The sequence below is a fragment of the Mauremys mutica genome, chromosome 20 (assembly GCF_020497125.1).
Source record: "Mauremys mutica isolate MM-2020 ecotype Southern chromosome 20, ASM2049712v1, whole genome shotgun sequence".
NCBI classification, from domain to species: Eukaryota; Metazoa; Chordata; order Testudines; family Geoemydidae; genus Mauremys; species Mauremys mutica.
In genome coordinates, this window is record NC_059091.1 from 565253 (window position 1) to 633881 (window position 68629).

Here is a 68629-nt window from a genome sequence, read left to right on the forward strand (position 1 = left end):
CCTTGAGGGAAGAATTTGAGGCTGAAAGCCAACAGTAATGTTTGCTGCCTTGCATGGGAGTGAAGTGCAGTGGTTACACTGTTAGGATTCTATTATCCCTAAAATGATTTGCAGTGCCTGTTTCTTTCCTGGGCTAAGGTATCTTTCACTATCTCCAATAATAAAGACTGTTTTCAAAGCCAAGAATTCTTTTATTGAAAAGAAAAAAACTTCCTTGACAGACACACAACATTTCAGGCACCTAAAAGGGCAGGGGGGGGGCGGGGGGGGGGGTTGGTGAACTGCACAGTCACAAGTTTGCATATGTCCTGTCTGCAGTGCTGTGCAATGTGCTGTGCAATGGCTGCTGCACTTCAGGGTGCATATACTGCATGGTGATGGGGGTTGAGTGCAGAGGGTAAGGGTCGCAGTTCTCAGGGCTGGTTGGTGAACGTACAGGTGTTGGAGGCAGCTGGTGGTGGTAAGAACCTGGATGCTGGGGAAGGGGGTTTTGAGCTGACATTGGGGCACAAGGGAAAAAGCTTTGGGACGGGGGGGGGCGGGGGAGTAGCACGGTAGTGCTCTGCCTGCAGGGCTACGAGTGACTCGATAGAGTCCGCTTGGCGCGCCAGGATGCTTAGCGGCTGCTCTGTGCTTTTCCTCCTGGCCACTGCGTTTCTCTGGCGGATCCTGCTTTCCCTTTCTCTCCAGTCCTGCAGTTTTTTACTCTCTCTAGCAGAGTGATCAATACCTGTTTTCAGCATGTCCTCCTTGGTTTTTCGCGGCTTCTTCCGGAGGTTTTGTAGTCTCTGTGCAGTGGTCCGGCACAGGGGTGCCAACTTATATGGGCTCGAGGGGCTTAAGCCCCAGGAATATTCAAGGCTGAGGGCTCTGCTCCACCAATATTTGGAGCTGCTGGGTTTCTCCCCTGCCCCCGCCTCGGAGCTTCCCTGCCTGAAAGAAAACAGCCAGTGCCTCTCTCCTTTGTTTGTGCTGCTTCTGCCTAAGGCTACAGAGATCAGCAGCCTCTTGGAGCACCAGGGGAGGGGAAGAGGGAGCGAGGAGGAGGAAGGAGGCACACAGGTGCTTGGGAGCTCTCTCCCCCCCTCCCGGGGCAGCAGCAGGGGTGGGGAGGCCACACATGATGGCAACCCCCCCCCCGCCGCCCCGGTGTGATGAACTGGGAATGTTCTTAATGTTTTCTCTGAATACTGTGTTGATGCCTCAGTGTCCCCTCTGCAGTTCTTTGCTGCAGAGCAAAAGGCCAGTGCACCTAAATGCCTGGCACTCTGTCTCCTAGCAAGTGATGGCCTGGGCCCCTCCTCTGCAAAGGTGCCGGCTGAAGGTGTTGTAGACAAAGTGGTCAGGTGACCTCCTGGCCCGGAAAGGGGCTGAGCAGAGGAGGAGGAGGGGCTGGAGGGGGTGGTTAGTCTGGAGCTGGCTGGGGATGAGGAGTGAAGTGCAGATCGCGGGGGGGGGGGTCTGCCTCACTGCCCCCCAGGATGGACCCGGCCAAGGGGTCTGGTTCGCTGTACCTACAAGCTCTGTTTTAGACCCCGTTCCAGTCATCGAATAAACCTCTGTGTTACTGGCTGGCTGAGAGTCACGTCTGACTGCAAAGTGGGGGGGCAGGACCCTGTGGCCCCCCCAGGACCCCGCTGGGGCGGGCTCACTGTGGGAAGCGCACAGAGGGGCAGAGGATGCTGAATGCTCCAAGGAGAGACCCAGGAGGTGAAGCCGTGGGAGCTTCTTGCCCTGGGGACAGTCTGCTCCAAGGGAGAGGAGGCTCCCCAGAGTCCTGCCTGGCTTGGTGGGGAGCAGTTCCAGAGCAGCGCCCGGGGACTCCGTGACACCCGGTACCCACCATAGGAGAGGTGAGTGGGCTTTCTGGACCTGAGAGAGTCTCTAGGAGCATGTGCAGTGACTGTGGTGCAGAGTGAGTGTGCTGCATGGAGCGGGGAGAGGAGGGGTCCCTCCCCTGGAGCTAGCTGCTGCCGGTAACGGGGTGGGGGGGAATCCTCTCTGGCCCTAGCCCTGGGGCAGCCTGTCTGCATCCCAAGTTCCTTATCCCCAGCCCTGTGCCCCCAGCACCCCAACCCTGAGCACCCTCCTGCACTGTGAACCCCTCATCCCCAGCCCCACCCCAGAGCCCTCACCTGAGGGGAAAAACGTGCAACTTAAATTTGGTGGTCAGTTTGGTGGTCAGTTTGGAGTATCATTGTGTTTAGCACAATACTTGATTATTTTACACCCCTTTAAAGTATATAACTAGTCGTATACAGGTGTTACAAAGTGGGAATGTTCTTCTCTGAATACTGTGTGGGTGCCTCAGTTTCCCCAATGCATTTCTCAAGGATCTAGATGGTGGGATAAGGGGGTGTGATTGTTGTAGAGCCCTAGAGGAACAAAGCCTGGGGAACAAGCAGGGAGAACTAGAAGTCCTGGCACAGTCAAGGAATTATGATGTAATTGGAATAACAGAGACTTGGTGGGATAACTCACATGACTGGAGTACTGTCATGGATGGATATAAACTGTTCAGGAAGGATAGGCAGAAAAGGTGGGGGAGTTGTGTTGTATGTAAGAGCAGTATGATTGCTCAGAGCTCCAGTATATAACTGCAGAAAAACCTGAGAGTCTCTGGATTAAATTTAGAAGTATGAACAACAAGGGTAATGTCGTGGTGGGAGTCTGCTACAGACCACCAGAGCAGGGGGATGAGGTGGACGAGGCTTTCTTCCAGCAACTAACAGAAGTTGCTAGATCACAGGCCCTGGTTCTCATGGGTGACTTTAATCACCCCGATATCTGCTGGGAGAGCAATACAGCAGTGCACAGACAATCCAGGAAGTTTCTGGAAAGTGTAGGGGACAATTTCCCCTGGTGCAAGTGCTGGAGGAACCAACTAGGGGAAAAGCTCTTCTTGACCTGCTGCTCACAAACAGGGAAGGAATAGTAGAGGAAGCAATAGTGGATGGGAACCTGGGAGGCAGTGACCATGAGATGGTCGAGTTCAGGATCCTGACACAAGGAAGAAAGGAGAGCAGTAGAACAGAGACCCTGGACTTCAGAAAAGCAGACTTCGACTCCCTCAGGGAACGGATGGGCAAGGTCCCCTGGGAGAATAACATGACAGGGAAAGGAGTCGAGGAAAGCTGGCTGTATTTTAAAGAATCCTTATTGAAGTTGCAGGAACAAACCATCCCAATGTGTAGGAAGAAAAGTAAATATGGCAGGCGACCAGCTTGGCTTAACAGTGAAATCCTTGCTCGTCTTAAACACAAAAAAACAGCTTACAAGAAGTGGAAGATTGGACAAATAACCAGGGAGGAGTATAAAAGTATTGTTCAGGAATGCAGGTGTGAAATTAGGAAGGCCAAAGCACGCTTGGAGTTGCAGCTAGCAAGAGATGTTAGGAGTAACAAGAAGGGTTTCTTCAGGTATGTTAGCAACAAGAAGAAAGTCAAGGAATGTGTGGGCCCCTTGCTGAATGAGGGAGGGAACCTAGTGACAGAGGATGTGGAGAAAGCTAGTGTACTCAATGCTTTTTTTGCCTCTGTCTTCACAGACAAGGTCAGCTCCCAGACAGCTGCACCCTGCCTCACAGTATGGGGAGGAGGTGACCAGCTCTCTGTGGGGAAAGAAGTAGTTTGGGACTATTTAGAAAAACTGGACGAGCACAAGTCCATGGGGCCGGATGCGCTGCATCCGAGGGTGCTAAAGGAGTTGGCCGATGAGATTGCAGAGCCATTGGCCATTATCTTTGAAAAATCATGCCGATCGGGGGAGGTCCCGGATGACTGGAAAAAAGCTAATGTAGTGCCCATCTTTAAAAAAGGGAAGAAGGAAGATCCAGGGAACTACAGGCCAGTCAGTCTCACCTCAGTCCCTGGAAAAATCATGGAGCAGGTCCTCAAGGAATCAATTTTGAACCACTTAAAGGAGGGGAAAGTGATCAGGAACAGTCAGCATGGATTTACTAAGGGCAAGTCATGCCTGACTAACCTAATTGCCTTCTATGATGAGATAATCTCCATATTTGGGGTCGGGAAGGAATTTTCCTCCAGGGTAGATTGGCAGTGGCCCTGGAGGTTTTTCACCTTCCTCCGCAGCATGGGGCAGGGGTCGCTTGCTGGAGGATTATCTGCTACTTGAAGTCTTTAAATCAGGATTTGGGGACTTCAACACCTGAGTCAACGGAGATAATTATTTCAGGAGTGGGTGGGTCAGCTTTTGTGGCCTGCATCTTGCGGGAGGTCAGACTAGATGATCATAATGGTCCCTTCTGATCTTAACTTCTATGATTCTATGATAACCGGCTCTGTGGATGAAGGGAAAGCAGTGGATGTGCTATTTCTGGACTTTAGCAAAGCTTTTGATACAGTCTCCCACAGTATTCTTGCCAGCAAGTTAAAGAAGTCTGGGCTGGATGAATGGACGGTAAGGTGGATAGAAAACTGGCTAGATGGTCGGGCTCAACGGGTAGTGATCAATGGTTCCATGTCTAGTTGGTAGCCGGTATCAAGTGGAGTGCCCCAAGGGTCGGTCCTGGGGCCGGTTTTGTTCAATATCTTCATTAACGATCTGGAGGATGGTGTGGACTGCACTCTCAGCAAGTTTGCAGATGACACTAAACTGGGAGGAGTGGTTGATACGCTGGAGGGTAGGGATAGGATACAGAGGGACCTAGACAAATTAGAGGATTGGGCCAAAAGAAATATGATGAGGTTCAACAAGGACAAGTGCAGAGTCCTGCACTTAGGACGGAAGAATCCCATGCACTGCTACAGACTAGGGACCGAATGGCTGGGCAGCAGTTCTGCAGAAAAGGACCTAGGGGTTACGGTGGACGAAAAGCTGAATATGAGTCAGCAGTGGGCCCTTGTTGCCAAGAAGGCTAATGGCATTTTGGGTTGTATAAGTAGGGGCATTTCCAGCAGATCGAGGGATGTGATCATTCCCCTCTACTCAGCACTGGTGAGGCCTCATCTGGAGAACTGTGTCCAGTTTTGGGCCCCACACTACAAGAAGGATGTGGATAAATTGGAGAGAGTCCAGCGGAGGGCAACAAAAATGATTAGGGGGCTGGAGCACATGACTTATGAGGAGAGGCTGAGGGAACTGGGATTGTTTAGCCTGCAGAAGAGAAGAATGAGGGGGGATTTGATAGCTGCTTTCAACTACCTGAAAGGGGGTTCCAAGGAGGATGGATCTAGACTGTTCTCAGTGGTAGAAGATGACAGAACAAGGAGTAATGGTCTCAAGTTGCAGAGGGGGAGGTTTAGGTTGGACATTAGGAAAAACTTTTTCACTAGTAGGGTGGTGAGGAACTGGAATGGGTTACCTAGGGAGGTGGTGGAATCTCCTTCCTTAGAGGTCTTTAAGGTCAGGCTTGACAAAGCCCTGGCTGGGATGATTTAGTTGGGTTTGGTCCTCCTTTGAGCAAGGGGTTGGACTAGATGACCTCCTGAGGTCCCTTCCAACCCTGAGATTCTATGATTCTATGATTCTAGAGGGCCAGCGTGATGCCGTCTGCACAGAGAATGGCTGCAACCCTGTCTCCAGGCAACTGATGGCCTGGGCCACTCTCCTGCAAGCTGCCAACTGAAGGTGTTGGAGAACAAAGAGATCAGGTGGCCTCCTAATTCCTGGAAAAGAGACAAAGGCCAGAGGAGGGAGTGTCAGTGCCTGTGCAGACTTCCGGGAAGCGCATGGTGTGGAAGGGGATGCTGGGATGCTCTGGAACCACTCCTTCAAAGCCAGTCAGGACTCTGGGGGAGCCTCCTCTCTCTGAGCATACTGTCTCCAGGGCAAGAAGCTTACACCTTCCTGGGTCTGACCTCGGAGCATTCAGCCCTCCCACACCATGCACTTTCCGCAGCGAGTCTGCCCAGGCAGGTCCTGGGGCAACCAGAGGTCCCTGCACCCCAACTCTGCAGTAAACCTGACTCTCAGCCAGCTGGTAAAACAGAAGGTTTATTAGACGACAGGATCACAGTCTAAAACAGAGCTTGTGGGTACAGAAAACAGGACCCCTCAGTCAGGTCCATCTTGGGGGGTGGGGAGCCCAGACCCAAGTTCTGGGCCTCTCCCGATTTCCCCAGCCAGCTCCAAACTAACACTCCCTCATCTGGCCTTTGTGTCTCTTCCACACAAGGAGGCCACCTGATCTTTGTCCCCAACACCGTCAGTTGGCACCTTGCAGGGGAAACTGAGGCACCCACACAGTATTCAGAGAAAACATTAAGAACGTTCCCACTTTGTCACAACAGGTGCAACAAAATTTAATACCGTATATTGAAGCAGGCAAGTGCTGCTTCTGACTTTCCACTTTTAATTGACCCTTGTAATCTTGTGGTGTCGACGCATTGTAGCTTCATTTTATATCGGCTTACAGGGTGAGAGCGGGGGCGGACGGGGACAGACCACCATTTTGGGCCCCATCAAAAATTATACGAACCTGCCGCCTATGGTCCAGCAGCAGTCAAGGTCGCTTTTCGAAACAGTTAACAGACAGAAGTATTGTTCACTATCTCAGCCAGACACAGATTCCCACACACACTGAAAGAGTCTAAAATCTCCACTTTAGCATATTTTTCCCATATCCAACAGAGCGCACACAACTTACAGGACGCAGAAAATGGTGAGTTACTCTGTGATTTCCCTACACCCCCCCCCCCCAGTTTTGTGAGCTAGTTACATACCAATTTAGTGACTGTTTGGAAATCTGAATTTAAACTGAAACATTAATACACACTTTAAAAGCTTATACAGTGTGTGATAAAATATGTGTATCTGAAAAAGTATAATAGATTTGAAAAGTATGAACATAGACTAGCTTCCTTATACAGCTGGTTTTTATGATGTCAGTGCATTCATTTTGGTGATGTTGGCCAACCTAATAATTTCAAATGATGATTTGTATGCAAAGTCTAAATGAGCTCTCCCTGACAGCTAGTGATGAGCTGGGAGCTAAGGCTTCAGGGCCAGATTATATTTACATTCACACCTAATCTGTTTGTTGGACTATATTTTAGTCACTTTGCTCCAGAATGCTGGATTTGTGACTGGGAATGGAAACATATAAATATGTTTTTAAAATGCAGTATTTGCCAAGGTTGTTATCTCACATTGTTGCTATCTTGGGAGGTCATTATGTTGGGGAGTTTCTGTACTAAACATTTTTATTATAATTAATTTTTACATAAGAATGGTCATACTGGGTCAGACCCATGGTCCATATAGTTTCTGTACTAAACATTTTTATTATAATTAATTTTTACATAAGAATGGTCATACTGGGTCAGACCCATGGGCCAGTACCCTGTCTTCCAACAGTGGTCAAGGCCAGGTGCCCCAGAGGGAATGAATAGAACAGGGAAGTGATCAAGTGATCCATCCCCTGTTGCCCATTCCCAGCTTCTGGCAAACAGGCTAGGGACACTCAGAGCATGGCGTTGCATCCCTCTCATCCTGGCTAATAGCCACAGATGGACCTGTTCTCCAGGAATTTATCTAGTTCTTTTTAAAATCCTGTTATAGTTTTGGTCTTCACAGCATCCCCTGGCAAAGAGTTCCCTGGGTTGACATTATATTGTGTGAAAAAATACTTCCTTTTGTTTTTTTTAAATCTGCTGCCTATTAATTTCACTGGGTGACTGCTAGTTCTTGTGTTATGTGAAGGATTAAATAAAATTTCCTTATTCACTTTCTTCACACCAGTCAAGATTTTGTAGACCTCTGTCATATCCCCCTTAGTCATCTCTTTTCTAAGCTGAAAATTCCCAGTCTTTTTTGGGATGGGGTAACCAGATCTGCACACAGTATTCAAGGTGTACATGTGCCATGGATTTATATAGAGGCAATATGATATTTTCTGTCTTATTATCTATCCCTTTCTTAAAAAAGCAAAGGTTTCAGAGGAGCAGCCGTGTTAGTCTGTATTGCAAAAAGAACATAAACTTCCGTGGGCTACATCCGATGAAGTGGACGGTAGCCCACGAAAGCTTATGCTCAAATAAATTTGTTAGTCTCTAAGGTGCCACAAGTGCTCCTGTTCTTTTTAAAAAAGCAAACAGAATGTTGGGAATCACTGACTGCCGCTGCACACTGAGTGGATGTTTTCAGAGAACTATCCACAATGACTGCAAGATCTTTCTTGAGTGGTAACAGCTAATTCAGACTCCTTCATTTTGTATGTATAGTTGAGATTATTTTCCACTGTACATTACTTTGCATTTATCAACATTAAATTTCATCTGCCATTTTTGTTGCCCCATCACCCAGTTTTGAGATCCCTTTGTAATTCTTCGCAGTCTGCCTGGGACTTACCTGTCTTGAATAGTTTTGTATCATCTGCAAATTTTGCCACCTCACTGTTTACCCATTTTTCCAGATCATTTATGAACATGTTGAACAGCACTGGTCCCAGTACCGACCCCTCAGGGATACCACTATTTATCTCTCTCCATTCTGAAAACTGATAATTTATTCCTACCCTTTATTCCTACCCTGATAATTTATTCCTACTGGTTATTCTTTTAACCAGTTATTGATCCATGAGAGGACTTTCCTCTTACCCCATGATGGCTTACTTTTCAAAAGTCAATTTAAATTAAATACTTGTTTTTAAAATGTATATTTTTTTAGAAATCTAGACCTGTTATGTGTTTTGGTGTAACTTGCATTATTCTTATGTTAAATTTGCATAATCCTAACAAAACATTTACTTTATTCATATCTCTTTTATATATCTCATTGGTCCTGACACCCCCCCCTGTAAATTCAAACACCCCCCCTAATTTCAATTCCTGGGGAAACCACTGGGTGAGTAAGGGGGACTGAGATTGCTTCAGGGCTGTGCAGGGGTTTCTGTGCGTTGGGGACAGCAAACAGCTACAGGGGGGATCTGCACTGAACAGTCTCCCAACATTTTCCACAGGAGTTACTCCTGGAAGATATCTCCCTGCTGCGGGTCACTACGGAACAGCGGGAGGCTCTTCTACAGCAATGCGGATTCCGCCCTGGCCCCTATGCAGCTTGCCTGTGTGCAGCAATGGTCCCACCACCCCTCGCGGCACAGTGGCGCGGACACGTCAGCGTGACTGGGACAAGGACCACAGCGACTCTCCCTATAAACCTGCGCAGGCGCATTGCCCACGCTCTGGCTGAAACTTTTGAGGAGATTATTGCAGCCGATTACCGCGACGTGATAGACCACATCAATGGGCTATTCCACATCTAGGCATGCATGCATGCAGCCCTAACCCCCCCTCCTCTCCCGAAACATTTCCACCCTGAAAATAAAAGCCTCTGCTTGTCCTTCACCAAGTGCTGGCTGCTGCGATTGGCTACCTTCCTCCTGGCTTGAGAAGAGCTCCTGGCTGCATGCCTCCTGGGACTCTGGGGTGTCTTTGTAGGGATATTAAAGAAGGATTACATTACACATGGTTTATATGAGAAATGATCTATTGATTTATGGTTTTAGTATTAACTAATACTTTATAACTTAAGGTTTATGTTAGAAGTAAGTTTGTAAGGATTTATTGTCAGAAATATCTATGTAAGGTTTATGTTAAAAGTAGATTTGTAAGGATTTATTGTTGCAAGGATTTATTGTTAGAAATAGCTATGTCTGTACAAGCCTGCTCAAGGAGATACTTTGTACAAAACTTTTTAAACGTCAATTAACTCCAAGCGCCTGTGTTCTAAAGTGAAACTTTGAAGTCGCTACTTTGCTTTGTAACTAGTTAATTGACGTCAATCGACTCTAAGTGCCTGTTTTCTAAGTGAAAGTTTGGAACTGCTACTTTGTTTTGTATCAGAGGGGTAGCCGTGTTAGTCTGGTTCTGTAGAAGCAGCAAAGAATCCTGTGGCACCTTATAGACTAACAGAAGTTTTGCAGCATGAGCTTTCGTGGGTGAATACCCACTTCTTCGGATGCATCCGAAGAAGTGGGTATTCACCCACGAAAGCTCATGCTGCAAAACTTCTGTTAGTCTGGTGCCACAGGATTCTTTGCTGCTACTTTGTTTTGTAAATGGCCGCTGTAAGCTGCTGATTGGTTAATTGACTCAGTACCTTGTTAACTCATTGCGCGAGCTGTCAATCGCTGCTAATTGGCCAATTGACTTCAACTCAGCGCGCAAGCCCTCAATTACCCCTATGCCTCAGGCAAAACTATGTAACATACAAATAGAGACCCCCACCTCTGTTAAAGTCATTTTTACCTCACTTTATGTTTTTAATTGTTAAAAGACAAGGAGTCTCACACCCCAAAAGGATAAAGAAACTGTAAAATAAATGTAGTTAAGATAAAAGATATGTGAATGAGTGTCTAGTTTAAATGTTGAATGAATGGTTAGGGAGTTACCAAGCCGGAAAAAGTCAGTGTTGGCCGAAGAAGGTGTCAAGTGGAATCAACCAGATGACCCCCGGGAGGGCGAACTGGAATCCACCCCGGCACCTCAAAGGAAACAAAGGACAGAATGGAACCAGCTATCTGCTGACTGATCTGGCAACAGCAGAATGAAGACCTAACATAGGGAAAAATCCCTATAAAACTGAACCCTGGAGAATAAGGACTTTGAGTCAATGGTTCTGCTGCCAGCCCCCAGGAGCATCAGGTGCACCTGGCCCGGACTCCTTTACTTTAACCCTCCATTGCAGCGCGTCCCGCTCAGGGCCACCTTAAAGACGAACAGATTTATCTGGGCATGAGCTTTTGTGGGTAAAAAAGGTCACTTCTTCAGATGCAATGAATGAGGGGGTCTGTTAGCTACTCTCTAGGGAGATCTGGGGATAGAACCCAGGAGTCCTGACTTCTGACTCCCCCACTCTAACTGCTAGATGCCACTCCCCTCCCAGAGCCAGGAGAGAACCCAGGAGTCCTGGCTCCCTGCCCCCCCCCATTAGTCTGTTCTCTTCCCAGCTCTAGGAGGGGAGTGGGGTCTAGTGGTTGGAGCAGCAGGGCTCGGGGGCAGGACTCCTGGGTTCTAGCCCTGCTCTGACTCTCTCAGTCACTAGGGCAAAGCCCCCCAGAGTGCCCCCCTCGTGTGTGTGGAGTTGGGGGGGCACTTTAAGCCCTGTCCCACCCAAACTGCTCCCCCCCCAGATTATGAGCGACCCACACACACATTTTTTCAGACCCGAGGTGGGGGGGGGCAATGCAACCCCCAGCGAGCAAAATAAAAAGCAGCGGGACAATCCACCTGCAAAGGGGGGCGGCAGCGTGGGGGGGGGCACGGCCCCTTCTCCCCGCCTGGACCCCCCCCCCCGCGCAGGGGGCACACGCCTCATGTTAATGACGCCAGCTGATCACCCCCCCCCCGCACACACGCTCCCGCCCCCGCCCCTGCGCCGCCCCCTCGCTCTGGAGAAGCCGCCGCTGCGGAGCGGCTCCGGAACCGGGCGATCGCCGCGATCCAGCGCGATGGAGCCGGGCCGGCGGCCGGCGGAGCAGTGACCGGCCGGCGAGGAGCCGCGGGGCCGCGATGGCTGCTGCCTAGAGAGGGGCGGTGAGAGGGGCCGGGGGGCTCGGCAGGCCCCAGCGCCAGGCAGCGGGGGGGGGGGATGAACAAATGCGTGTGTCGGGGCGGGCGGGCTGGAGGGGGAGGGGCCGGATAAAAGGGGGTGTCGGGGCGGGCGGGCTGGCTGGAGGGGGAGGGGCCGGATAAAAGGGGGTGTCGGGGCTGGCTGGCTGGAGGGGGAGGGGCCGGATAAAAGGGGGTGTCGGGGCTGGCTGGCTGGAGGGGGAGGGGCCGGATAAAAGGGGGTGTCGGGGCTGGCTGGAGGGGGGTGGATAGAGAAGGGTAGATGGATGGATGGAGTGACAGACAGGGGTGTTTGTGGGGCTGGCTGGCTAGAGGGAGGAGGGGTGGGGATGTATAAAAGGGGGTACATGGGGATGGCTGGATGGGGGGACGGATGGGGAAGGGGTGGGGACATGGAGATGGATGGATCCATAGAGGTGGGAGTATGGAGATGGATAGAGAGGGGGGAGGGGCTGGATAGAGGAGGGTGTATATGGATGGATAGAGTGACAGACAGGGGTGTTTGTGGGGCTGGCTGGATGGGGGGTGTATCTGGAAGGATAGAAGGGGGAGGGGTGGGGATATATAAAAGGGGTGAATGGGGATGATTGGATGGATGGATAGAGGGAGGAGGGGTGGGGCTGGATGGGGGGGTGTATCTGGATGGATAGAGAGAGGGGGAGGGGTGGGGTTGTATAAAGGGGTGTATGGGGCTGGATGGATGGGGTGTGTATGGGGCTGGATAGAGGGGGTGGGGATGTATAAAGGGGGTGTATGGGGATGATTGGATGGATAGAGGTGGGTGTATGGAGATGGATGGATAGATGGACAGGGGTGTTTGTGGGGATGGGATGGATAGAGAGAGGAGGGGTGGGGATGGATAAAGGGGGTATATGGGGCTGGATGGATAGAGGGGTGTATATGGATGGATAGAGGGGGCGTACAGGGCTGGCTGGATGGGGGTGTATGTGGGTGGAGATGTATGGGGATGGATGGATAGAGTGGGTGTATATGCATGGATAGGGGGGTGTATCTGGATGGATAGATAGAGGGGGAGGGTGGGGCTGTATAAAAGGGGGTGTATGGGGATGGATAGAGAGAGGGGGAGGGGTGGGGCGGTATAAAGGGGGTGTATGGGGATGGATAGAGAGAGGGGGAGGGGTGGGGCTGTATAAAGGGGGTGAATGGGGATGGATAGAGAGAGGGGGAGGGGAGGGGTGGGGCTGTATAAAAGGGGGTGAATGGGGATGGATAGAGAGAGGGGGAGGGGTGGGGTGGGGCTGTATAAAAGGGGGAGAATGGCGATGTGAAGAGAGAGGGGGGAGGGGGGGGGCTGTATAAAGGGGGTGTATGGGGATGGATAGAGAGAGCTGGAGGGGAGGGGTGGGGCTGTATAAAAGGGGGTGTATGGGGATGGATAGAGAGAGGGGGAGGGGAGGGGTGGGGCTGTATAAAGGGGGTCTATGGGGATGGATAGAGAGAGGGGGAGGGATGGGGCTGGATAAAGGGGGTGAATGGGGATGGATAGAGAGAGGGGGAGGGGTGGGGCTGTATAAAGGGGGTGAATGGGGATGGGTAGAGAGAGGGGGAGGGGAGGGGTGGGGCTGTATAAAGGGGGTGAATGGGGATGGATAGAGAGAGGGGGAGGGGTGGGGTGGGGCTGTATAAAAGGGGGTGAATGGGGATGGGTAGAGAGAGGGGGAGGGGAGAGGTGGGGCTGTATAAAAGGGGGTGAATGGGGATGGATAGAGAGAGGGGGAGGGGTGGGGCTGTATAAAGGGGGTGAATGGGGATGGATAGAGAGAGGGGGAGGGGTGGGGCTGTATAAAGGGGGTGAATGGGGATGGATAGAGAGAGGGGGAGGGGTGGGGCTGTATAAAGGGGGTGTATGGTACACAGAGATTTACAGCCCCCAGCCTGGCACAGTCTTGGCAGCAATCTGTAGCCGGTAACAGGTGCAATCCCTGGGCCCGGGAGCCAGGCTCCTGGGTGACTCATCAGAGTGAGGGGTGTGAACCAGGGCTGGTGGCGGCTGGATCCGCCCGTTGGGCCAGCTCAGGCCGGGGTGATGGTGCCGTGGCCCCGGCAGAGCTGTACAGGTGGGGGGCAGATCAGAGCCCGACTCTGGGCAGAAAAGGGGGGGCTGGCAGGTGTGATGCCAGCTGAGGACCTGGACAGCGGGGCTGGGGCTGGATTGGTAGCGGGGACCAGTCTGGGGTTATCCATGGGGGCTGGGAAATGCGTGTGTGTTTGGGGAGGGGGGCAGAATAATCTCTATGTATCTCCACCTGCGGCCAGGGCAGCTGAACTGGGGCGTGAAATGGGCAGGATTAGTGGGGGACAGGATTAGGATTCGCCCCGGTATCAGCTGGCAGGAGGTGGGGGGGTCCTGGCCATCCGGAAAAGAACCGGGTGAAGTGGGCTGTCAGTTCAATGGTAGGGTCTAGCATCCGATCGAGATCGGGGCCCCGTTGTGCCGGGCGCTGCACACTGAGAGATGGTCCCTGCCCCAAGGGGCTTACAAGCTACATAGACACAGAGTAGGAGGGGAAACTGAGGCACACGGGGGGCAGTGAGGTCACACAGCAGGTCAGAGGCAGAACAGGGAACAGAACCCAGGAGTCCTGAGTCCCAGTCAGCCCCCCGGAGCGGGTCCCTGCTAATGCTTTGTGTTCACTGGGTGCAGGCGGCTGGGGCCCAGCACTGCCAGGCTGGCTCTGGGGAGAGGGAACGGGTCATTGTGGGCTGGGAGTAGATTGTACAGGTCATGCTGCTGCCTCATCCGTGCTCTGTCCTCCTCCGCCGGGACTACTTCCAACCTCCCAGCCAATCAGCACCTCCCAATGCAGCCCCTTGACCCATGTACTGTGCACCTCTGCCGGGACTACTTCCAGCCACCCCACCAATCAGCACCTCCCAATGCAGCCCCTTGACCCATGTACTGTGCATCTCTGCCGGGACTACTTCCAGCCACCCCACCAATCAGCACCTCCCAATGCAGCCCCTTGACCCATGTACTGTGCATCTCTGCCGGGACTACTTCCAGGCTTTAACTTTTAGTACCTTTACCCTGCAGGTGGAGGGATACATAAAATAGACCCATTCTTATTTACAAACGTGTCTAAGCCAGAGTTTCTAGAAATCATGGGGGGCAGCAGAGATCGCCCCGTGGGGTGGGAGAAAGGCTCCTGCCTCGGCCGATCCACAGCTGGATCTCGTCACACCCTTGTGGTGGCTTGTGCTTCCCGCAGGGAAACCTCTGGTGGCACAACCCCCTGAAAGTGTGGCAGAAAGTGTGTCTGGGACCCGCCCCCTCTTGCACAAGCACATCTGGGACCTGCCCCCTCTTGCACAATGCACGTGGCTGGAATTCGTTGCCTCTCGCACTGAGAGACAGGATCAGATGGTCCAACTGGCGGCCCCTTTAACAGTTCTGTCCAGCCCCCAAACGCATCTGCCCCCCCCCCAGTTCTACAACATGGCGTCCCCCGGAAGGCATGCCCTGGAACCTACGGGGCGGTGAGGAGGTGCCGCATGGAGGATGCCGCTTGGTAGCGCCCACGTTTCGGTATGTCGCCTGCGGAGGCACCGCCCAGCTGGCACCCGGCCTGCGGCCTGAATGCGGCCCAGAACCTGCCCAGTCCAGGGGCCAGAAGCAATTCTGGCAGAGGCCTTTCCTGTCAGAAAAGGCCATTTTGTCACAACTGAAAAAGGTGGATTTCCACCTCCTTTTTGACAGAAAAATTTGGAAACTGATCAAAATGGAGCCAGTCCTCCTGCTGCTGCGTACGATTTCTTATTCTCTTAAACTTTCACACTATATTACACTCTGTTTGATACATTTACATTATATATTCCATTATCCTCTGATATTGTATGATTTATTATTCTATTACCCTCGATCTTATTATTCTACTATAGACTTTAGATTGTTACAATTGATAGAGTTATAATCTAAATAGAGAAAATATCATCTAATATCAAAGTGTAATAGAACCGAAATATAGACAAAAATAATCGATTGTATTTTTATATATTTTCTCTCTTTAGATTGTAGTTCTGTGCAAGTGTAAGAGGGTCTAACCAGAGAAAAAGACTCGATTACACTTTGCTATTCGATTCTCTTTTCTCTGGTTAGATTCTATTCTACACTTTCTCATTCACCGCAGCAGATCTTGTGTTTTGCTGTTTTACATTCCTGGCGGATGCTGAGATCTCTCCTAGCTCGTGTTTTCTGTCCCGTTCGAACGCGTCAAACGGATCGAAACAGAGCGTCCGGCTGCTCCCGACCGTCCGGCGTTTTCCCGGAACTTCCATTCCACCAACGTTCCAAAATCTCGATTTGTCGTCCCGCGTCGGGGCGATTTGTCGGACTGTCCTGACGTCCCAAAGGAGCAGGGATAGGAGGCCGAGTGGCAGGATGGTGGCCGGATCAGGAGCCCATGGGGGGCCTCAGCGGAGGGGCAGCAAGATCTCAGCTTGGAAGATGAATCGGGGAGTGGGGGGCGGTTTGCACCATGTGAGATGCTGCTTGGGGGAGGGACCTGGGGTCTCTGTTGGCACCATGTGTGGGCAGGGGGCTGTGTAGGGATGCACTGACCCCTTTGCCTTTGGGTCTCCTTTGCCAGGTGCCCCCTCCCCACGGAGGGACCCCCTCTCTCCCACGCCCAGAGTGGGCATCATGGCTGGCGGGAAGCAGCAGCTGAAGAGAAGCGTTTCCATCATCCCCTGCTTTGTGTTTGTGGAGGTAAGGCATTGGGCCCCAGGGCGCCAGGATGCCTGGGTTCCCTCCCTGGCTATGGGAGGGGGTGGGGTGTAGTGGTGAGAGAAGAGGGGGCTGGAAGCCAGGACTCCTGGGTTCTGTTCCCCACTCAGCTCAGCGAGAGAATCCAAAATTAACCAATGTACCTTAAAACAGGGACCTGGTGCTGCGAGCTTCCCTGTGGCAGTGTCACGGATCCATAGGCCCGGTGCTCTCGCAAGGCCCTGGGAGGATCCCCTCAGTGTGTCAGCCCCCTCAGGGTCTCACTGGGGTCAGCCCCTCGGCTTCTCCACCTCCTGGGACTGAACCTCCAAACCGTCAGCACCCCTGGGTCATGCCATGAGCTCCCGGCGGCGAGCCCACCTGGAGTGGAGCCCTGGGGAGACTTGCACCCCCAAAGGGAGCCCCGCCCCCCGACTTCCTGACTCCGGAGTGACGCCCCTCCCAGCAGGAGGCTTTATGAGTTTCTGGAACCCAGCGGCGCAAGCCCTTAGTTACCCCAGAGAACAGAAAGTTCCAGCCTGATCCATCCGGGTCATCCATGCGCCGTAGTCGCTGGGTACCAAATGTCCGGGCATTTGGCGTGTTCCTTGTTTTCTGGGCATCTCCAGAGGCCTGAGGTCCAGGTGTCAGTCACGCCTGGACTTCTGCAAAGAGTAAACAACCTCCCCCCACTCCACCCCCATGCAGCACATAGGGGAAACTGAGGCACACACCGTATTCATACAAAACATTATGAGAAATTCCCACTTTCTCCCAGGCAGTGTCCAGGCCAGGGGGACTCCAGTGCTGCGAGCTTCCCTGCAGCAGTGCCCTACCAGCCCCCCTTCCTCATGCCCTAGCACCAGCCCCTCCTGCCGTGACTCCTCCACAGGTTAGACACAGGGCTTTTGCCTGTGTTAAACGGCAAGTGTGGGGGGAGGTCATGCTGGGGAGGTGGGGTCGAAATGACGCCCCTCCAGCGTCCAGCTCAGGAGCACAAAGCTGGCCCAGAGAGCCAGGGTCATGAGTTAGAGAATGAAATTTACCATCTGTCACTTCGCTTCATACCCCTTGAGATCACTGCCAGGGGCTGGGGGGTCCGAGGCAAATCCCCAGCCCCCACTCCCTTGCTTACCGGATCCTTCATCACTTCCTTCCTGTCCGAAACAGCCCCCAGGCCCCACCCCAGAGGTGGCTGCATCTCAGCACCGAGCAAGGGATCCCTGTATAACCAGCCCCTGCACCCCACCCCAGAGACAGCTGCATCTCACCGCTGGGCGAGGGGGCCTTGAAAAGACACAGAGTGGTGGTGGGGGGGTTGGATTTATTTGGGTGCTCCGGCTGGAGGAGGGGCAGATGGGGGGGGGAAGCCCTGGGGGGAGGCAAGTGGGGGGTGCAGGTGTCTGCCTCAGTTTGGCTGAGGCAGGCGCCTCTGCCCTCAGCCGTGATGTGATGTGGAGCTACAGCAGGCACCGAAGCGTGAACGGGAGTGCACGAGGGAGCTTGCACGGAGCCGGGGGGGGGGGGGAGGGAGGGCGGGACGGATGGTTCCTGGGCTCCCCCCGCTCCCACCCTGCGACTCTGCCCCCTCGCTGTGCTCAGTCCGGGCCGGGGCCGGGGCCGGGCGCTGAGCTGCCATGTTCTATTTCCAGCTGGTGATCATGGCGGGCACGGTGCTGCTGGCGTATCACTTCGAATACACCGACACCTTCCCCGTCCACATCCAGGGCTTCTTCTGCCACGACAGCGCCTACACCAAGCCCTACCCGGGGCCCGAGGACGCCAGCCGCGCCCCGCCTGTCCTGGTCTACTCCCTGGTCACCGCCGTGCCCACGGCCATGGTGAGGGGCTGGCGTGGGGGGTATGGGAGGGCAGGGTGGTGCCCGGGGGTTCTGGTGGGGCTGGGATCTCAGAGCCGCCCCCCCCCACCCCCAGGATTGGGCCATGAGGGTCCCACCTGGGTTCTGACCCTCCACACCCCTTGGGCTTTGGGGCAATGTGCCCCCCCCCAAGCAGAGGCTGCTGTCAGGGCACCCACCCACCAGCCCCCATGTGCCCCTTTGGGGGCCAGAGACCAAGGGGCCCCCCTCCCACAGGGACCCGCTGGCACCTGCAGATCGTGCTCTGGATACTGCATAGACTGTGCGGGGGGGGGGGGGGTGTTGCTTGGGGATTTCAAGCCTCCTCTGGGGGCCCCTCAGACCTGGCTCGGGCGTCAGAGTCCTGGATCCGGGCCTGGGTTAGCAGGGACTGGGGGCTGGAGGGCAGGGCTGGCAGTTCGGGGGGGCTGGTGGAGTGGGGTGGGGGTGCTGGAGGGCAGGGGTTGGGGGGGGCTGGTGGAGTGGGGGGGGCTGGAGGGCAGGGCTGGGGGTTCAGGGGGGCTAGTGGAGTGGGGTGGCTGGAGGGCAGGGCTGGGGGTTCAGGGGGCTGGTGGAGTGGGGGGGGGTTGGAGGGCAGGGCTGGGTGTTCAGGGGGGCGATTGGAGTGGGGTGGCTGGAGGGCAGGGCTGGGTGTTCAGGGGGGTGGTGGAGTGGGGGGGTTGGAGGGCAGGGCTGGGGGTTCAGGGGGGCTGGTGGAGTGGGGGGGTTGGAGGGCAGGGCTGGGGGTTCAGGGGGGCTAGTGGAGTGGGGTGGCTGGACGGCAGGGCTGGGGGTTCAGGGGGGCTGGTGGAGTGGGGTGGGGGGGCTGGAGGGCAGGGCTGGGGTTCAGGGGGGCTGGTGGAGTGGGGGGGTTGGAGGGCAGGGCTGCAGGTTCGGGGGGGCTGGCGGAGTGGGGGGGCTGGAGGGAAAGGCTGGGAGTTTGGGGGGGCTGGTGGAGTGGGGTGGCTGGACGGCAGGGCTGGGGGTTCAGGGGGCTGGTGGAGTGGGGGGGTTGGAGGGCAGGGCTGGGGGTTCAGGGGGCTGGTGGTGTTGGGGGGCTGGAGGGAAGGGCTGGGGGTTCAGGGGGCTGGTGGAGTGGGGTGGGGGCTGGGGTTTGGGGGGGCCAGCAGGGGTGGGGCAGGGGAGTCATGTAGCTCATCTGTGCAAAGGGAACAGGGAGCAGCCAGGGCCTGGTGCCCCCCCTGTTCCCCCCATGGGAAGCCGGCAGCCTGAATGCGGCTGGTTCCATGTATGGCCAAGCGCCGCCCCCCCCGCAGTAGCTGGACACAGACAGCAGCTCCCCCTGGAGCACGGATGGGGTCTTCTCTGCCGGTGCCCCTCAGTCCTCCCCCCCCCTCGCAGCCCCTTTGCCCAACCCCCCCATCCCTGCCCTTCCCCGATCCCCCCTTCACTGGAACTGAGGCGGGTCTGGGGGAAAAGCCACAGTCCCGGCCCCCCCTTTAGGAACTGGGAGCTCCCAGCCAGCCCCCCCCCCCCCCGCATCAGGCTCCGTCCGCTCCAGTTGGCTAATCCCCCGCCCCTAGTGGCTGCACCGTCTGCTCGGCTGAGGGTGGGGACGGACAGGGAAGGCTGGTGGGGGGGAGGGGAAGGGGCTAGAAGGGGGGCAGGGATCCCCAACTCCCCCCGGCACAGATGAGGCTGCCTCACTCCTCCCCCCTCTGCCCCAAGGATCCCCCAGCACCGGGAGCAGAGGGGCCAGCGTTGGGATCCAGTCTGGCGCCCCCTGGGGGTGGGAAAGGGTATTGGGGGAGGGGAAGATTAATGGGGGGCTCTTAGGGGCTGGATCCTGCACCTTGGACACGATTCTCAGTTATGGTGACGCCCCTTTGTGCTTCTCGGGTGGGAGCTCTCCTGCCTGGTCCCAGGACCCCCGGGCTGGCCTAGGGCCCTGGCTTGGGGGGCGTAGCTGGAGCACACTGGGTTGTGCCTGCCCCCCCCCCCCGCCAGGCCTGTGCTGGAGCAGAGCATGAGTTAGAGCAGCCCCGAGGCTGCCCTGACTTGCTCCTAGACCCCGTCCTGCTCCCAAAGGGGTGGGAGGGGGGCAGCCCCTGCAGATGGGGCCCAGGTGGGGATTGGGCCTGAGCTGGGGGGTGCTGATGGAGCCGTTGACTGGGATTCCCCCCCCCCCCCAGATCCTGATCGGGGAACTGGCTGCGTTTTTCTGCCGGCCGCGGCGGCGTGAGGAGAAAACCATCATCTCTGGGGAGTGTTGCTACTTCATCCCGCTGCTGAGACGCATCGTCCGCTTCCTGGGTGAGTGGGAGGGGGCCCGAGCCCGACCCGCAGCCCTGCCCCCCCCCCCATTCTGCTTATGCCCCCCAGTCCCGATCAGCAACCCCCTGTTAGCCCGGCTCTGGGTTTCCCCATCCCTGAGCTCTGCCGGTGCCCCTCACTCCCGACCCGCAGTCCCCGTCTCTGCATTAATCACCCTCCCACCCCCCGCAGGCGTCTATTCCTTCGGCCTGTTCACCACCACCATCTTCGCGAACGCCGGGCAGGTCGTCACGGGCAACCAGACCCCCCACTTCCTCTCCGTGTGCCGCCCCAACTACACGGCGCTGGGGTGCCAGCTGCCCGGCCCCCAGTACATCACGGACCGGGGGGCCTGCGCCGGGAACCCCGCCCTGGTCACCGCAGCCCGCAAAGCCTTCCCCTCCAAGGACGCCGCGCTCAGCGCCTACGCCGTGGTGTACACCGCCGTACGTGCCGGGGGGCAGGGCCGGGCGGGGGGGCTGGGAGGTGGGGCAGGATGGCAGTGGGGCTGGGGGGGCACTGGGGTGGGGATAGGGAGGTGGGGCTGGGGGGGGGCAGAGGGAGGGGAGGCCGCGGGGCCGGTGGGGGCAGTGGGATGGGGGTAGGCAGGGGGGCAGGACGGCAGTGGGGCTGGGGGGAGCAGGTAGAGGGGAGGCCGCGGGGCTGGTGGGGGCAGTGGGGTGGGGGTAGGCAGGGGGGCAGGACGGCAGTGGGGCTGGGGGGAGCAGGGAGAGGGGAGGCTATGGGGCAGGGCAGCCCCAGGGAGGGGGAGGGAGTCTGCGGGCAGGGGGGGAGGAGGGCAGGGCTTGGGGGGGCTTCAGATGACTCCTGCCCCCCCCACACCGTCTCCCTCCCCAGATGTACGTGACGCTGGTGCTTGAGGTGCGGGGGTCCCGGCTGGCCAAGCCCACCCTGTGCCTGGCGCTGGCCGGCCCGGCGGCCCTGCTGGGGGTGCTGCGCGTGGCCGAGCACCGGAACCACTGGGCCGACGTGCTGGCCGGGTTCCTGACCGGGGCCGCCATCGCCGCCTTCCTGGTGAGCCCCCCCCCCGAGCGCCCCGGCCCCACGGCTCCCCACAGCCCCCCCCCCGAGCGCCCCGGCCCCGCGGCTCCCCACAGCCCCCCCCCGAGCGCCCCGGCCCCGCGGCTCCCCACAGCCCCCCCCCCGAGCGCCCCGGCCCCGCGGCTCCCCACCGCCCCCCCCCGAGCACCCCCGCCCCCCGGTTCTCCAGTGCCCCCCTGAGCTCCCCCCTCCGCACCCCCCGGACCCCCGTCCCCGCGGCTCCCCACCTCCGCCCCCCCGTGCGCCCCGGCTCCCCACAGCCCCCCCCCGAGCGCCCCGGCCCCGCGGCTCCCCACAGCCCCCCCCGAGCACCCCAGCCCCGCGGTTCTCCTGAGCCCCCCTGAGCTCCACCCACCGCACCCCAACCACCCCCGACCCCGCGGCTCCCCACAGCCCCCCCCCCCGAGCGCCCCGGCCCTGCGGTTCTCCAGAGCCCCCCCGAGCTCCACCCACCGCACCCCGAGCACCCCCGACCCCGCGGCTCCCCACAGCCCCCCCCCCGACCGCCCCGCCCGCGCGGCCCCCCCCCCCGAGCGCCCCGGCCCCGCGGCTCCCCGCGGCTCCCCCCCCCCCGAGCGCCCCGGCCCCGCGGCTCCCCACAGCCCCCCCCCCACCTCCCCTGAGTGCCCCCACGGCTCTCCACAGCCCCCCAACTCCCCACCTGCCCCCCACCTCCCCTGAGCGTCCCCAGCCCCTGCCACATGGCCCCACCCCCACAACTCTCCACAGCTGCCCCCAGCCCTCCTGAGCTCCCCATGGCGCCCCCTGCCACACAGCACCCACATCCCATAGCTTTCCACAGCCCCCCCAGCCCACCCCCACCTCCCCCAAGCACCCCCAGTCCCCACAGCTCTCCACAGCCCCCCAACCCCGCACCTGCCCCCCGAGCTCCCCACCTCCCCTAAGCACCCCCTGCCACATGGCACCCACCCCCCACGGCTTTCCACAGCCCCCCAACCCCCCACCTGCCCCCCGAGCTCCCCACATCCTCCCCACCTCCCCTTAGCACCCCCTGCCACATGGCCCCCACCCCCCTTGGCTTTCCACCGCTCCCCCAACCCTCCACCTGACCCCCCAAATCCCCGGAAGCCCCCCACCTCCCCTGAGTGCCCCCAGCCCCTACCCCCCACAGCTCACCACAGCCCCCCACCTGGCCCTTGAGCCCCCCTGCAGTCCCCCACCCCCTGCCACACGGCACCCACCTGCCCCCCATCCCTAGCCCCCATGACACCCTACCTCACCCCCAACTCCCCACAGTCCCCAGCGCAGAACCCCCCACCTGGGAGGCCTCTCAGCCGTACCCCAACTCCCCCCATCACACTCATGTCAGCTGGGGGGCACCAGCCGAGGGAGGGGCTCCTGGGGGGCTGGACCCTCCCTCACTTCAGTCCCCGTCCCCAGGTCACCTGCGTGGTGAATAACTTCCAGAGCAAGGCGCCCGCGGCCCAGAAGCCAGTGCCAGCCGAGAGCCTGGCCAGCGTCCCCGGCGTGGGGCTGCCCTGCGTCGAGAGCCCCCTGGAGAAGTTCAGCGTAGCCCAGGTGAGGGGCAGGGATGCGCCCAGCTCTGGGGAGCTGCCAGCCAGCCAGCCCATCCCCCTCCCGCCACAGGGCAGCGGCTGCATCCTCTGGGGCCGGGGTCTCTCTGCCCCAAACCCCAGGAAAATTCAGGGTGGAGCGGGGATGGGGGGGGGGGGGGCTGCGGGTGGGGTTGAGGGGCTGTCAGGTGTGGGGGTCACGTGGCCCCACTGCGATCCCCTCCCCCTCCTGGGACTCTGAGCTGGCGGCAGCCGGGGTGGGGGGCAGGTTCTAGGGACAGGTGTTGGGGGGGTGCGGGGGTGGGGCAGGTTCTAGGAACAGGTGTGGGGGGGGGTGCGGGGGCCATTCCCCTCGGGGTGGGATCAGGATGGGGAGGGGCAGTGGGGCCAGGACAGTGCAGCCTTAATCTCTGGCCCCCAGCGTGTGGGGCTGGGAACTTCATAACCCCCCTGATCCTCTTCCCCTTGACACCCCCACCCATAGCCCCTCCCCTGTGACGCCTCGACACCCCCATCTGCCCCCCAGGTCATGCTATAAGCGGGGGGGTGTCATGGGGGGGATGTTTCACCAGGCGTCTGGCCCCCGGCACCCACGCAGCTGGCTCTAGGGTGGGGGTGGCTCTCACATGACCCCAGTGTGGGGGGGTGCCAAACTGGGGGGGGTCTGCCTGGGACGTGCAGGGAGAGTGCGGCCCAGTGGGGCTGCAGGGGGGGGGGAGCATAGACCCCGCGTCCTCCATCCTGGGTTCCTTCTCTCCCGCCACCTCCCGCCATTCTCCATCTCAGGCTGCCCCCCAGAGATGAGCCCCAAACCCCTTTCTCACCCCATAGCAGCCTCAGTCCCCCTGCGCGGGCTCCCCCATGAGACCCCCGATGCCCCCAGTTTGAACCCCAATGACCCCCTGATCCCCCCGGTGTGAACCCCAAAGACCCCTCCCCCCCATGGTGAGCGAGGAGCAAAGGCCTAACATTGTTTCCATCTCTCTGTCGTTTCTCTCCTCCCCCATTTCCCCCTCCCCCCGCCTGGCACTGCTCTCCCTGGGGGGGGCCCCTAGCGGGTCAGGGACCCCCCAGAAGAGCAGGATTTCTCCACGCTGCTCACCCGAGGCCTGGAGAGGCAGCTCGCTCGCTCCCTCCGCGCGGGGGGCCACGCTGGGGCGGCTCGGCCCTACGAGTAAGTGCCACCCCCCCCACGCCCTGCTGGAGACCTGCCGAGGGAGCGCTCCCTCCCCCCACCCTCAGGCAGGTGCAGCCCAGTGCCAGGGAGGGGGGATGTGGGGCAGGAGAGAGGGCGAATGGGGAGGGGGCATTATGGGCATGTGTTTTGGGAGGGGAAATGGATTTTGGGACAATATGCAGATTTTGGGGGGAGTGAAACAGGAGTTTGGGGGGGAAGGAGAGAAAATGGGGGGGGATTGGGAGGTGGAACAACCTACCAGCGCTGCCTGAGCCAGACTGCAGAGGGGATAACAACCTACCAGCGCTGCCCGAGCCACACTGCAGAGGGGATAACAACCTACCAGCGCTGCCCGAGCCACACTGCAGAGGGGATAACAACCTACCAGCGCTGCCCGAGCCACACTGCAGAGGGGATAACAACCTACTAGCGGTGCAGAGGGATAACAGCCTACCAGTGCTGTCTGCGCCAGGTTGCACAGGGGATAACAACCTACCAGCACTGCCCGAGCCAGACTGCAGAGGGGATAACAACCTACCAGCGCTGCCCGAGCCACACTGCAGAGGGGATAACAACCTACCAGCGCTGCCCGAGCCACACTGCAGAGGGGATAACAACCTACCAGCGCTGCCCGAGCCACACTGCAGAGGGGATAACAACCTACCAGCGCTGCCCGAGCCACACTGCAGAGGGGATAACAACCTACTAGCGGTGCAGAGGGATAACAGCCTACCAGCGCTGCCCAAGCCAGACTGCAGAGGGGATAACAACCTACCAGCGCTGCCCGAGCCAGACTGCAGAGGGGATGATAACCTACTAGCGGTGCAGAGGGATAACAGCCTACCAGTGCTGTCTGCGCCAGGTTGCACAGGGGATAACAACCTACCAGCGCTGCACAAGCCAGATTGCAGAAGGGATAACAACCTAGTCACGCTGCCTGAACCAGACTGCAGAGGGGATAACAACCTACCAGCGCTGATCACTTGCAGCATCGCTCCCTCAGCTGCATCACTAGAGGGCTCGGCTCTGCTCTGGTACCAAAGGTTGTGGGATCAAAGGGGGGGGGGGGGAGGCTGTAACTTTTTCAGGAACTTTGGGGCCACGTTTCAAGCTCTGCCCCCCTGTTTCTCTCCCCTCCAGGATCCCAGAGCTCGGCTCCCAGCGATCACCTGACCCTCAGCTGTGTCTCTTCCCCACCACCCCCGACGTGCTCATCCCCTCCCGCTCCGTCACCAGCGAGGTCTGACGGAGGCACTGCCCCGGGGAGGGGGGGTTGGGCCCCCCCTCCACTCAGGACACCCCTCTGCCTATTGCCCTCCCCCAACCAGCACCGTCCCTTTAACCAATTCCTCCCTGGTTTGTTTGGGGTTCGTAATGACACACTCGTAAGTGTGGCACCGGGGTGGGGGTAAAACCTCACCCTCCTTTTCTCCCGCCCCTCTCCCCCCGAGGGGCCCCATCCTGCTGCCAGGGGCATAAGTGGGAGGTTCAGTCCCTGCCCATCCTGCAGCCGCTGAAGTGGGGGTGATGGGAACAGAAATAGGGGCCCCCACTGAGAGCCCCAAAGGGCCCCCCGGCTGGGGGCTGCCTCCCCTCTATTCCGGCTGGGATGGGGGGGTGGGGGTTGTATGTCAGTCTGATCTGGGGGGTGGGGGGCAGGAGCTGACAAGGGGGCAGTGCTGGGTGGGGGGTGGGGGGAGCAGTGGGGGCCAGAGGGGGGTGATGACGGTCTGGGGGGGCTGGTTTCAAAGGCCTCGATGGAGCTAAAGCCAAAAGGCAGAAACCAGCGAAATGGGAGCAAAGTGGCGGGGGGGGGGGTTGGGGGGTTGCAGCAAATTCTGGGCACTGCTGAGCCTGGGTTGAGCAGCAGAGCGGGGGGAAGGGCATGGGGGGGTGGGACTGGGGGGGTGGGCGAGGGCATTGGGGGGGCAGGCGTGGGGGGGGTGTGCTTCTGGCTCTGGAGCCCCTTCATCCTGGCTACCCAGGGCCTGTGCCACCCCTGCAGCCAGGACCCTTCTCCCTGGGGGTCCCAGGGGGTCCCCCAAAGCTGTCGGTGCCCAGAGAAGCGGGGGATGGGGCACCCTGAGCCCTTCGAGGGCTGCTCAGCCCCACCCACCCATCAATCACAGGTTATCGCTGGCCAACCACAGGGCTCAGATGGGGGAAGGGGAGGGGCTCATCCAAGCTCCACCCACAAAATAAGCCCCACCCATTGGAGTTGCCCAGACCAGATGGGGGTTGGGGGGCCCTGGGGCCCTGTCCTCCTTGCCTGGGGGGGGGGGGAAGGGCTAAGTGTCCCCCCCACCCACTCGTGGCACCAACCGAGCCGTGGCCGGTGGCTGATCCAGCCCCCAGGCCTGGACTCGTTAACCATGGGCGCCGAGCTGGGGCCGTTCACACCCCTGCGAGGGGCTGGGCTGGACTCGCCCCCACCAGGGTTTCCCCGCCACCGTCGCACCTAGAGCCGGACACGTTCCTATTGCCCCAAGCCGGGAGCACGGGGGGAGCGGCGGGGGCGGGGTGGAGCCGCTGCATCGACACCCCCACTGCCAGCGGGGATCACACACACCCCGGACCCGTTTCTTCCCCGTTGGGTCGTCCAGCCAGGGCTGGGGCATCTGCTGTGGAGAACCCCCCCTGCTGGGATATGGGGGACAGGTGCCTGGGGAGGGTATGACTGGGGGGGGGGGAGTGTCAGGCCAAATCCGACATGTTTCCATGAGGATTTAATAAAAACCACGTTTGTAACAGATGCTGGGAGCCTGGGGAGTCGTCAGTCTGCAGCCCCCCAGAGTAAGTGCGTGAGCCCCCCTCAGCTCCGCCGGTGCCCCTCACTCCCGACCCGCAGCCCCTGCCAGCCCAGCCCTGGCCTCCCCCATGACCCTCCCTCCCCAGGCTGCCTGGCCAAGCTCCAGTGTCACCCCCAGCTGATGTGACAGATCAGTCACGTCAGCCACATGAAACAGGGCGTGTTGCTCACGGGAGGGCGGGGGGCTCATCGCATCCTCCTCCCCCTGCACCCCCAGGGTGGGACACTCTCCCCCAGTGACTGTCTCAGGCCCAGTTCATTGTCAGGGTGACCCCCCCCCATACCCTAGAGTGTAAAGGCCCAGTGTCCCATTCCCCACCCCCGAGCGAGCCAACCCCCTACCCGGGGGCAGCGGTTTATTCTCCATTGCCATGGAAACACAATCACGGGAGGGGGGGTGTATCCCAGGGGCATCTGGAGGGTTCACAGTAGCACGAGAACAGCCCCCACCAACCCGGGGGGCGGGGATGCCAGGAGCTGGGATGTGCAGCAGGGGATGTAGGGGGAGGTGGGCGGAGCCAGTTATTCCCTCCCTCCCTCCCTCCCCACTTGGGGGGCAGGGACCTCGCAGCTACCTTTGAAGGGTCCAGCTGGGAGGCCGGGATAGATGGGCCTGCACCTCCCCAGCACCCCCTTGTGGCTGAGCGCTGCCTGCCTCAGTTTCCCTTCCATAACGAGGGCCCGGCGGAAGCAAAGCCGAGCCCTCCCGTCCCAACGTTGCTAGGTGCCAGCGGCTGCCCCGTCTGCCTCCCTCTGCCCCCCGCAACAGAGCTTGTCTAAGCCTTTGGCCGGCCCAGGGGCTCCTCCCTTAATTAACGGCCTTGCGGCTAACGAGGCCAGGGGAAGCCGCGAGCGCTCCTGCCCTGCCACAGAGCCGGGCCCTGGAGGGCTGGGCAGCCACCTCAGGTAGGGCCAAGCGTGTGCATGGAGCTGCACGGCCTAGTGCAGGCAGGGAGGAGATGGGAGCTGCAGCGGGGGGGGGGGGGTACGGGGGATGCAGAGGCCTTGGCTGTTCACTAAATGCACCGCCCAGCCCCATGGGCCCTCGATCCAGCCCTGGGATGGGGCCCTCGCTGGGCACCCCCTCGCCCCACATCCCAGACCGGGACGAACCGCGGAGCCGTTTCAAACTCTCCCTCCAGCTCATCGGCCTGTGGGGCTCGCGTGACGGTTTCGGTGGAAAAATCCCACGCCCGGCATCAAACCGCTCGGGGCCCCTTGGCCGGGGCAGGGTGACGCAGAGACACCTCTGGACTCCAGAGTGGGGGCTTGGCGCGGACTCACAGATCGTGCCCACTCGTGGCCCCGTGCGCTCCGTGGGGGGGGGGCCCTTTCAGTGCGACAGCCCTTGGCCCCGTGCGCTCCGTGGGGGGGGGTGTCTTTCAGTGCAACAGCCCTTGGCCCCGTGCGCTCCGTGGGGGGGGTGCCCCTTTCAGTGCGACAGCCCTTGGCCCTGTGCGCTCTGTGGGGGGGCCCTTTCAGTGCGACAGCCCTTGGCCCCGTGCGCTCCGTGGGGGGGGGGCCCTTCCAGTGCAACAGCCCTTGGCCCCGTGCGCTCCGTGGGGGGGGTGCCCCTTTCAGTGCGACAGCCCTTGGCCCCGTGTGCTCCGTGGGGGGGGGTGCCCCTTTCAGTGCAACAGCCCTTGGCCCCGTGCGCTCCGTGGGGGGGGGGCCCTTTCAGTGCGACAGGCCTTGGCCCCGTGTGCTCCGTGGGGGGGTGCCCCTTTCAGTGCGACAGCCCTTGGCCCCGTGCGCTCCATGGGGAGGGTGCCCCTTTCAGTGTGACAGCCCTTGGCCCCGTGCGCTCCGTGGGGGGGTGGGGCCCTTTCAGTGCGACAGGCCTTCTCGGGGGTCCGCTCTCTCCCAGGGTCAGGCCCCTCCACCTCCTGGAGCCGCACCTCTCGGAGCCTCAGCACCCCTGTCTCTAGCCGTGGGCCCCCCCCAGGGCGTCCCCTCGCTCTGGACCCCTGGGGCCTCCACCCCCAGAAGGGGACAATTCAGCCCTGATCCCTAGACTGGAGCGATTCTCAGCCAGCGTAAAACAGGAGGTTTATTGAGCGTTGAACCCAGCACAGGAAACTCTCCGGGCCTCAGGCCTGGCCTCCCTCAGCCCAGCACCTCCCAGTCCCCCTGCAGCCAGGGGGGCTCTGCCTGCTCCCCCCTCCAGCCCCAAGCCCCCCCCTGCTTCCCAGCTGGGCCTCTGAAATCACCGCCCCAAGCCCCCCCCCGTCCATTGTCTTCTCGCCAGGGAAACAGGGGCGCCTGGGCCTCCTCTCCCCTCTTCTGTCCTCTGGCCTCTCCGGCTGGAACCGCCTGGTCAGGTCAGTGGCTCCTCTCTTCACAGCCCATTGTCCTCCCACTGTGGCCAGAACCCACTGGACTACCAGTGCTACAATAAATTTATTCGTCTCTAAGGTGCCACACGTAGTCCACTCCCTCGGCATGCAAAGCACTGGAAAACCAAGGACAAACCCAGAAAATCCCCCACTTTGTCACGGGGCTGGGCTCCCAAAGAATGGCACCCGGGGGCCGGGTACCCCTGCCAGCCGGAGAGGGCCCCCGAACATCGGCTCTGAGGGAATGTCATTGCACCTAGCGTAAAGACGGGGATTAGGGGCTAGTGGTTAGAGCTTGGAGGGGCTGGGAATCAGGATGTGGCCGTTCTATTCCCAGCTCTGGGAGGGGAGTGGGGTCTAGTGGTTAGAGGTGGGGGGATGGTGTGACAAAGTGGGAATTGTTCTTAATATTTTCTATGAAGATGGTGGGTGCCTCAGTTTCCCCTTTGTGCTGCCTGGTTAACTAGGTGGTGGCCCAAGGGGGGTTATTCTTTGTCGCGATCCAGGGGTGATCAATGCCTGGCTGCCAGGGGCCTCATGCCCGTGACGAACCCAGAAGCTAATGGCCCGGACATTCGGGGCCTCTCATCTAACGCCCCGGGCCGGCCGCCCCGGCTCTGCGGGACGCCAGCGGGAGAACAAAGCGCTAAGGCAGGTGACCAGGTGACCTGGTTTGCCCGGGAATGAGACCAAACTTGCTGTAACTTTTCTGGTCTCTAGGCTGGTTCCGGACTCCAATAAACCCTCCTGTTTACACCACCGGCTGGGAGTCACTCCAGTCTCAGGAAGTCGGGGGGCCTAGCTCCCTTTGCTGGTGAAACCTTCTCCAGGGTCCAACCCAGGTGGGGAGCTCACGGCTCGGGCCAGGGGTGCTCAGGGCACCGCGACTCGGTGCCAGGAAGTGGGGCAGCTCAGGGTCTGATCCCAGCAAGAGCGTGCGACCTTCACGGGGGGCGAACACGCGAAAAGGGCCCATCCAGGGCCTGGTCCAGAGCCGTGTGGCAGCACCGGGCCTGTGGCTCCGTGACAGTCAGGAGTCAGGATTTCCAGCTCTCAGAGGGGAGTGGGGTCTAGTGGTTAGAGCAGGGATCTAGGAGCCGGGACTCCTGGGTTCTATCCTCGGCTCTGCCGCTGACTGTCCGTGTGATCACTGGCACGTCACCCCGGTCTAGGGCGAGCAATGTTGCATCCTGATAAAGGCTTGGGGCAGGCGTGGGGGGCAGGTGGGGGCAGTTCCCTTCCTGGGTACTTCATTGCTCTGCTGTTCAGCCCACTCGCCTCCTGCCTGCCCCGTTCCTGGTTCTCCCGGCTTCTTGGCTCCGGATTGGGAGTGCTGGCCCCCAAATCTCACTGTGATCCAGGGTGCCCTTGGGGGATCCCAGCCCCGATGCTAAGGGCCCCGATCCAGCTCCCAGGGGTGCCAATGGCCTGGGATCAGGTGCCCAGGGCCAGGTGCACCAGGACATGGGCACGGCTGTGGGCAATAGCAGGCAGGACCCTCACTTCCCAGGCAGCACGGGAGCCCCTGACCTGGGCGTGCTGGCAGAGAGATGGGTGGCAGCAGGGCCCCCCCCCCGGTATGCGTCTCAGCAGCTGGGATGTCTCAGCCCCCTCCGCCCTCCCCTCCTACCCCACGCAGAGCAGAGGGGAGTTAACACCTCATTGGGGAGCATCCAGGCAGCTCCCCCGGCTGGGAGCAACAGACTCAGGCTCTCTGCAGACTCAGGCAAAGTCACTGTGTTGATTACACCCAGGCAGCTCCCCCCTCCTCATCGCTGCAGACTCCGTTGTCGGCCAGCCCACCTGGGAACACCTTTGTTACTATAGAAACGTCACTCTTTGCTCTACCTGGCCGTCAGTGTGCGCTTTGTCTGTCTGGGGTTAGCATCAGCCGGTGCCTTGGGCTTCAGCTGAATGGCACAGAACAGCCGAAGGGGGCCGCACGCCTGTTTAGCTGGATGCTGCTATGGGGAGGTGCCCCGTGGGTTATTTTTCACTGCTCACTTTTAGGTAAACGATGGTCGAGCTGAGCTCAGGGCCCCAGTTGTGCTAGGCGCTGCCAGACCCCAGCCAGGATCAAGGCCCCCATCGTGTCAGGCCCCCAGCAATGGACAGTCCCCAAAGCACACAGTCTATATGGCCAAAAGGTGAGAGGGGAAACTGAGGCAGAGAGGGGGACACCCAGCGGTGGAGCCAGGAATAGAACCCAGCGCTCCTGAATACCAGGATCGTGCTTTTCCCACGGGGAAACACCCCATCCCCCCATCTCCTGCACTGCCCCTTGCAGTGCTGCACCAGAGCCTTGAAGCCGCCAGCATTGGGCACGATGGGCCCGTGGCTCTGTAGCTGCCGCACACAGCGAGGCCAGGTGCTGAGGGCCAGGAGTCCTGGCTCTGACCCTCACTACAGCCACATTCCCTCCCCCCTGCCTCAGTTTACCTCTCTGCAGGGATCCAGGAAAGGTAACTGGGGCATGGCTTAATGACTATTCATGAGGTGCTCTGAGCTCATTGGGCAGAAGGCAGAGAGTGGGGCATGGCGTTGTCACTGGCTGGGTGTATTTATGCCAAGCTCGGCCCTGGGGAGGGGGGGGGTCTGAGCCCCTGAGCCAGAACCAGTGGGGCCCAGCTCTGCCCCCATGGCGGGTCTGTGCCCGGGGAGCCCCAGCTCCCAGAGGCAGGTGGATCACAGCTCTTGCTGGAAACAAGAGAGATGCTTCGGACACAGCGATACTGCCTGAGTCTGCAGAGAGCCTGAGCCCCTTGCTGTGGGAGGGGAGGCTGAAGGGGTCAGTGAAGTGGGGGGAGTAGCTGGACGAGGGGCCTAATGGGGCACAGGGTGAAGCCGACAAGAAGAGCAGGGATCCGGGCTGCAAGGGAGCCTGGGTAAGTGGTGTGTGGGCGGGTGGGTGGGTGATACACAGGCCTGTCAGTCACTCTTTGCCTTGTATATTTCAGCTGTCCCCTCCCCCGTGTCCCCCAGTCCCAAGTCTGGGGGTGGGGGTGTGACGAACTGGGAATGTTCTTAATGTTTGCTCTGAATACGGTGTTGGTGCCTCAGTTTCCCCTCTGCGGTTCTTAATATCCAGGTGGTGGGATCAGGGGGTGTGATTGCTGCAGAGCAAAGGGCCAGTGCACCTAAATGCCTGGCACTCTGTCTCCTAGCAACTGATGGCCTGGGCCCCTCCCCTGCAAGGTGCCAGCTGAAGGTGTTGGAGACAAAGGGATCAGGTGACCTCCTGGCCCGGGAGAGGAACTGAGCAGAGAGGAGGGGCTGGAGGGGGTGTCAGTCTGGAGCTGGCTGGGGATGAGGAGTGAAGTGCAGACGTGGGGGTCTGGCTCACTGCCCCCCAGAATGGACCCGGCCGAGGGGTCCGGCTCGCGGTACCTACAAGCTCTGTGTTTGACCCTGTTCCTGTCATCGAATAAACCTCTGTGTTACTGGCTGGCTGAGAGTCATGTGGGGGGGCAGGACCCGGTGGCCCCCCCAGGACCCTGCCGGGGCGACTCGCTGCGGGAAGCGCACGGAGGGGCAGAGGATGCTGAATGCTCCAAGGAGAGACCCAGGAGGTGAAGCCGTGGGAGCTTCTTGCCCTGGGGACAGGCTGCTCCAAGGGAGAGGAGGCTCCCCAGAGTCCTGCCTGGCTTGGTGGGGAGCAGCTCCAGAGCAGCGCCCGGGGGCTCCGTGACAGTGGGTATGGGGGGGGGTGTTGAGTGATGGGGGGGCAGGGCAGGGCTGGCAGCTGAGTGATCTCAGCTCCCTGGGGGGCTCCGGGGGCCTGAGAGATTTGCCCCAGACCCTGACCCCGGGGCACTGAGACAGGCCGTGTCGGGGAGGGAGGCGCTGAGGCTGTCAGACCCCGACAGGGCATGGGCTGGTTTGCCCTCAGCTGGGCCTCTGGCAGAGATAGCGCCGGGCACCGGGGTCGTGCCATGGGGGGACTGAGCCAGCGCCAGGCACCGGGGTCGTGCCATGGGGGGGACTGAGCCAGCGCCGGGCACCGGGGTTGTGCCATGGGGGGGACTGAGCCAGCGCCAGGCACCGGGGTCGTGCCATGGGGGGGACTGAGCCAGCGCCAGGCACCGGGGTCGTGCCATGGGGGGGACTGAGCCAGCGCCGGGCACCGGGGTCGTGCCATGGGGGGGACTGAGCCAGCGCCGGGCACCGGGGCTGCACAAGGGGGGCCTGAGCCAGTGGGGGGCACAGGGCTGGGGGGGAAGTGGGGGGCACAGGGCTGTGGGGGGGGAGCCAGTGGGGGGCACAGGGCTGGGGGGCCAGTGGGGGGCACAGGGCTGCGGGGGGGGGCAGTGGGGGACACAGGGCTGTGGGGGGGGAGCCAGTGGGGGGCACAGGGCTGGGGGGCCAGTGGGGGGCACAGGGCGGGGGGGCAGGGGGGGGCCCAGGGCGGGGGGCCAGTGGGGGGCACAGGGCTGGGGGGGGAGCCAGTGGTGGGCACAGGGCTGGGGGGCCAGTGGGGGGCACAGGGCGGGGGGGCAGTGGGGGGCACAGGGCTGGGGGGAGCCGGTGGTGGGCACAGGGCTGGGGGGGAGCCAGTGGGGGGCACAGGGCTGGGGGGGCAGTGGGGGGCACAGGGCAAATCCAGCTGGGGCTGGGCGGTCTCCCTGCTTGGCCCAGGGCTGCCCGCAGTGGGGGCTGGAAATGCAGCTGGTTCCCCCCCCCCCGCCCCACGTGTCCGCAGAGCCCCAGGACCCGCCCTGCAGCCGGAGGCCCCAGTGAGGCGCGAATCGGGGCATCGGCTCCGGGGGGGGGCGCGGGGGGGTCTGTCTGTCCGGCACCGGCGTGTCGCTCCCCCGCCCCCCCACTTTGTACCCCTCCCCCGAACTGCTCCCAGCCCCTCCCAGCCCCCTGGTCCAGCCCCGCACTCACGCGGGGGGGTCAGTTTCCCAAGTGGGGTGGGGGCCCCCCCAGCTCCTCACCTTCCCCCCGCCAGACTCCCCGCTCCCCCTCCCGGCCCCTCTCTCCATCCCCCCCCCCCACACCGATACCGGGGCGTCGCCTCCTTTACAACCGCGATCCCCGCCCCGCTCCGTCCCACCCCACTCGCGTGACTGTCACCCGCGGGCAGGCCCCACCCCGCGCCGGGCAGGCAGCGGGCACCCCGCCCCCCCGGCGGGCAGCGCTTCTCCCAGCCCGGGGCACAGGGCGTGGCAGCCACCGGGCTGCGGCGGGTCCTGCGCTCGCCACACGGCGCCTTCCCCCCAGCTGGGGGTTCACCCCCCTCGCGTGACCCCTGGGGGGGGCAGAGGGGGCGGCTGGCTGCAGTGACGGCGGGGGGGGGCAAATCCAGCCCCTGACTCGCCTCTTTTCTTCTCCCAGGCGTGTTTACAGCGGGGGGGGGGCTGCTTTTCCCGGAGCCATGGAGGTTTCTGGACGGGGGGGGGGGCGATCCGGGGATGGGGGCAGAGAGGGAAGGGGGGGTGATTTTAAAGACACATCCGGCTGGAATTCCACAAGAAATCCGGGGATTTCCTCCGCCCAGAGAAAAGATCGAGAAGGAGCCTGGGCTGAGGACGGACGGACAGACCCGCGGCGAGCCGCTGAGCCCCCCCGCGCTGCCCCCCTCCGCAGGATCTGCCGGACAAAAGCGGGGTGAGTCCCGGGCTCTCGGGGCGCGTCTCTGCCCCCCGGGAGCCTCTGCAGCCTTTTGCTGTTTCTTTGCATGCCCAGGAGGGGATCCGCTTGCTGGGGTGTGTGAGTGTGAGTGAGCGTGTTAGTGTCAATGAGTGTGTCTGTGTTAGTGTCAATGTGTGTGTGTGTGTGTGTTTGTCTCAGTGAGCGTGTTAGTGTCAATGAGTGTGTGTGTGTTAGTGTCAATGTGTGGGTGTGTCAGTGTGTGTGTTAGTGTCAATGAGTGTGTGTGCTAATGAGTGTGTGTGAGTGTGAGAGTGTGAGTGTGTGTGTCTCAGTGAGCGTGTTAGTGTCAATGAGTGTGTGTGCTAGTGAGTGTGTGTGTGTCTCAGTGAGCGTGTTAGTGTCAATGAGTGTGTGTGTTAGTGTCAATGTGTGGGTGTGTCAGTGTGTGTTAGAGTCAATGTGTGGGTGTGTCGATGTGTGTGTGTTAGTGTCAATGAGTGTGCGTGCCAGTGAGTGTGTGTGAGAGTGTGAAAGTGTGTGTCTCAGTGAGCATGTTAGTGTCAATGAGTGTGTCAGTGTGTTAGTGTCAATGTGTGGGTGTGTCAGTGTGTTAGTGTCAATGAGTGTGTGTGCTAGTGAGTGTGAGTGTGTGTCAGTGAGTGTGTTAGTGTCAATGAGTGTGTCTGTGTGTGAGTGTTATTTTGTGGGTATATCAGTGTGTGTGTGTTAGTGTCAATGAGTGTGTGTGCTAGTGAGTGTGTGTGTATGAATGTGAGTGTGAGACTGTGAGTGTATGTGTCTCAGTGAGCGTGTTAGTGTCAATGAGTGTGTCTGTGTGTTAGTGTCAATGTGTGAGTGTGTGTGTGAGTGTGTCAGTGTGTGTGTGTTAGTGAGTGTGAGTGTGTGTCAGTGAGTGTGTTAGTGTCAATGTGTGTTAGTGAGAGTGAGTGTGTGTGTCGGTGTGTTAGTGTCTGTTTGTGTGTAAATGTGTGTTAGTGAGTGTGAGTGCTAGTGAGTGTGTTAGTGTCAATGAGCGTGTGTTAGTGTCAATGAGCGTGTGGGTGTGAGCGTGTTAGTGTCAATGGGTGTGTGTATGTGTTAGTGTGTGTTTGTGTGTGTGGTAGTGAGTGTGTGAGATCAGCCAAGGTGGGGCAACATGCTAAGAAAACCCCACTGGGTTTTTTCCATCCCCCCCCCCCCCGCCCTTCCATTCTGCCCCATCCTTTCCCAGGGCCCAGCCCCAGCCCCCTCCCCCAGCCCCTCCTCTGCTCTCACTTCCCCACCCCCCGGGGGCAGCTCCTCTCCCACCCCAGCGTCTCCAGCCCGCCCTGCTGCTCCCGCGGGTGGGGACCAGCCTGACTCAAGTGTCATTTTCCTAACCCGCCAGCACCGGTTCGGGGCCCTTCCCCAGCCAGGCACACGGAATGAAGATGAAGCCCCGGGGTTATTTTCTGGTTGGGGAGCCCGCTCTGGTCCTTTTTTTTTAGGGTGTTTTCTTTTCCAAAGCGTCTCCAGGAATGTTCCCCCCTCTCTGGCAACCCCCCCCCCTTGTGTTTTCAGTCAGTTACCGCCTCCCGCTGCTGCGCCCTTCTCTGCTTTGTGGCTTTTCTCGCGGATTCCTTTTTTTTTTCTTTTTTAGTGAGCAAAAATGTGTAACCCCCCCCCAAAAAAAACCCGCCCCGTTTTTCTCCTTCTCGCTAGTTTGTCAGCTGCTCCCCGCCCCAGCCGAGGGCAGAAGGGGCCTGGGGTTCAGACTGACACCGACCAGGAGTCCCCCTAAACCCTGGGCCCAGACCTGCGTCACTTGATTGGGAGGGGAACCGATGAGCCTCCGAAGTGCGTTTGAATGGCCCCGGGCGTGGGCCCCGGGCATCCCGGCTGCTGCCTGGGCAAAGCGGGTGGCTCGCCCCAAACGTTGCAGGCTTGTTTATCCACCACCTGAAAGACCCCCCGCCTGGCCTCGGCTCTCCAAATACCAGGCCAGCGGGGAGAACCGGGGCCCTGCCCAAACCTACCCCCGACCCCCCATTTTCTGTCTCCGCCGCCTCTGATCGGCGATCAGTCGCTGCCAGCATCTGGCTTAGGGCTGGGCCTGTGTGTGGGGAAATGACTAGCGCGGATCATGGCTTCCCGGCGCTCCTGGGACAATGCAAACCCGGGGAGCTGGCCCTGGTGCTGAAAACGGAGCGGGGGGGGGGGGGGGAGGGATGGGGGGGCAGGGGAGAGAGAGCCGAGAAAGGCCTGATTGCTGCATAACAAGATCTGTCTTGTCATCGGAGCCCAGAACCTTTGGACACGGTGGGCTCGGTCAGGGGCTGGGCAGCGCCCGGTGCGACGGGGCCCTGATCTCGGCTGGGCGGCGCCCGGTGCGACGGGGCCCTGATCTCGGCTGGGCGGCGCCCGGTGCGACAGGGCCCTGATCTCGGCTGGGCGGCGCCCGGTGCGACAGGGCCCTGATCTCGGCCGGGCAGCGCCCGGTGCGACGGGGCCCTGATCTCTGCTGGGCGGCGCCCGGTGCGACGGGGCCCTGATCTCGGCCGGGCGGCGCCTGGTGCGACGGGGCCCTGATCTCGGCCGGGCGGCGCCCGGTGCGACGGGGCCCTGATCTCGGCTGGGCGGCGCCCGGTGCGACGGGGCCCTGATCTCCGCTGGGGAGCGCCCGGTGCGACGGGGCCCTGATCTCGGCTGGGCGGCGCCCGGTGCGACGGGGCCCTGATCTCTGCTGGGGAGTGCCCGGTGCGACGGGGCCCTGATCTCGGCTGGGGAGTGCCCGGTGCGACGGGGCCCTGATCTCCGCTGGGCGGCGCCCGGTGCGACGGGGCCCTGATCTCGGCTGGGGAGCGCCCGGTGCGACGGGGCCCTGATCTCGGCTGGGCGGCGCCCGGTGCGACGGGGCCCTGATCTCGGCTGGGGAGCGCCCGGTGCGACGGGGCCCTGATCTCGGCTGGGCGGCGCCCAGTACGACGGGGCCCTGATCTCGGCTGGGCGGCGCCTGGTGCGACGGGGCCCTGATCTCAGCTGGGCGGCGCCCGGTGCGATGGGGCCCTGATCTCGGCTGGGCAGCGCCTGGTGCGACGGGGCCCTGATCTCCGCTGGGTGGCGCCCGGTGCGACGGGGCCCTGATCTCAGCTGGGCGGCGCCCGGTGCGATGGGGCCCTGATCTCCGCTGGGCGGCGCCCGGTGCGATGGGGCCCTGATCTCCCCTGGGCGGCGCCCGGTGCGACGGGGCCCTGATCTCCGCCGGGCAGCGCCTGGTGTGACGCGGCCCTGACCTCGGCTGGGGTCTCTAGCCATGACTCTAAGACATCTAATAACAATTCCAGAGCACAGGTATTCACAGAGCAGGTGTCCCCATCTTTCCCTGCTAGCAGAAGGGTCCCCTGGAAGCAATAGGGGGTCTTAAGAGTGGAAATCAGGGGGTGGGGGCACCTGGGGAAATAGTCTCACATCACACTTCCAGCTGTGTAACCAGTCATGCGGCAGACGGTGCTGGTCTGACGAGCTGCTTTGGGTCCATTAACACCCCCCCCCCCCGAAAAAATACCACCCCCACAACACCCTGCCCAGAGCTCCGGAGTGTCAGAATGAAACATTTATCCGGGTGCCTGTGTGTGCTCCCTGCTTGGGAGAGGAGAGACTGGATCTGCCTGACAGGTCAGGAGGGCGGGGTTCTAGAATTGGCACTAGGAAGGAAGTGGGGTTTAGTGATTAGAGCAGGCGGGGGCTGGGAGTCAGGACTTCTGGGTTCTGTTTTTTGCTCTAGGAGGGAAGTGGAAGCTAGTGGGTTACAGCAGGGAGAGGGCGGAGACTCAGGACTGAGGGTGAATGTATTTGCCCCCAGTTTTAGATCAGCTGTAAAAGTAGGGTCAGGGCATTATGGCCTAGTGGTTAGAGCAGGGGCTGGGCGCTAGGACTTCTGGGTTCTAGCCCCAGGCTACTCACAATTAGGGCTAAGACACTCAGGGTAGTGCTTGCCAAAGTGACTTAAGGAGTTTGAAATGTACAAGAATTATCCAAGGTGCTGGCCAAGCCTAAATGGACCCGGCCTTAATGAGGCCTTTTTTTAAATGACTAATAGAATCATCGTTACCGCAAGAGACTGTGAGCAAATCCCAGCTGGGCCCAAACTAAAAGCCTTTTAGCCAGCCCCTCCCTGCCCCCGGAGCATTTCCCCGAGAGCATGTTCCTGTAGCCAGCATTGCACCAGGGAGGCCCCATTGATTCCCCTGACACCCCTAAGTTAATGGGGTGTTTTGCAAGCTACTCACATGGGGCAGCCTATGTTTAGATTAGGGGACGGCAGCCTTCCAGAAGTGCTGGGCTGAGTCTTCATTGATTCACTCTCATTTAAGGTTTTGCGTGCCAGTAATACATTGTAATGTTTTTTGGTCTCTTTCTATAAGTCTATAATATAGAACTAAACTATTGTTGTATGTAAAGTAAATAAGGCTTTTAAAATGTTTAAGAAGCTTCATTTAAAATTAAATTAAAATGCAGAGCCCCCCGGACCGGTGGCCAGGCCCCGGGCAGTGTGAGCGCCACTGAAAATCAGCTCGGATACCACCTTCGGCACACGTGCCATCGGTTGCCTACCCCTGGTTTAGATACTAGCGAGTGGGGCATCTGTGAGTCAGGACTCCTGGGTTCTAGTCCAGTGTCACTCAACTGGAGTCAACGGACCCAAATCCCCAGCTGGTGTCAATGGGCGTCGCTCCATTGGAGTCAATGGGCCCAGATCCCTGGCTGGTGTCAATGGGCATCGTTCCACTGGAGTCAATGGGCCAGATCCCCAGTCAGTGTCAACAGACGTCATTTCATTAGAGTCAATGGGCCCAGATCCCCAGCTGGTGTAAATGGCCATTGCTCTATTGGAGTCAATGGGCCCAGATCCCCAGCTGGTGTCAATGGGCATCGTTCCATTGGAGTCAATGGGCCCAGATCCCCAGCTGGTGTCAATGGGCATTGTTCCATTGGAGTCAATGGGCCAGATCCCCGGCTGGTGTCAATGGGTGTCGCTCCATTGGAATCAATGGGCCAGATCTCCGGCTGGTGTCAATGGCCATTGCTCTATTGGAGTCAATGGGCCCAGATCCCCAGCTGGTGTCAATGGGCATCGTTCCATTGGAGTCAATGGGCCCAGATCCCCAGCTGGTGTCAATGGGCATTGTTCCATTGGAGTCAATGGGCCAGATCCCCGGCTGGTGTCAATGGGTGTCGCTCCATTGGAATCAATGGGACAGATCTCCGGCTGGTGTCAATGGACGTCTCTCCATTGGAATCAATGGGCCCAGATCCCCAGCTGGTGTGACCTGGCAGCCCTGCATGGAAGCCAGCAGAGTGGCACGGACATGCTCCAGCCCAGAGCAGGGCCCAGTGGCACCACATGGGGCAAGAGCCCAGAGAGCCCAGCACAGAATCAGGGTAGTGCTGCCAGCCTGGCCTCCTAACCCGCCCCAGCCCCGTCCCCTTGTGACTAACTCTCTTTTGCTCTTTCAGCCCCTGCTTTCTCTCCTGTTTTCTCTGCAGGCTGGAGCTCCCCTCCGGGTCACCTGGGCGGGAGCTGTGCCCAAGAGGAACCCCCCGCCCGCTAGCTCCCTTCGACGACGGGTATTCTTGGGTAGATAATACGGATTGCGTTGTTATTGCTTGAGAATACGCGTAGCCGAGGGGAGGGTCGCTCATCTGTGCCTCTCTCCCTCCTTTCTGCACCAGCTGACGCTCACCCTCTGCCCACCCCAGCCAGGGGCTCAGCACCACCCGGAAGGAATACGGAATGGTGCCCACCCACACCAGATGGCACCAGCGAGCCAAGACCCATGCTGGCTCCTGTGTTGTGCTATGCCAGTGATTGCGTTGGCCTGTGGAACTCCTCACCACAAGATGAGGAGGATTCCTGCATGGGATCAGACTTTTCAATGGGGAGCAAGAGCACCCAGGGTCAGGGTAGAGAGGGTTAGAAGAACCCCCCATTGGGCAACGGGCCATGAGCTGACCCCCAGTTATTGGGGGATAAGAGGAGGTTTTCCCCCTTGAGGGGGCAGTTAACCCACCAATGGGTTTCTTGCCTCTTCCTCTGCAGCAGCTGGTGCTTGGCCAAGCTGGAGACAGGAAACAGGGCTACATGGGTATTCCTGGGTCTTTTTCTGTCCATCCAAGCTGCTTCCCTGGAAAGCCACCTGGGTGTCTGGACCCATCGAGTCCAGCGGAGCAACAGTGAGCTGAGGACATGGCATGAATGGGGCAAATCGATGTTGCTTCATTGGAGCCAATCAGTGTTTGGATCTGAGCCTCCAAAGTGTCCAGTGGCTGGTGGGTGCCGTGACCTCCTCGGAGACCCCCAGGCTCTGACCTGCAGGGGCTAAGTCCAAGCACCCCCAGGCCCTCACCACTCACGCTCATCAGCCCCCCTGCTGGTATATGACAAGACGAGGGGGCTGTTAGCCCTGATATCTCAGCTAGCTCCAGTTAACATCCCCCCACTCTGCACTGCCGCCTGGATGCAGCATTCGCCTGTGCTCCCTGCTCTAAGCCACCGCTTGTTAAAACACCCGCTGCCATCCACCCCAGAAGCAGCCGCAGCTCAAGCGCTGGGGGAGACAGCACAAGTCAGGGTGGGATTCCCCTCCCCCAGCCATGAGTGGCATGAGATTTGCAAGGTGACTGTCCCTCCGACACACCCTGCCTCCGAAGGGTCAGGCTGCTCCCTACGGCCAGAGGTGCCCGGGGTGTTGTAGGAATTATAACCCCGGCACTGCAGCGTCGCCCCCGCTGGGGATCTGAGGCTAACGCTTTCTCCTCTAGCTACGGCCGCCCTCGACAGGAGCAAAACCCACTGCGCTTCCCGCGCCCACGTAGACAGATCCATGCTAGCAGGGCTGGCGCTAGTGCCCTAAAAATCGCAGTGGGGACGTTGCAGCTTGGGGTCTCCAAGCACATCAGGCTCGAGGGCCCAAGCTCTAGCCCAGAAGTCCTGACTCCTCCTAGCCAAATGCCCTGCCCGCTGGGCCACGCGCCGTCTCTTTTAAGCGAGATTCAAGTGACGCCAAGGGCTCCTGCTGGCCCCAGCGCAGGAGGGTGGATTTCAGCCCCGGCTGCTGATTTAGGAGACCCTGCGAGGACGGGCCCAGGTGTTCGTGGGTGAGCAGGCGAGGAATCCTGCTGCCACGGGAGCTGCCTCACCGGATCCGAGCCGTGGCCCACCCAGCCCGGGGTCGCTCGCTGGCCGCTTTGGAGCTTTCACTCGGTGGGACGTGTGTGGAGATAAGCAGACGCAAGCAGGGGCGGCGGGTTTGTATCATTTTTGGTGGTGCCCAGAATGGGTTCAAGTCCCCCCCCACACCCACACCTGCCGAAGGCTCTGGGAGGGAGTTTGGGTACAGGAGGGGTGCGGGCTCTGGGAGGGAGTTTGAGTGCTAGGTGTGGGCTCTGGGCTGAGGCAGGGGATTAGGGTGCAGGAGGGGGTGCAGGCTCTGGGAGGGAGTTTGGATGCTGGGTGCGGGCTTTGGGGTGGGGCAGGGGATTGGAGTGCAGGAGGGGGAGTGGTCTCTGGCCTAGGGCAGGGGGTTGGGGTGCAGGAAGGGGGTGGGCTCTGGGAGAGAGTTTGGGTGCAGGAGGGGGTGAGGGGTTGTGCTCTGGGAGGGAGTTTGGATGCTGGGTGCAGGCTCTGGGGTGGGGCAGGGGGTTGGGGTGCGGGAGGGGGTGTGAGATCAGTGATTACTTCGGGGTGGCTCCTGAAAGCGACTTGCACACCACTCTGGCAGCAGCTCCTAGGCGGGGAGGCCAGAGGTCTCCATGTGCTGCTGCCCGCAGCTCCCATTGGCCACAGTTCCAGTGGCAGAGTTGGTGCTTGGGGGGGGGGCAGGGTGCGCAGACCCCCCCTCCCCAGGGGCTGCAGAGACGTGCCGGCCGCTTCCAGGAGTGATGCGCTGCGTGGAGTGAGGGTGGCAGGAAGCCACTTTAGCCCCGCTGCGCTGCTGGGAGATTTTAAATCGGCTGGGGGCAGCATGCGGGGCCGGGAGATGCTCCAGGGGAGGTGCACAGGGGCGGCAGGTGGGACCGGGTCTCTCGAACATTGGTGGAGCCGGGCCCCCGTGCTCTGAATATTCCTGGAGCACAGGCACCACGGGCACCATACAACTCGCCGCCCCTGGGCGCAAGGAGGCTGGGAGTCAACCAATGCAACACGGCCCTTTCCTTAGCATCAGGGTGAAAGACTAGTCCCAGAGCCACCCAGGGGAAATGCTGGATCCAGGGAAATCAGTAGGAGCTTCGGCCACACACGTCTGTGGGGCCTGCAACTCCCCCTGGGGCCGGGCATTCTGCAGAGTCACTTCTTTCTTTCTTGCTTTCGTTGAAACAACTGGGTAGAGCCCAGCCAATCTGCGGCTCTCCGCTTTATATCCATGGCCCATGTTTGCGGATCGCGGATCGGATGCGGATATAAACTTTGTATCTGCGCAGGGCTCTACAAATGGGTATGGAGGGAACTCAGCACTGGAAAACGGGGGAGGTTTTTGTGTGGAAACTTTCAACAAAAACTGGAAGGCAAAAAAAACCCAACCCCAACCTCTAATTGTCTCTCTTGAAATTTTCTGTAGAAAAATTTGACTCTTTTGCGTGCGTCCCCCAAACCACCATTAAGTTTTTGCTTTCGGTCTGTCTTGGTTTGGGGATTTTCCCATTTTGGGGTCAGTTTTCAGATTTTTGGTTGTTCAAGGCCCAATAGAACATCTGGGAGGAAATCAAACACTTTCCACACACACACACTCTGTATGTATAAATATCTCCTGTCTGTGTGTTCCATTCTATGCATCCGAAGAAGTGAGCTTTAGCTCACGAAAGCTCATGCTAAAATAAATTTGTTAGTCTTTAAGGTCCCACAAGTACTCCTGTTTTTTTTGCGGATACAGACTAACACGGCTGCTACTCTGAAACACACAAAAAAGTTATTTTTCTCGAAAACCCCAACTGGCCATCAACAAGCCAGTTCAAGGGGGAATTTTCCACTGGCCCTAGTGCAGCATCTTTGAAAACAGTGGCTGATATTCTTCAGCTGCCTAAACAAGAATTGCAGGGCCTCAGTTTAAAAGCCTGAAATCAAACATTTCCAACACCTGTAAGGAGATTTCAAGTAGGCGCCGCAATTGTATTCCTTCTGGATTCGGCACTGGCGCTACCTCTGCTGGAATCCTGCGCTCAGCTAAGGAGCAGGTTGATAAATTGGAGTGGGTTCAAAGAAGAGCCAGGAAAATGATCCAAGGATTAGAAAACAGACCTTAGAGTGAGAGACTCCAGGAGCCCAATCTATTTAGCTTAACAAAGAGACGGGTAAAGGGCGATTCGATCCCAGTCTCTGAGTGACTTCAAGGAACAAATACTTATCCTGGGCTCTTAGTCTAGCAGCGAAAGGTCGAACATGATCCAAAGGCTGGAAGTTTAAGCTAGCCAAATTCAGACTGGAACTAAGGTGCATGTTTTTAACAGAGAGGGGGATTTACTGTTGGAACAATTTCCCAAGGCTTGTGGTGGGTTTTCCATCACTGGCAAATTTTAAATCACGCTTGGGTGCGTTTCTAAAAGTGCCCCAGTTCAATCAGGAATTGCTGGAGGGCAGCTCAGTGGTATCCAGGAGCTCAGGGGTCCCATCTGGCCCTGGCATCTATCAATCTAGGCAAACCCTGGGCTCAGCCCACGTCACAAATCCAGCACGGCTAAGGTATTTGTATTCCCACCTCTGCTTGGTTCTGACATCGACAAGGCCCAGGTCAGAGCTCTGCAGTTCTCCCAGCAGCCAGAGGTCCTGGTCTGGGGGTGGCTCTCAAAGGCTGGATCTTCCCGGCTGCTTGACTCCTGGCCTGCTGCGGAAAAGCCCCGGCGAGCAGCGCCCGTCTGCCTTAGGTAAATATGGGGCGGGGGAACCATTCGCAGGGCACGTCTCTCGCTGTCAGGTGGGTGGTCCGTGAGCCATGGGGGTGGTTAGCTATGATTCCTAAGTACATTTCCCACCCTCCATCTCTGCTCCTAGTGCATCTGCCAACTCCACCAGCATATGGGGACTTGGATCCTGGTGGGAGAGGCCACTGGGCTCCAGCATCTCTCCAGATCTTGGACGGAGGCAGGAGAGCGACTGGCTCCTCCTGGCCCTGGAAGACGGTAAAAGCCCCAGATCTGGGAGCCAGCCGGTGCCGGGGGGAGGGCCTGTATGTGAGGGTGGGGTCTGGTCTCTTGGCTTCTGTAGCAAGGTGGAGGCAGCTGGTGCTTCTACTTCAATATTCTTGCCCAGGGCAGGGCTGGCACTGGGCTCCATGCGCTACTGGGGTCTTCGCTCCAGCAGGGTCCTGCCCCGTCCCCCAGCTGAACCGTTCAGCCTACAGAGCAGGCTTGGAAAAGGCTCTGGAGCACCCCGCAGTCCATAGCCCCCCGCTCTAGAACCTCCCCACTCCAGACGCACCCATTCCAGAACCTCCTTCTCCAGAATACCCTGTTCAGAAAACCCCATCGTTCTAGATCTCACAGCTCTGTAATCGTCTCTGTCCAACCCCCCCAAACTCTACAGTCACTCTGCTCTGGGACCCCCATTCTAGAACCCACATCGAGAACCACCTAACTCTAAAACTGCCATGTTCTGGAGCCCTCCAGGCCAGAACCCTCCCAATTCTAGAACACTCCTCTTCCACAGCCCCGAACGTAACCCCCATCTCTAGAATCACTGACCCAAGAACTCGCTGCTCTAGAACCCCCGACTCTAGAATCATCCAATTCAAGAGCCACTCCCAGCCCCAGGACCTCTCCCCCAGCTCTAGAATCACCCTCTCTAGATCCCACAGAGGTGACAGGCCGGATGCAGGGATCGCTGGGGGAAATTCGCTGGCCTGGGCCATGCAGGAGGTCAGTCTAGGTGACCACAATGGTCCCATCCCATCCCCCTTTTCCGCCCTCCCCCCACGCCCTCCTACCCTGCGGGTGTGTAGAGTGTATATGTGAGGGAGGGGGTTGTGGGAGGGCCCAGCACATCCTGGGAGCAAACTCAGTGCCCAGAAACACCAGGGATGGGCACCTTGGCAGTCCGGAGACACAGAACAGCATGGAGGATGGGCAGTGAACACCCCATTCCCTTTAATTCGCCCCTTCCCCGATAGTTATCGACGGTGCTGCTGGTCCACAGCCACCCCCCACCCACGCTCACTAGAGGCTGCAGGTGGGATTGAGCGGGGGTGGGGTTCTGGCCTCCCCCTTCAAAATTCTCCACCCACTGGAACCCTGAAAGTTCTCAGTGTTGCCTGGCAACCGGAGCAGCGGGCGCTAGGCAACGCAGTTGCTAGGGAGCATGAGTGTGTGTGTGTGTAGGGGGTGATTGGCAGCTCTGACAGAGGCCTGGAAAATGGCACTTGACCAAATGAGCAGCCCCCCCCTCTCCCCCCAAGTGCCAGGGCATGAGGGTTGCCAGTTTCAGGCGCACGTATTTCGGGAGATTTCATCACCTGACATAATCTTTGATTAAAGATTAATCTTTAATTCCTGGAGACGCCAGGCCAACCCCGGAGCTGGGAACAGACCCAGCAGTCCTGCTTCCCAGCCCCTGATCTAACCCCTGCCCCTGTATATTCACTCCCCCCAAGTCCCTAGTCAGTGTGGGGAGCTGCACCCCCCTCCCGTGCCCTGCTCACCCAACCCTGCGACCGGCCCCAGTCCCCCCCTCCACAGCCACCCTGCCAGCTCTGCATGCCAGCAGCACAGGCCACCTGCAGCCAGTGGCCCTGCCCAGAGCCGGGCATCAACCAGAAACATGGCAAAGGGGGGACCCTGGTGCGGCCACCCCCCAGCACCTGTCCAATGCCCTATACCACCCCCTGCGCCCTCCTGCCCCTAAAACAGCCCCTCCCCCAGCCCATCCCCAATACACTGTACCCCCCCCCGTTCACCTCCTGCCGCTAAAACAGCACCCACCCCCCTCCCCCTGTCGGGCACTGCCACAGTAGGCCCCAGCTATCCCTTAGCAATGGATTCCCAGACACATTCAGAGCAGAGACGGAGGGGAGAGAGGGGAGAGGTAACCCCCCCCGCCCCCACAAGATCCCCTCAGTGTGACAGATCTCCAACCAAGCTGGCCATGGAAACCAGCCCCTAAGAAAGGGGGCCAGCCCCCTGAGCCAGACAGTCCCTGGGGCTGGAGGGGAGCTGGTTCCCCCTAAAGGGGAAAGGCCCATGCTCCCCCCCCAAGAGCAGTCCCAGGGCTGGGACATGGTGGTGGGGAGCTGTGGCTCTAAAACCCCCTTGGGTAGCGCCCCCCCCAATCCACAGCAGGCCCTTTGGGCATCCCATATAGTGGTCTCTGTGAGTCTGTGTCCGTGCAGGGGGGGTTGCTAAATCCATTACCCGGGGGGGAGGGTCTGTAGTTTATATCCAGCATCCCCAGGCTGACAGGTGAGGTGGGGGCAACTGAGCCTGTGTGGGGAGGGGAGATCAGGGACCCCAGTCTAAGGTCAGAGCCAATTCACCCACCTGGCACATGGACACACACACTGCGCCTTAGCTGGTAATTAACAACCGAGGTGCCCTGAGCTGTGATCCCCACCTAATCTCGTTAATTGGATCCTCCTTAAAATCTGCCGGGGGGGGGGAGGGGGAGACTGGCTGGGGTGGGTTCCTTCTGACCCTTTGCAGCCCAGAGATCCCCCTCTGCCTCCCCCCTCCCAGCTGGTGACCCCCTCGGACATGGGACAAGCTTCCTTTGTGTCATTTCACCCCAGGCTGGGCTGCCCCTGGGATAATGCAGCCCCAGGTGGTAACGGTAGGACCCCAGGGTGCTTATCAGGTGTCCACTCGCTGGGGTGTCCCTGGATTTTCTCCCCTCCCCAATTCTACTGCAAATTAGCTCCTCCCAGCCAAGCTCCCCTCCCCGCTCCAGCTCTGGCCGTTCTCCCTGCCTCCCTAGCAGGCGACAGATGGCGAGAGGTTTGCAGATGCCCCACGGAGCAGGGGACAGATGGAGACACCAGCTGGCTGAAAATGCCACCGTTTACTGCTAAATGTTTGCATTAATCCCCCTCCGAGTCCCCCATGGCCCCTGGTTGCCTTTCGGGCCCAAAGCCAGCGATCACCCAGGGGCCCCCATTCACATTATGGTGAAATCAGTTTCTCTGGAGCCTTTCTAAGGAGGCGATGGGTCAGGACTGAGGGGCATTCACAGGAGGTCAGGGTTGAGGCGCCTCACCAGAGCTGTGGGGGAAGCAGAGCTGGGACGGCAGGGGGCGCGGGTTGCGATTAAGGGCCTTGGCAGAGGTGGAAGGGGTAGCAGGGCCAGGGCAGAAGGGCTGCAGGTCAGGGGTGAGGAGCATTGCCACAGCTGGGTTGGTCAGGATCAAGGGGCATAGCCTGAGCTGGAGGGGGGCGGGGGACCCAGGGCTGGGATTGCGGGGGCTGTGGGTCAGGATCCAGGGCTATCAGCAGAGCTGCGAGGGTAGATTTGGCAGCCAGCCTTTTGGTGGGTGCCCCAAATAAAGGGAACGTTCCTCAAACCCCTCTGCTCTCCGGCCAGAGCTGTAACAAGGAGTTTTTGCAGCCGAGGCCAGGGCCGGCTCCAGCCTCTTCGGCGGCAGGTCCGTCCCTCCGAGAGGGACTCGGGGACCCGTCGCCGAAGAAGCGGTGGCAGTAGAGCTGCGCCCCTCCGCTTTGCGCGCCCGAGGCAAGTGCCTCACTCGCCGCCCTGGTTACGGCTCTGGTCTCCCCACACCCCCATCAGCGCCTGGGGCACCAGCCAAAGGGTGCGTCGGTCTTATATAGCCCAGTCAGTGCAGGTGAACTGGGGTCCAGTGCCCAGGGCAGGGGGTGGGGCCCGGACGCCTGGGTTCTATCCCGGCTGGGAAGGGGGGATCCAGTGCCCAGGGCAGGGGGTGGGGCCCAGACGCCTGGGTTCTATCCCGGCTGGGAAGGGGGGATCCAGTGCTCAGGGCAGTGGGTGGGGCCCGGACGCCTGGGTTCTATCCCGGCTGGGAAGGGGGGATCCAGTGCTCAGGGCAGGGGGTGGGGCCCGGACGCCTGGGTTCTATCCCGGCTGGGAAGGGGGGATCCAGTGCTCAGGGCAGGGGGTGGGGCCCGGACGCCTGGGTTCTATCCCGGCTGGGAAGGGGGGATCCAGTGCCCAGGGCAGGGGGTGGGGCCCGGACGCCTGGGTTCTATCCCGGCTGGGAAGGGGGGATCCAGTGCTCAGGGCAGTGGGTGGGGCCCGGACGCCTGGGTTCTATCCCGGCTGGGAAGGGGGGATGCAGTGCTCAGGGCAGGGGGTGGGGCAGGGAAGGCGCGGCCAGAGGCGGTTGCAGCCACTGATTGGCTAGGCTTCAAAGAGTGGGCGGGCCTTCCCCTCGGATTGGCTAGATCAACCAGAGCGGGCGGTTGGAAGGGGCGGGACCGGAACGGAGAACGATTTCTGATTAGCTACCACCCGGGGACGGGGCGGGACATCCCTCCGGATTGGCCCGGGGCGAGGCGCGGGCGGGGCAATGTCGGCGGCGCTGCGGCGGGCGCTGGGCGCAGCTGGGCCCGGCCCGGCCCCGACCCCGGCGCTGGTGCTGGGCCCGGCCGGCTCGGGCCGCTCGGCGCTGCTGTTCCGGGCGGCGCTGGGCGGGCCCCGCGCGCTCTTCCTGGCGCCCCGCGCCCTGCAGCGGCTGCCGGGGGCCCGGCGCGGGGAGAGCGACCCGCGCGGCCTGCAGGTGAGGGGCGGGGCCAAGAGCCGGGGCGGGGCCTGTGGGGAAAGGGGCGGGGCCAAGAGCCGGGGCGGGGCCTGTGGGGGAAATGGGGCGGGGCCAAGAGCCTGGGCGGGGCCTGTGGGGAAATGGGGCGGAGCCTGTGGGGAAATGGGGCGGGGCCAAGAGCCGGGGCGGGGCCTGTGGGGAAATGGGGCGGGGCCAAGAGCCGGGGCGGGGCCTGTGGGGAAATGGGGCGGGGCCAAGAGCCGGGGCGGGGCCTGTGGGGAAAGGGGGCGGGGCCAAGGGTAAACGTCTTAGGGGGCTGGGGTTACTTTCTCCCGGGAGGGCTGAATGGGGGGAGAAGCTGGAGGCTGCAGTGCTGGGTGGGTGGGAGGGGGGGAGCTAAGGGGTGGGGCTTCATGGCAGGGGAGGAGCCTAAGGGGCAGGGCATAGGATAAAGGGAGGGGCTTGAGGGGTGGGAGGGGCTTTTTGGAGGTGGGGGGGGTGGTGCTGGCCTAGGACAGGGACTGGACCTGGTTGGGGGGAGGGGCTGCTGGGTTGGGGCTGGCGCGGGGGGAGGCCTGGTGAGGGAGGGGATCGCAGGCTGGGCTGGGGCCGACCCGGTTCAATAGCTCCCTCCCTTCCCCACCCTAGCGCATCCAGTTCCTCTACCCGCCCTCGCTGCGGGAGCTGCTGCGCCTCTTGGCCTCGCTGCCCCAGAGCCTGCCTGGGCCCCCTGCCCTCCTCCTGCTGGACGGGCTGGAGCAGTACCTCGCTGGCTGCCCTGGCCCCCAGGCGGCCGCCCGGCTCTCAGCCCTGCTGGTGGACACGGCTGCGTACTTCACGGGGCGCCTCGGCGCGGACCCCCAAGGATCTGCCCCCTGCTGCCAGCTCGTCGCCTCCATGCAGGTCTCCGGGGAAACAGCGGCTGAGGATCATCTCGGCGTCCTCCAGCGCTACTTCCCAGCCCAGTGCTGGCTGTGCCCAGCCCCGGCGGCAGCCTCGGGCCAGGAGGACTGCGGGGGCGACCGCGTGTTCAGGGCGCGCCTGTCCCAGCCCGGTGCCGCAGACCAGGAATGGAAGCTGGGATTCAGCCTCGATGGAGAGATGAGGGTGTCCCCAGTTCCGTGGGGCCGTGCAGAGGATCCAGGGGCGGCAGACACAGACACAGACAGAGCTGCCGCGGCTGGCAAATGACCCCTGGGGCTCTGGGGATGTAAATTTGTCTGTGGGTTTCTGGCCTGGCCGTTGGCTGAACCTTGGGCGATTTAGGGGGGAATCCGTCTCTGTACGTCCCCTCCTTGCCCTGCTTGGTTTGCCACCCCCAGTGAATAGAAATGAAGGAAAATTCAACAGTTCAAATCTATTTATTCCAGTACCGCCGAAGGAACAGCCGAGATCGCGCCAGGTGCTGCACGGACACAGAGCAATACGCACTCTCTACCCCTGAATCTAATTTATTTTCCACGGTTTCAGCTCTCTGGGGAGGTGGGATGACCTGACCGGTTAGCTGCGCCCAGCTCTGAGGGGGAGTCTATCTGTTCCAGTGCGTAGGATGCAGGGCTCGGAGCAGAGGAGATTGGGCTTCTGTTCCTGGCTCTGCCACTCATTACCTGCTCTCTGACCTCAAGAAAGTCACTTTCCCCATTAGACCTCACTCCCCATCTAGAGCCAGTAATAGAATCTGATTCCAGCCCCTCCCAGATCTGGGAGTAGAACCCAGGAGTCCTGGCTCCCAGACCCCCCCCCCCCATTCTAACCCACTAGACCCCACTCCCCTCCCACAGCCATGAGTGTCCCTCACAGCTGGCTTAGTGCCATGGAGCTGATCTGGCACAGAGCTGGGGGCACGGGCACAAGGAGGGTGGAGCCACGAATCAGGCCCAGCAGCTCCCTGCTGCCTTGGCTGCAGCCGTCAGCTCCTGCCCCCTCCTGGGCTCCCTTCCCAAGTGGCTCACCCTGCCATTGGAGCCGCGCCAGTCCCAGCCGCAGCCTGCCCCAAGCTGAGCCGCTGCTGATAACCCCCGGGGGGCTGGTTGCTGTGGAGATAATCGCTATCAGGTGGGGACGTGTTCTCACGCTGGTGGGGGGGCTGGACCCAAGCGGAGCTACTCCCCCGATTCTGCCCCTGGCACCGTCAACGCCTGGGCTGAGAGCCAGGGGAGTCACTGACGCCCAGGGGCACGGGAGAGCCAGCAGTGTCCAGGGCCCCATTGCCACGTTTCCTTGCACTAGTGCTGTGCACGTGCGAGACCCCGGCACGTGGGACAGGCAGCCATGCACGCTGGCTTTATCCAGTGTCGCGCAGGGCTCCTCAGGCCCTGCTACGAGGAGCGGAAAACGTGATTTCGCTGTATGATCCGGGATCCCATTGTGCCAGGCCCTGTACAAACTCAGGTCACAAAGCCAGTCCCTGCCCTACAGAGGTTCCAGTCTCTCCCCCGGCGCAGCAAAGGGCTGCTCGGGACGGCAGAGCCCAAAACACGTCTGTGAGGGGCTCTGGCTGGTCTATAAAGCTACGGGTGGGATCCCAGGGAGTTGGGAGGCCAGGGACAGACGTGGTGGATGGGGAAGGAGGTTTCTCCCCGGCAGAGAAGGCAGCAGCCCCCTGGAGGAGCAGTGAGGGGGGAAGAGACCTAACTGGTTTGAAGCCGGAGCTCGGTCGGTTTCCGACAGCTGGTGTAACGGGGCGTCCGGGATGCGTGGAGCCTTCCCCAGCTGAGACTAGGCAGACGTGGAGTGGGAAAAACCAGCCCGTTTAGATCACGCATCCAGCCGCTGGTGGCTCCCAGCCGGGCCCCACCCCTGCCAAGGCACTGCGGAGCAGTCCCCTAGTTCTGGGGGATTCTCAACCCCCACTGGCCCTCCCACCCCTGCTCCCCTTTAACAAGCCCCTGGCCTAAGCTGGGGCCCACCGCTGCCGGGCAGGTAGGAGACGGCCCTCGACCCCCAGGCGTTTCAGTGCTGCCAGATGGGTTGCTGGTGGTGCCAGGGCGACTCAGTCCATCCGAGAGCGCCCCAGGGCAGGGACAACCCCATGGAGTTAAATACTTAAAGGGAAAATCCAAATGACAGCCCGGGTCGGTCAGTATTGTCAGCCCTGTTTTACAAGTGGGGAAACTGAGGTGCAGAAGGGTTTGGGGGGAAATGCCCAGGGTCACAAAGCAAGTCGGTGGCACAGCTGGGATAGAACCCAGCAGTCCTGACTCCCAGCTCCCCTAACTCTAACCACTAGGCCAGACTCTTCTCCCACAGCTGGGGCTAGAACCCAAGAGCCCTGAGACCCGGCCCCCCCACTCCCACCTCTGGCCCCTGCTGCCTGACTAATAAATTGGTCACAGCAGTAACAGATTTACAGGGGTAACGGGGCTTTTTGAGCTCCCCTCCCCTGCCCCCCGTACACACAAGTACAAAAAGAAAAGGGGCAGGAAGCAGGATTGCAGGACTCCCAGCATCCCTTGCAGCTGAGCCAGGCTTGGGCGGGGGGGCAGAGTGGGTGGGCTCCCCTTGGTGGCACAGGGGGCTGCAGCTTCCACCCAGCTCGTGTTTCGAATCCAAGCCAGCTCGGGGGGGGGGGGGATTGGTGGTCGCGCCCCCTGCTGGCAGGTTGGTCCCTGACCACCTGCTCCGCGGATGTAACAGCCGGCACCGGCCGCGTTGCCCATGGCCCATCCGGCCAGGTGGGAGTTTCCGTCCCCGCAAGAGCCCAGTCTGAGCCTGAGCTGGGGTCGTGTGGAATCCACCTCCACTGGCTTCCCCACAGCCTTGCAAGGCCCAGGCAAGGGGGAGCTGGCGCTGGGGTCATATGTCCGTCCTCCAGGCACCGGGGCCCCTGTGCGTCCTGCTGGGACGGGGTCCCCTCTGCGTCCTGCTGGGACGGGGTGTCCTTTACAATACATCATGCCAGGATGGGGTCCCCTCAACGTCTTCCAGGCATGGGGCCCCTCTGAGTCCTGCTGGGATGGGGGTCTCCTTTATATCATCCCAGGTCCCCTCTGCGTCCTGCTGGGACGGGGTCCCCTTTGCGTCCTGCTGGGACGGGGTCCCCTCAACGTCCTGCTGGGATGGGGGTCTCCTTTATATCATCCCGGGTCCCCTCAACACCCTGCTGGGACAGGGTCCCTGCTATGTTCTGGTGAGATGGGGTGTCCTATACATCATGCCAGGACGGGGTCCCCTCAACATCCTCCAGGCACGGGGCCCCTCTGTGTCCTGCTGGGACGGGGTCCCCTCAACGTCCTCCAGGCACGGGGCCCCTCTGTGTCCTGCTGGGACGGGGTCCCCTCAACGTCCTCCAGGCATGGGGCCCCTCTGCATCCTGCTGGGACGGGGTGTCCTTTACATCATGCCAGGATGGGGTCCCCTCAACGTCCTGCTGGGATGGGGGTCTCCTTTACATCATCCCAGGTCCCCTCAACAGCCTGTTTGGTCGGGGTCCCCGCTACGTCCTGCTGGGACGGGGTCCCCGCTACGTCCTGCCAGGAAGGAGTTTCCGCCACGTCCAGCAGACGTGGGGTTCCACCTCTGTTCTCCAGGCCCGGAGTCCCCTGCCCATCCGCTGGCACTATGAGCACACCACATAGCTGGCTGGGAAGGGCTGGGCCTGGCACCCATCCTGGCACAGGTTGGTGTAGAGGTTGGGCCGGTGGGTGCTGGTGCCCAGGGGGCTGTAGTCAGCGGAGATCCCTGAGTCGGACACCAGCAGGTAGCTGTATTTGAGCGGGCGCTGGTGCCCACAGGGGGCCAGCAGCTCCGAACTGGGGTCGAAGACGGTGTACTCGAAGCTGGAGGAGGACGAGACCCGCTCCTCCGGGACAGGCTCCGGTGTAGCCCCCGGGGGGCCCAGCTCCTGCCCCATGGCAGGGGGGCTTTCAGAGCCCGCACTGCTTTGGGCATCTGGCAGGAGCAGAGAGGCCTCACCCAGGCTGCATGGCATCAGCTGTTCATCCAGCACCAGGTAGTCATCCTGGGGCTCCACGGGCGGCTCAGGGCGGGTGGGCGGGACCAAGCCCTGGGCTTTAGGGGGCAGAAGGGGCACCGGTCCCTCCGCCTTGGATTCGCGGCCCTCAGACAGCACCTCCAGCGTGGTGGGCGGCTCCTCCAAGTAGCCAGGGTTCGCGCTCCACCACAGGTAGGCGTTCCTGTGTCCCAGCCAGAGCTGCAAAGGCAACAGGGCCTGGATCACCAGAGAGGCTGGGGAGGGGTGGGGGGCACCGACTGAGCCAAGCCTGGGGGTCTGAGCCCCCTCTCTGCACCCCTGGACTCTCAGGTTCTGCCTGTCCCCCACCAGCTCCTGCCAGCCCCTTTGTTTTAAACCAAGGGTTTATGTAGGGCCTACAACAACAATGCCTAGCGTTTGGCAACATGGAAACCAGCCCCGGGCTCACTCCCCATCTTGGCCCTTGTCTGGCGGCTCCCCCATCTCTAAGCATCTCCCCCCTGGACAATCGCCCTGGTCCCCCAGGCCAGTGTGTTCCCCTGCATCAGACCCCCCCCCCATATCCCCAGCACAGATGCCCTCGGGGCAGGGTGGTGACCCCCTGCAGGCCCTGGTGGCCAGACCCCTCCATGCGTCAATGGGCTGCAGCCCCCTGCAGCGCCCCTGGGCCCCCCGGCCAGGGCAGGATCTGGTACCTGGAAGTTTCCCTTGTAGAGGGTGAAAAGCCCCTCGAATTTGTGCTCCGGGCTGGGAATCACCGGCCACAGCTTCTTCTTCAAAAACCTGCGGGGGAGGGGGGCAGTGGTGAACAGGAGACAAGTCCTGGCGTGAACCTCCCCCCCGTCCATGGAAATGTGCGTGCACCCACCCTGCAAACGCTCGGGGGCCATTGGCTGCAGGGGGCTCGGGAGATACGGCCCCCAGCACCACCCACACGCCTCGCGCATCCCCTCACACAACCGCCAAGCGTCTGTACACACGTGACAACACGCATGTGCATGCTACCACACACAAGGCCATGCAGGCCTGGGGACTCCCCCAGTGTGGCAGGCGCGTGCTCCCCCCACCAGTGCCTTGAAGCCTTAGCCCAGAGGGGCCCAGGGGGTGGGGGATGGGCTGTCCCGTGGGCAGGGGCGCAGCGGGCGGTACCTGCGGTGGGTGAGAAGGGCAAAGAGGGCCAGGAGCACCACGATGAGCACCAGGATGAGCGACAGCGACAGGATCAGGGGGTCCAGATCTGCAAGGTGGGGAGGCAGGGTCAGCCCAGGCTGCGGGCACGAGTGACCCCAGGGATGGCGCCAGCTGCCTCCAGTGGGATCACAGCGAAGGGCCCAGGATCAGCCCCCCCCAGATCAGCCCACGGCCCCTCCATCCCCACTGCACCCCATTATCCCCTGCCAGCCCACAGCCCCTCCCCCCATCCCCCTGCTATCCCCTGCCAGCCCATGGCCCCTCCCACCACTATCCCCTGCCAGCCCATGGCCCCTCCCACCACTATCCCCTGCCAGCCCACAGCCCCTCCATCCCCACCGCACCCCACTATCCCCTGCCAGCCCATGACCCTGCCCCCGCATCCCCCCACTGTCCCCTGCCAGCCCACAGCCCCTCCCCCCATCCCCCTGCTATCCCCTGCCAGCCCATGGCCCCTCCCACCACTATCCCCTGCCAGCCCACAGCCCCTCCCCCATCCCCCTGCTATCCCCTGCCAGCCCATGGCCCCTCCCACCACTATCCCCTGCCTGCCCACAGCCCCTCCATCCCCACCGCACCCCACTATCCCCTGCCTGCCCACGGCCCCTCCATCCCCATCCCCCCACTATCCCCCGCCACCCAATGACCCCTCTACCCCCATCCCCCCGCTATCCCCTGCCAGCCCACGGACCCTCCCCCCACTATCCCCTGCCAGCCCACGGCCCCTCCATCCCCATCCCCCCGCTATCCCCCCCACCCACCACGGGAGGGCCCCGGGGGGGGCTCACCGTGGGGCGTCACCACGGTGACCGGCGCCGACCAGGCGCTCCAGTAGCCGCTGTAGCTGACGCCGTCGGGCCGGACGCGCACGGCCAGGGTGTAGCGGGTCCGGCCCCGCAGGTTGAGGATGAGGCACTCGGTGCGGCCGTCGGGGATGTCGACCTGCAGGGGCGGGAGGGGAGGGTGAGGGGCACTGGGCGGGGGGGCAGGGTAAGGGGCGCTGGGCGGGTGGGGGGCTGCCCGGGCGGGGCAGGGGGGGGGCAGGGTGAGTGGCGCTGGGCGGGGTGGGGGGGGAGCCCGGGTGGGGCGGGTGAGGGGAGGCAGGGTGTGGGGCGCTGGGCGGGGGGGCTGCCCGGGGGGGGCGGGAGGGGAGGGGGAGGGGCGCTGGGCGGGGGGCGGGGTGGCAGGGGGGGGCAGGGTGAGGGGCGCTGTGCGGGGGGGCTGCCCGGGCGGGGCGGGGGGGGCAGGGTGAGGGGCGCTGGGCGGGTGGAGGGGTGCCTGGGCGGGGGGGGGGGGGCAGGGGGAGGGGCGCTGGGCGGGTGGAGGGGTGCCCAGGCGGGGGGGGCAGGGTGAGGGGCGCTGGGCGGGTGGAGGGGTGCCCGGGCGGGGCGGGGGGGCAGGGTGAGGGGCGCTGGGCGGGGTGGGGCGGGGGGGGCACTCACCGTCTGGCGCTCGGCGCCCTCGGGGGCGAAGGCCACCTCGTAGCGCAGGCTGCTCTCCAGGTAGCGCAGGCCGGGCGGCTGCCAGCTCACCGCCAGCTGCCCCGGGCTCTCGGGCGCGCGCGCCGTCAGGTTGGATGGCGGGTCCAGGAGAACTGCGGGGTGGGGTGGGGAGACGTGAGCTGGGGGGTTCAGGGGCCTGGGGGGCTGGCTGGGGCGGGGGTGGGGCTGGGAATGGGGCTCGAGGCCTTTCCCCTCTAGGGGGCGCCGGCTCCCATGTGGCCCGGGGCAGGACTCGGGGTGGGGGGGAGTGAGGCCCGGGGTCTTTCCCTTCTAGGCACTGGCTCCTGTCTGGCCCCATGGCAGGGACTGGCTGGGGGGGCAGGGAATGGGGCCCGGGGCCTCTCCCCTCTAGAGGGCACTGGCTCCAATCCAGCGTGGGGCAAGAGGACTGGCTGGCTCAGGGGTGGGGAATGGGGCCCGGGCCCAGAGGACTGGCTGGCTCAGGGGGTGGGGAATGGGGCCCGGGCCCAGAGGACTGGCTGGCTCAGGGGTGAGGAGTGGGGCCTGGGACCTTTCTCCTCTGTGGGGCACAAGCTCCGATCTGGCCCGGGCCCGGAGGACTGGCTGGCTCAGGGGTGGGGAATGGGGCCCGGGGCCGGAGGACTGGCTGGCTCAGGGGTGGGGAATGGGGCCCGGGGCCGGAGGACTGGCTGGCTCAGGGGTGGGGAATGGGGCCCGGGGCCTTTCCCCTCTGGGGGGCGCCGGCTCCGCTCTGGCCCGGGGCCGGAGGACCGGCTGGCTCAGGGGGACATGGAGCCTTTCCCCCCCCCGGCTCTCACACCTACCCACTTGGTTGATCATGATGTTGCGGGCGTGGATGATGTTGCTGCTGTTGCCGGCAAAGGCGCTGACGTGCAGGAGGGTGAAGGACGGGGTGTCCTGGGGGGGGAAGACGCAGCTGAAGCGGGTGCTGTTCCAGGGCGTCCGGGCCACGCTCACGTTGCAGCGCTGTGGGGCGTCCCCCCTGTTGGAGTCGAGGAGAGAGGGGGGCGGGGGATCAGGAGCAGCAGAGCCTGGGGAGAGGGGAGGCCTTGGGTGGGGGTATCAGCATAGGGGGCATGTTTGGTGGGGCAGACATGTGGGGGGCCCAGACTGAGGGTGCAGAGGGAGGGGGCAAGGGGGCAGGCTGTGGGGTGAGACTTGGGGGCACAGAGGCATTCCAGGACCTGCCCCCTCCCCCCCTCAGCTCCCCGCAGAGGGGCCCCCGGTGGGGGAGGGGGACTCACTCCACGACGTAGAAGAAGCCGTATTCGGTGGCGCTCGGGGGGCTGCTGCTCTCCCAGAAGCAGGTCAGGTCCTCCAGGCAGCGCGTGAAACATTTGGGGTCCTGGGGCTCCTCACCCAGGAGCAGGGCAGCTGGGGACACAGGGAGGGCCCAGTTAGCAGCCACCTCTCCCCTCCCCCCCGTCCACACGGACCAACAGCCCCACCCGGCTGCGTTATCACGCGATCTCCCCCATCCTACAGTCCTGCACCCCCAAAGCCCGGCCAGCGAAGAACGCCGCTACCCTGCAGCAAACCCTGCGCCCCAGGAACATCCTGCTGCAGGGGGTTCCGAGGATTAACCGCCCCTTGCCCTGACCCGCCCAGGGAGGTGACTCCAAAAGAGACCTTCGCAGCCAGGCACAAGAACAACCCCAACCCCCAGAAGGCAACAGGCCCCAGCTGCCGCTGCGAGTGAGGGGTGTCCTCTGGAGCCAGCCGGCCCTGCCCGAGGGGCTCCTGGGGGCAGATCTCAGCTCCCTGGGTCTGCCCCACTGCAGGCGGACACCCCATGGACAGCACAGGGCTCTCCACTGGCTCCGGGCAGGAGAGTTAATGTGGTGACCCGGCTGTGTGTGAAAGCATCCCTGTGTGCACGAGTGTCTACTGACCCATGAAGGGCTATTCAATAGGGAGTGTGTGTGTATCTGTGTGCATGGGTAGCTCTGCGTCTGCACATGTGTGTGTATGTGTGTGTGTGTATCTGTGTGTGTGTGTGTATAGATATATGGGTGTGGATGTGTGTGTGTAGGAATAGGTGTGTATCTATGTGTGTATGTCTGTGTATGGGGGGTAGGACATGTGTGTGATTGTGTGTAGAAAATAACAACACAGCTCCTCACTACACTGTTATACTGTGTCCGTGCAGCGTCTGGCACAGCTGGGCCTTTGGGCTCTACCATAATCCAGATAATACATATGATTATTTCATGCTTCGTTTATTAGACCAGTGCCTGTTCCAGGCATTTCACGGGGATTCAGCCACGTGCAGACACTGAATTCTCCTTAGTCTCTGTCATTTTGTGTGAAGCTACTTTCTGTTAATAACTCCCAGTCTGCGTCACGCGGGGAGTCAAGAAATGATCTTTAATTAACTATTCGATATTATTACCATATAGGCTACGTTCCCTCCTTCATATAGTTTAGGAAAGTAGATTAGATAGATAGGTAGATAGAGGGGGTGGATGGGGATAGATAGATAGAGGGGGTGGATGGGGATAGATAGATAGAGGGGGGGTGTGGGGATAGATAGATAGATAGGGTGGATGGAAATACATAGATAGATAGATAGACGGGGTGTGTGGGGATAGATAGATCGATAGATAGAGGGGGTGGATGGGGATAGATAGATAGAGGGGGTGGATGGGGATAGATAGATCGATAGATAGAGGGGGGGTGTGGGGATAGACAGATAGAGGGGGTGGATGGGGATAGATATAGATAGATAGAGGGGGTGTGTGGGGATAGATAGATAGATAGAGGGGGGTATGGGGATAGATAGATAGATAGAGGGGGTGGATGGGGATAGATAGATAGAGGGGGTGTGTGTGGATAGATAGATCGATAGATAGAGGGTGTGTGTGGGGATAGACAGATAGAGGGGGTGGATGGGGATAGATAGATAGATAGATAGAGGGGGTGGATGGGGATAGATAGATAGAGGGGTGGATGGGGATAGATAGATAGAGGGGGTGGATGGGGATAGATAGATAGAGCAGGTGGATGGGGATAGATAGAGGGGTGGATGGGGATAGATAGATAGAGGGGTGGAGGGGGATAGATAGATAGAGCGGGTGGATGGGGATAGATAGATAGATAGAGGGGGTGTGTGGGGATAGATAGATAGATAGATAGAGCGGGTGGATGGGGATAGATAGAGGGGTGGATGGGGATAGATAGATAGAGCGGGTGGATGGGGATAGATAGAGGGGTGGATGGGGATAGATAGATAGAGGGGTGGATGGGGATAGATAGATAGAGCGGGTGGATGGGGATAGATAGATAGATAGAGGGGGTGGATGGGGATAGATAGATAGAGGGGGTGTGTGGGGATAGATAGATAGATAGATAGAGCGGGTGGATGGGGATAGATAGAGGGGTGGATGGGGATAGATAGATAGAGCGGGTGGATGGGGATAGATAGAGGGGTGGATGGGGATAGATAGATAGAGCGGGTGGATGGGGATAGATAGAGGGGTGGATGGGGATAGATAGATAGAGCGGGTGGATGGGGATAGATAGATAGAGCGGGTGGATGGGGATAGATAGATAGAGGGGGTGGATGGGGATAGATAGATAGAGGGGTGGATGGGGATAGATAGATAGAGCGGGTGGATGGGGATAGATAGATAGATAGAGGGGGTGGATGGGGATAGATAGAGGGGTGGATGGGGATAGATAGATAGAGCGGGTGGATGGGGATAGATAGATAGATAGAGGGGTGGATGGGGATAGATAGATAGAGCGGGTGGATGGGGATAGATAGATAGAGGGGGTGGATGGGGATAGATAGATAGAGGGGTGGATGGGGATCGATAGATAGAGCGGTGGATGGGGATAGATAGATAGATAGAGGGGGTGGATGGGGATAGATAGAGGGGTGGATGGGGATAGATAGATAGAGCGGGTGGATGGGGATAGATAGATAGATAGATAGAGGGGTGGATGGGGATAGATAGATAGAGGGGGTGGATGGGGATAGATAGATAGAGGGGTGGATGGGGATAGATAGATAGAGCGGGTGGATGGGGATAGATAGATAGATAGAGGGGGTGGATGGGGATAGATAGAGGGGTGGATGGGGATAGATAGATAGAGCGGATGGATGGGGATAGATAGATAGATAGAGGGGGTGGATGGGGATAGATAGATAGAGGGGGTGGATGGGGATAGATAGATAGAGGGGTGGATGGGGATAGATAGATAGATAGAGGTGGTGGATGGGTATAGATAGAGGAGGAGTGTGGGGATAGATAGATAGAGGGGGATGGATGGGATAGATAGATAGATAGATAGATAGATAGATAGATAGAGGGGGTGGATGGGGATAGATAGAGGGGGTGGATGGGGATAGATAGATAGAGGGGGGGTGTGGGGATAGATAGATAGATAGGGTGGATGGAAATACATAGATAGATAGATAGACGGGGTGTGTGGGGATAGATAGATCGATAGATAGAGGGGGTGGATGGGGATAGATAGATAGAGGGGGTGGATGGGGATAGATAGATCGATAGATAGAGGGGGGGTGTGGGGATAGACAGATAGAGGGGGTGGATGGGGATAGATATAGATAGATAGAGGGGGTGTGTGGGGATAGATAGATAGATAGAGGGGGGTATGGGGATAGATAGATAGATAGAGGGGGGTATGGGGATAGACAGATAGATAGAGGGGGTGGATGGGGATAGATAGATAGAGGGGGTGTGTGTGGATAGATAGATCGATAGATAGAGGGTGTGTGTGGGGATAGACAGATAGAGGGGGTGGATGGGGATAGATAGATAGATAGAGGGGGTGGATGGGGATAGATAGATAGAGGGGTGGATGGGGATAGATAGATAGAGGGGGTGGATGGGGATAGATAGATAGAGCAGGTGGATGGGGATAGATAGAGGGGTGGATGGGGATAGATAGATAGAGGGGTGGAGGGGGATAGATAGATAGAGCGGGTGGATGGGGATAGATAGATAGATAGAGGGGGTGTGTGGGGATAGATAGATAGATAGATAGAGCGGGTGGATGGGGATAGATAGAGGGGTGGATGGGGATAGATAGATAGAGCGGGTGGATGGGGATAGATAGAGGGGTGGATGGGGATAGATAGATAGAGGGGTGGATGGGGATAGATAGATAGAGCGGGTGGATGGGGATAGATAGATAGATAGAGGGGGTGGATGGGGATAGATAGATAGAGGGGGTGTGTGGGGATAGATAGATAGATAGATAGAGCGGGTGGATGGGGATAGATAGAGGGGTGGATGGGGATAGATAGATAGAGCGGGTGGATGGGGATAGATAGATAGATAGAGGGGGTGGATGGGGATAGATAGATAGATAGAGGGGGTGGATGGGGATAGATAGAGGGGGTGGATGGGGATAGATAGATAGATAGATAGATAGAGGGGTGGATGGGGATAGATAGATAGAGGGGTGTGTGGGGATAGATAGATAGATAGAGGGGTGGATGGGGATAGATAGAGCGGGTGGATGGGGATAGATAGAGCGGGTGGATGGGGATAGATAGATTAGAGTAGATTATAGAAAATGATACATTCTCTATAACCCTGTTTTAGGAGCAAAATTCCACTTCACCGTGACTACAGAGGCGCAAGCAGCATCTCACATATCAAGAGGAGACGTGGTTTTACCAAAATGTCTGTACGGCAGAGAAAGAAAATCTCAGCGAAACAGAGAAATGTGGGGCTGGAAGGGACCTCGCGAGCTCATCAGGCCCAGGCCCCCTGCACTGAGGTGGGACAAACCGGAGAGAGAACCTTGGCCATCGCTGCCAGGGGCTTGTCCCACCGTGTCCTGTCAGGGATCCCACAGCCGCCCTTGGAGGCCTGGTCCGGAGCTCAGCTCCCCTCAGAGTTCGTTAGAAAGTTTTCCCCTAAGATCTACCCTGCCTCTCTCTCGCTGCAGACGAAGGCCTTTGCTTCCTGCCCTCCCCTCGGGGCCATGGAGAACAACTGATCCCCGTCCTCCCTGGAACAGCCCTTAAGCCATTTGAAGGCTGTTCTCAGCTCCCCCCCCCCAGTCGCCTTTTCTCAGGACTAAACATGCCCAGATTTTAATCTTCTCTCCCAGGGCCGGTTTTCGAAACCTTTGATCATTTTTGTGGCTCTCCTCTGGCCTCTCTCCGGTTTGTCCACATCCTTCTTAAAGCGCAGCGCCCAGGAGACTCCGGCTGGAGCCTCGTCAGTGCCGCGCAGAACGGGACAATCACCACCCGTGTCTCACATATGATGCTCCTGCTAATACACCCCCGAATATTGGCTGGTTTCACAACTGCATCGCGTTGCTGGCTCGTTCGCTTGGTGACTCACTCTAACCCCCGGCTCCTCTTCCTGACACAAGACGTTTGATTTTTCCTTCCTGAGTGAAGCACTTTGCACTTGTACTGAATTTCCTCTTCTTGATTTCAGGCCAATTTGTCCGGGCGGTTTTGACTTCGAATCCTGCCCTCCAAAGTGCTTGCAACCCCTCCCGGCTTGGTGTCAGCCACAGACGTATCGGCACACACTCCACTCCGTTATCCAAGTCACTAACACAAATACTGAACGGTACACGACCCAGGACTGACCCCTGTGGGACCCCAGCAGACACCCTCCCAGTTTCGTGGGCTACAACCCCGCTTCATCGGATGCACGTAGTGGATGAAGTGGGTTTTAGCCCACGAAAGCTTATGCTCAAATAAATGTGTTAGTCTCTAAGGTGCCACAAGTCTTCCTGTTCTTTTTACAGATACAGACTAACACGGCTGCCACTCTGAAACCTCCCGGTTCGACAGCCAACCATTGAAAACTCCCCTCGGAGTCCAATTTCTCAACCAGCTGTGCACCAACTGCCTAGTAATGGCATCTAGGCTGCATTTCCTTAGGTTGCTTATGAGGCTGTCACGTGGGCCTGCATCAAAAGCTTTACTGAAATCAAGATATTTCCTGTCTGCAGCTCACTGGGCCAGTAACCCTGTCGAAGAAGGAAATGAGGTTGGTTTGCCACGATTTGTTCCTCACAACTCCATGCTGGCTAGTCCTTATTCTCCTAGTATCCTCTAGGGGTTTACCAACTTTAATCGTTTGTTCCGGTATCTTTCCAGGTACAGAAGTCAGGCTGACTGGTCTATAATTCCCTGGGTCCTCTTTGTTCCCCTTTTACAAGATAGATATTACGTTTGCCCCTGTCCAGTCCTCTGGGGCCTCCATGACGTCTCGAAGATCATCGCGAACGGTTCCCAGATTGCTTCAGCGAGTTCCTTAAGTAACCGAGGATGAGTCTCATCAGACCCTGCCAACTTGAGCACATCCAATTTATTTAAACATGCTTGAACGTGATCTTCCCCTTGCGGTCCTTCCGCCTGGTTAATATTCACTGTGCTAAGTACCTGGGCACCGTTAGCCGTTTTCATGAAGACTGAAGCAAAATGGGCACGATACACTTCAGCCTTCTCGATGTCGTCAGTTCATAAACTCATAGACTGAAGGTCAGAAGGGACCATTATGGTCACCTAGTCTGACCTCCTGCACAACGCAGCCCCAGAATCTCACCCACCCACTCCTGGAACAAACCCCTGACCTATGTCTGAGCTATTGAAGTCCTCAAATCGTGGTTTGAAGACCTCAAGCTGCAGAGAATCCTCCAGCCAGTGACCCCTGCCCCATGCTGCAGAGGAAGGCGAAAAACCTCCAGGGCCTCTGCCAATCTGCCCTGGATTATGAGCTCTCCTTCCCTGCTAAGCAGAGGACCTCCACTTTCCTTTGCGTTTCTCTTGCTCCTAATGGATTTAAAGAACCTCTTCTTGCTTGACATGACCCTCGCAGGTGTGACTCAGTTTGTGCCTTAGCCTGTCTGATTTTGTCCCTACAGGCTTGTGCTGGTCTTTTGTTCTCCTCCTGAGCAGGTCATCCGGGTTTCCACTCTTTGTAGGATTCCTTTTTGATTTTCAGGTCACTAACGAGCTCTGGGAGGAGCCCCGTTGGCCTCTTACTGTTCTTCTGTGCTCTCCTTCGCATTGGGCTACTTCACAGTTGTGCCTTTCATAGTGTCTCCTTGAGAAGCTGCCAGCTCAACTCCTTTATCCCACAGATTTGCTTCCCGTGGGACTTCAGCTGCCAGGTCTCGGAGTTTGTCAGCGTCTGCTTTTTTGGATGTCCATTGTCCTGTTCCTTCCTTTCCCTCGAAACACGGAATCTATCCCGTCACAATCACTTCCACCAACAAAGAAAAAAGGAGACTAAGGGGGGACATGATAGAGGTATGTAAAATCATGAGTGATGTGGAAAAAGTGAATAAGGAAAAGTTATTTACTTGATCCCATAATATAAGAGCTAGGGGTCACCAAATGAAATTAACGGGCAACAGGTTTAAAACAAATAAAAGGAAATTCTTCTTCACGCAGCGCACAGTCAACCTGTGGAACTCCTTGCCTGAGGAGGCTGTGAAGGCTAAGACTATAACAGCGTTTAAAAGAGAACTAGATAAATTCATGGAGGTTAAGCCCATTAATGACTACTAGCCAGGATGGGTAAGAATGGTGTCCCTAGCCTCTGTTTGTCAGAGGGTGGAGATGGATGGCAGGAGAGAGATCACTGATCATTGCCTGTTAGGTTCACTCCCTCTGGGGCACCTGCATTGGTCACTGTCGGAAGACAGGACACTGGGATGGGTGGACCTTTGGTCTGACCCAGTCTGGCCATTCTTATGTTCACCCAAATTGCCTTCCAACTTCAGATTTGCAACCACTGATCAGAATCAAGTCAAAACTGCCTGTGCCCCGGTTACTTCCTCCGCTGCAGGGCTGCCCGGGGGGGGGGGGCAGGGGCCCCCACGAGAATATCGTATTCTATAGTATTGCAACTTTTTTTTATGGAAGGGGCCCCCGAAATTGCTTTGCCCCCGGCCCCCTGACTCCTCCGGGCGGCCCTGCTCCGCTGGCTGGAACGAACAGCTGGCCCCAGCACAGTGCAGCAGAGTCCTGGAAATCTTGCCAAATTCCTTTCCCAACAGATGTCTGGGGAGGTGAAGTCCCACCCTCCCCCACCCCCACGCCCCCTTACTACCAGGTCTTGTGTTTTGGATCCTTCTGTTATTCGTTCTAGAAATGCCTCCTCCACCTCCTCTCCCTGATCTGGGGTAAACCCCCCAACCGTGATGTCCCCCTTCTCCCCCCCCTTTTCTCTTTGAGTTGCTCTGCCTCCCGCCTCCTTCGGGGCCAAGGCCGTCCAAAACAACCTTGTATGCGACACCTGATAAGGCCGTTTCAGACGCTGTCCAGGCTTAGATGTACTACGTGAAATACGGTTTGGAAAACATTCCAAGCGGCTGGATAGTAAACAAACACACAATGTACAGATATACACACGCGCAGCTATGGACACGCATCCTCTTCAGAGATACATAAATAGCCGTGAGACGTGTGTGTATCATACACGTGTCTATCTATATTTGTGTGTGTGTATATATGTACACCAGAGACACAGATTTCTGCACACACTCACACATTTGACATACACACACTTACACCAAGAGGCAGACACTCACATATTTTACATAGACCCACAAATTATACACACACTTCTCTATCTGTACATAGATCCACATCTCGCTGTCTGTACACGGCAGCTTCTCATCATGCATCTTTCCGACATGCACCCCACCCCGTCCGTATATAGCTACACAGCTACCTCCTTAGCCATACAGTTCATCTTTTTACCATGTACATTTCTCCAAAGATATTTCACATAACACACACGCTTGTGCAACCGCCCCCCACGCTTATCTGTGCATGGGCTTGGGAGGAGCAGATTGGTATCAGTAAATGTTGATTTCACACAGTACAGGCACAAACTGATAACAAGTGTTTCCGCCGATGATCAGTGAAACGTACAGCGCGGCAGAGCGCTGCCCGAGGAGGCAGGAGCTTGATTTAAGGCTGTTTCCTTTGTGTATTTCGATACGTGACCTTGACCCTTTGGGTTGTACCGGTTAGAAAGCTTGAACTTTTTGCATCTGAATGTCTAGTGCCATTAAATAATTGTCATCGACACCCCCCATTGGCTGAATAAAACCCCCAATTTTGTGCAGCTGTGAAGATTTAGCTCAATGCAAATCTAAAAAAACCCCACCTTACGAATAAACACCGAGATTATCCCTCCAACTGCTCAAAAATAAAAATCAAATTTGGCCAAGCCGGGCTCTGCAGCACTTCTAGGAGGTTGCCGCTAATTACCTCTGCGTCTATATAATGTGTCAGCACATGGGCCAGTGGGTCAGCGATAAACTCTGCCAGGGGGCTTCCCCCAACTGCAGCATCCTTCTGGAGATGCTCAGAGCACTGGCGGTTAGGGCCATGGAGGCATCTGGATGGAGGGATGGGTGTGTGTGGAGATAGATAGATAGATAGATAGAGGGGGTGGATGGGAATAGATAGATAGATAGATAGAGGGGGTGGATGGGAATAGATAGATAGAGGGGGTGTATGGGGAGAGAGGCGCGGGAACGGGTCGGCTCTGCTGTAGTTCAGGCTCTTGGTAGGACAGAGGTGTCTGAGGCCGGAGAGCCGGCTGGAGCAGGGCCGCCCGGAGGATTCAGGTGGCCTGGAGCAAAGCAATTTCAGGGGCCCCTTCCATAAAAAAGAGCTGCAATCCTATAGGATACGATATTCTCGTGGGGGGCCCAGGGCCTGGGGAAATTGCCCCACTTGCCCCCCCCCCAGGGCGGCCCTGGGCTGGAGCGATACGTGTGTCGGGGGATCGATGGGGCAGCCCCACACACTGGGCTAAGACATCAGAGCATGTTTCACAGCCACATTCACTAGAGCTGGGTACACACATGTGCACGCACACACCCAGCATGCACTCAGCACAAATGCCTGCAAGCGCACCCCCCCACACTCATGCACGTGCCCGCACACCCGCACACACACGTGAATACACACACACATGCACACACCCGCATGCACACACACACATTCATGCACGCACACGTGAACACACACATGCATGCACACATGTGAACACACACATTCATGCACACACATGTGAACACACACATGCATGCACACATGAATACACACACCCGCATGCACACCCCCCGCACACACACACATTAACGCATGCACACGTGTGCACACACACACACATTCATGCACACATGAACACACATGTGCACACATACACACGTGAACACACATTCATGCACGCACACATACACACGTGAACACACATTCATGCACGCACATGTGAACACACACGTGAACACACACATTTATGCACACACATGTGAACACACACATGTGAACACCCGCATTCATGCACACACACGTGAACACACACACATTCATGCACGCACACGTGAACACACACGTGAACACACACATTCATGCACACACACGTGAACACACACACATTCATGCACACACACGTGAAC

General features: G+C 59.7%; 3 protein-coding genes across 4 annotated transcripts in view; 2 read left to right on the forward strand and 1 right to left on the reverse strand.

Annotated features, from left to right (window-relative positions):
* Window positions 1-11345: 11345 nt before the first annotated feature.
* On the forward strand, window positions 11346-25843 carry LOC123353486 (phospholipid phosphatase-related protein type 2-like). 2 transcript variants are annotated; one of them, XM_044994584.1, is made up of 9 exons: window positions 11346-11495; window positions 16139-16257; window positions 17907-18095; window positions 20267-20387; window positions 20580-20833; window positions 21246-21422; window positions 22851-22988; window positions 24040-24158; window positions 25302-25842. In XM_044994584.1, exons 2-9 carry the CDS (start codon window positions 16192-16194, stop codon window positions 25405-25407), a joined length of 1170 nt encoding a protein of 389 aa, XP_044850519.1. In that variant the 5' UTR covers window positions 11346-11495; window positions 16139-16191; the 3' UTR covers window positions 25408-25842. The 2 variants fall into 2 exon arrangements, with proteins under 2 accessions (XP_044850519.1, XP_044850520.1); XM_044994585.1 differs by lacking the exon at window positions 11346-11495 and adding an exon at window positions 15261-16029 and having other exon boundaries at window positions 25302-25843.
* Window positions 25844-49399: 23556 nt separating this feature from the next.
* On the forward strand, window positions 49400-51385 carry LOC123353756 (ATPase SWSAP1-like). The gene is made up of 2 exons (XM_044995159.1): window positions 49400-49609; window positions 50240-51385. Exons 1-2 carry the CDS (start codon window positions 49400-49402, stop codon window positions 50780-50782), a joined length of 753 nt encoding a protein of 250 aa, XP_044851094.1. The 3' UTR covers window positions 50783-51385.
* Window positions 51386-52419: 1034 nt separating this feature from the next.
* The window catches only part of LOC123353483 (erythropoietin receptor-like), a 22162-nt gene continuing 5952 nt past the window's right edge, over window positions 52420-68629 (reverse strand). The window contains exons 3-9 of the mRNA XM_044994582.1: window positions 58444-58573; window positions 58003-58181; window positions 57158-57309; window positions 56504-56657; window positions 55674-55761; window positions 55220-55307; window positions 52420-54743 (exon numbers count right to left, since the gene is read on the reverse strand). Of these exons, the coding sequence (XP_044850517.1) occupies window positions 54150-54743; window positions 55220-55307; window positions 55674-55761; window positions 56504-56657; window positions 57158-57309; window positions 58003-58181; window positions 58444-58573 (1385 nt within the window). The 3' untranslated portion in view covers window positions 52420-54149. The remainder of the gene's footprint in view (window positions 54744-55219; window positions 55308-55673; window positions 55762-56503; window positions 56658-57157; window positions 57310-58002; window positions 58182-58443; window positions 58574-68629) is intronic.

Coding starts and splice junctions, on each gene's coding strand:
- LOC123353486 (XM_044994584.1), top strand. CDS start 16,192: ATGGCTGGCGGGAAGCAGCAGCTGAAGAGAAGCGTTTCCATCATCCCC. Junction 21,423..22,850: donor CCGCCATCGCCGCCTTCCTG/GTGAGCCCCCCC, acceptor CCCCGTCCCCAG/GTCACCTGCGTGGTGAATAA. Junction 22,989..24,039: donor AGAAGTTCAGCGTAGCCCAG/GTGAGGGGCAGG, acceptor GGGGGCCCCTAG/CGGGTCAGGGACCCCCCAGA.
- LOC123353756 (XM_044995159.1), top strand. CDS start 49,400: ATGTCGGCGGCGCTGCGGCGGGCGCTGGGCGCAGCTGGGCCCGGCCCG. Junction 49,610..50,239: donor GCGACCCGCGCGGCCTGCAG/GTGAGGGGCGGG, acceptor TCCCCACCCTAG/CGCATCCAGTTCCTCTACCC.